The sequence below is a fragment of the Euphorbia lathyris genome, chromosome 7 (assembly GCF_963576675.1).
Source record: "Euphorbia lathyris chromosome 7, ddEupLath1.1, whole genome shotgun sequence".
Taxonomy (NCBI): Eukaryota; Viridiplantae; Streptophyta; class Magnoliopsida; order Malpighiales; family Euphorbiaceae; genus Euphorbia; species Euphorbia lathyris.
This window is the reverse complement of record NC_088916.1, coordinates 34,420,523-34,492,611: the sequence shown is the minus strand read 5'-3', so window position 1 is coordinate 34,492,611 and position 72,089 is coordinate 34,420,523. Positions and strand designations below refer to the sequence as shown.

Genomic DNA, 72,089 nt, shown 5'->3' with positions numbered 1-72,089 from the left:
ACGATATGAACAACTCAGTGTGTCAAGGTGTGAACCGGATGCCCGAGATGGCCAATAGAGTACGTGCCTAATGGTATGACTTGGACTCAACAACATAAATCACTTTATATAAGAGGTACGTGCCAAAAGTTCGACTCAAACTTGACGATATGAATGACTCGACATTGGAGATGTAAGCGAGATGCACGCGATGACATATATGATACTTGCCCCAGGTTCGACTTGAAATCGATGACACGAGTGACTCGACATTTGACATGCGAATAGGACATACCCAACAGCGTATAGGGTATGTTCCAAAAGCTTAACCCCGACTGGATGGTATAAACGACTTGGCCTTTGATGTGTAAGCAATGTGTGAGGGATGACATACGGAACGCGCGTCAAAAGGTTGGTCTGGAACTTAATAGTCTAATGACATATTTGCAGACTACAAATATTGCCTACGACAAGGTGACACGCAGGGTATGTTTTGACGAGGCTCAATGTACGTCTAAAGCGCAAGCGGTGACATACGGGATATACACTGAAAGCTGATACGTGCTCGAAACACTAGCATCACATGTTTGGAATACTGACGCGTTACGATATATGGTGACATACCTGGTATGTCTCATATTGATTTGGCTATTTTGAAGATGCGACGGGGTGTCTCAAGAAGGTCAATGATGTGCGGGTTACCTTAGTACAATGATGTGTCGATATACAAGGTACGACCGAGGGTACCAATGGGGTGTGACGAGGACCTACTAGCTAAGAGGTTAGTCCAATAATGCATGGATTTATTAGATGTGACAAGGCGATATATAAGGCGCCAGTTAAAGTGCGGATATGACGTGATGACTTCGTATGAAACGTGCATCAGAGGGTCAATGTGAACTCGGGGTCCGGACAGTGGGACAATGTAAATACGAGGGGGCACCATGACGACCCACGTGGCACACCTAAAGGTACAAATGGGAGGTGTGGACAACACACGAGTTAAGGGTTTGTTTCGGAGCTCAGGGTATTGCCCACAACTCTGAAATATGGAGGTGCTATGTATAGACTACATCCCCAGATGCGAATGATGATAGGTAAGCGAGATTCGTGTGAAACAGTTGACTCGAGCCTAAGGTACTGATCGTACAACAACGTAACTTTGGAGTATAGGTGCACGGCGCGCCGACATACGTGGCATGTCTTAGCATACGAAGGTCATGATGAAAACTTACGAGATGAGAGGCACAGATAATCTAACGACGTAATTTGGAATCACATGGGCATTATGTATAGCGTGGCGACATACGTGGGTATGTCTTGAGATACAAAATGGAGGTGACGACGACCCGTGAGATTATGGTTCTATTTGAGTTCCAGGTACCGGTCATAATCTTGCGATGTATTGGCTAAGGCGTAGCGACATACATGGTATGTCTTGAGGCGTAAGTAGGACGTGTATGAGACACGTGACGAATGGTTAATTCAAGTCTCGAGGGAACCGATGCCGTGACAATGTTTCTTTTTTTAACTATCGATATGTTGTCAGCGACGTGGAGACACACATAGTATGTCTCGAGTTGACCATGCGGAAAGTGAACGGAATCTGCCCCACGATGCGAATGTTATGACAATCGAGGTATGACCACCAAGTAGTTTGGATCCGACAAGGATGCATATCTAACGAACAGTATTCCTAACCATGATAGAGGGAGGTGGAGTACGTCGTGACACATGGGACATGTCTCTGGATGACTTAAACACGGTGGCAAAGACGCATGTGATATGTCACGATGCACAGGGTATACCCCCTAATGGTATAAACAGGACTATAAAGATGTCTGTGGCGTATCCCACACAAAGTATAACAAGACACATCATAACATGTGGGGTAGACCTTTTGACGGGCATGCGAGACATGGTAAAGACGCGCGAGATACATTGTGATATATGGGGTATGTCTTCTGTTAGGCACCTAGCAAGGTGAGAACTCAGGTCATGACATACGGGGTATGGCTCTAGACTAGTGTATCCGATATGGAAGACGCATATGCGACCTATCACGATGTACGACCTTGACAAGACCCGGATGCATGTGATGCATGGCGACGTATCGAGTACACTTCCTGACTAGTGTATAGATGATGTGATGGAGATGCACGGGACAATTCATGATGTGGAAGGTGGGATGAGGCAAGGACGTATGGGATACGTCACGACCCAAATGATATGCCTCTCGTCTAACGTATATAACATGGTGAAAAAGCACCTGATATGCCATGACATATGGGGCACGAAGCTCATACCATTCGTTTGGCGTAAGTGATGAGGTGAAGATGTACAGGATGCGTTATGACACACATAGTATGCCTTCTGACCGGTGTGTAATGACATGGTAGATACACAAGGAATGGGTCATAATATACAAGGCATGATAGGGAAAAGACATATGGGATATGTCACGATATAACAGGTACGCCTCTTGATCGGTGTCTGAATGATTAATGGAAGACGCGTGGGGTGCATTACGTCCTACGAGATATGACAAAGTAAAGACACAAGGAATACGTCACATCATGACATGTGGATGCGTGATGGCATGATGAGGCAAGGACATATGGGATACATCACGGGAGAACAATACACCTCTTGACAGGGTAAAGACATATTAGATATGTCGCGACGTACGGGGTATGACAAAGCAAAGGCGTAAGGGATACGTCATGACATAAGGGTTGTACCTTCTGACTGGTGCATGGGATACGAGAGAGATGTACGAGGTACACTACCATACGTAAAGTATGCTAAGGCGAAGATGTATAGGATGCGTCATGATATAATGGACATGCCTCCTAGCTAGCATACAAACGACACTATGACGATGCACGAGGGGTGCCAAGGACGCATAGGATGCGTCCCAACACACAGGTACGACAAGGCAAAGACGTATGGGATACGTCACAACATAACTGGTATGCATCCTGATGAACACGCGACGCTGGGGTCGACTCTTTCTCACATTCCTAATAAACACGTCCTAAGTCTACAAAACCTACAATGGCTGCACGCAATTTGGTTAGCATGTGACACTCTATATGGTATGACTGCAATGATTTGTTAAGCATAGGATGCATTATGACTTAAATCTGACTCGACTGATGTACAACTAGATATGAATCCACACGAACAAACTAGTTATCGAAAATCGTACATAACGTGTAATTAGATCGCAATAAGAGAAAGAAAACGTTAGATAACAATCATAATTATCACAATATCTCTCTTCCATCCTTATTCCTCCACACGCTCGTTGGTCCAAGTCTCTTTCCTAGGATTTTGGTATGGGCTCACATTGCGGTCTAGAGGACGTGTGATGCCGTCGATTATTGCGGAAAAATAAATCATTCATCAACCAATACAATTTGTTCTGACGTATCAACGTTCAATGACTAAGATATCGACCAAATTGGATTGCCCTTTCGAATAGCTCGTCTTTTGTTAATTCGCGAGACGCATTAGTCCGGGTTTTGACTCCCTTTCGAGCGTATCTCGGATTTAGACGTGGTACGAGTTATACTTTTGGTTCAACCATTCGTTATTGACAATGATTCGTCCCCTTTTATTCGCGTGGGTTCGTTTCTCGATTTTTGGATTACGGTGGGATCTTTTGGATGTATCGAGAGACGTAACCATGTGTTTTTTTAGTGATGATATCACTTTTGGATTTTATTTTAGGGAACATACTCATCGCGTAACATGTTTGTTTCTAGCGTCAAAATCTGCTTGCTCGTTTTGGCTACATGAAAAGACGGCGAGTCTTATTCGAGCGTACGATAATCTTTCGTCTAGCAACAAATCTTTATCTCTTCCAATTTACGGGATATAACATCCCAGCGTGGTTATAGAAAATCAACGTTTCGTTTAATCGCATGCTTATTCGAAGCAGGGATATTACCGTTCTTTTCATTTAGGCACGAATTTAAGCAAACACGCAGATCGGGCCATATTTCTTGTAGTTTTGGTAACGGTCGAAATGATCGAGACTTTAGTCAAATCCACAGTCTCGTCCATATGGTGCAATTATGCGGTTTAGCTTAATTCGGCTTCGTGATTTTAAGCGGCGTATACACCAGTTCGAGGCTCGTATTTAATGACATTGGTTCATTTTCTTTAACTACTCTCGGGATTGACATATATCGTAGATGCGGAATGATTTTGGTCATCTATATTTTCTTTTTATTTTCTTAGTCACTTTTGCGGATACGTCCATTTCTCTTTAAAACAACGCAAGGTGTAACGTAAGAGCTCGTTTTTTTGTTCGGAAGGGACGGGCCACGTTCACGAAACTCTTTATGTTACAATGGGGTCGTTCAAAATAGAGATGTTCTTCATTTTCGTTTTGTCATAATCTCGTTTTATCCCAACGTATTTAAAGAATGTGAATAACGGCTACCGTTAATGTAGTCTTTTGAATCGAGATATAACTATCCTTAGTACCAAACCGACTTGTACTAATACGTGCTTACATCACAATGTATTCCCTAAACATGTGCCTTCTTCGGGACACAAAAAGGGACCAGGCGGGTCGCACAAGTTCATTCATACGAGGTGATTAAGTCGTCTTTAGTTCAAATCGTTTCGATGTTTTGGGGTAGTTTATATATCGGTTTAAGAGTATATATTAACGTATCGTTTCATTTTCTTTACGTATTTTAGGATTAGACACGTATCATGGCAATTTGAAAACACGAATTGATTCATTCATCACACCAAAAATAGTAACGAGTAATCCTATGGCAACTTCTAAGGCTACTATATGCTGACACGACTGATCGCGGGACCTCACAGGACCACACGAATTCACCCATAACGAATGGATGGGGACCTTTCGGCGCCTTACTGTAAGGGGGAACTTACACTAGCCCCTTTCGAGCGACGAATGGACTCTCAATAGATGTTTCGCGGAAATTACCCAAAAGGTTTGCAATAATGCTTATGAATGCATACGAAAAGAAATAATACGATCTGTCCCCGTTATGGGCTTAATACATGCCTTCCGGAATCAAATTTCTTGCTTCCCCAGCAGAGTCGCCACTTGTAGGTGTCGCGGCCTCGCCCGGAAGACCCGGGGGGTGGACACCGTTGGCGACAGATGCTGTGATTGGAACCGAAAGCAACCAATCATGGAATCAAGCTGCTCGGCAGGGCCGGAGCTCGGAGTATAGAAGAGTCGCCACCCACGAATGGGAAATGAACACCGATCCCTTACGGGAGACCGGTGAGGGTTCGAAAAATTTGGGTACGAGCCGAGAAGGCTAGCTGCTTTCCTAAGAAAGGCTACTAGGCACCCCGACATCGCCCGGTTCTGAACCACCAGCCTCCTACTTAGCATGTTAGGCGCTAACGGACTAATCGCATATTTCTTTAAGTTTAAAATTCATTTGAAACCTTTTCTTTCTTGTTTTGAAAACCGTTTTGAGCATATTATTGAAAGCCATTTTAGTAAAGAATCACTCATTTACATGAATTACAATATGTAGAAGAAAGAGGGAGATAGAAGAAAGAATTGATTTATTTACAACGTGAATTATGCTTTAAGCTATACATTAAATCTAAATTAACCTCACTCCCCGATAGAAGGTTTATTTACATGCTTCGTACCTTAATCGCCGTTGGAACGATTTAGATACGTTTCAAAACCCCGCCAATTTACATTTTTTTCACTCGAATCGCCGTTGGAACAGTTCGAGTGTTTGGAAAACGTGAAATAAGAAGTTTTAACCAAAAACGTGATTAAGCATACAAGTCCATTTATTTTTGTACAAAACCGTTTAGATAGAAAAACGATTCAAAACTCTATTATTTGCCGGAAAACGCTTTTAATTACAATGTTCACTTAATCCGTCGTTAGAGCGGATTAAGGTTTCAAAACGTGATATTTTAGGAAGTCGTTTGAAAATGATAACGAACTAAAAACCTTTTATTTACATTAGGAGCCTCTAGAAACCTTTAATTAAATAAGCAAATTGAAATCACATTTTGTAGTTTATTTTCCCTTTTTTCCACTCAATTAATCCTTACTAGCACATAATTACAACAATTAACAAGTTAAGTCCAAATTCATCCAACCAAATACATTTGAAATATATACATATAGAAAGTCCCAAAAGGAGAATAAATATATATATATATATATATATATATATATATATATATATATATATATATATAGGAGAGATCAGGTGTGACACATCTCTTATGGTGTGACAAGCCTTATTGTATGACAAGTACCAATTTTGTAATTAACCAAAAGGAGGTGGCAAATTTGTAAATAAAAGGAAAGAGAAAATTATTTTATTTTTTTCTTTAAAATGCATTTTCCCGACTTTTCCAACCTCGTTTTTCAAAAAAATTTATACCTTTGGACTCGTCTTAATTAAACAGTCATTTTAAGATCCATGAAGCTCAAGTAAAAAAAATTCCGGTGAATGGAATCCGGGTGGGCGTTTTCCGGCAAATAAAAAAGTGTCCAGAAAATTCTAAAAAAATTTCAGATCATGTAAAACATTATTCTAAGAAACTTTAATTCTTGGATCGAAGCGAGATTTCTTACGGTTTAGTCCCAATAAAACTTTTTCCTTAATTTTATCCATTTTACATGCTTCAACAATTTGTTGGGTAAAATCTGTAAGGAATCTCGCTTTGAGCCAAGAATTAAAGTTTCTTAAAATAATGTTTTACATGTTTTGGAATTTTTTGATAATTTTCTGGGTACGTTTTTTGTCCTACTTACGTTGTTCCAAATCAATGTACCATTTGTTCCAAGATAATACTTATATTATTCCAACAGAAAATTGTTTTATTTCTTTTCTTTAAAATACATTTTTCTGACATTTCTAACCTCGTTTTTCGAAAAATTTTATACTATTAGGCTCGTCTAAATTAGACAGTCATTTTAAGATCCCTGAAGCTCAAGTAAAAAAAATTCTGGTGAACGGAATCCGAGTGGGCGTTTTCTGGCAAGAAATAAAGTGCCCAGAAAATTCTAAAAAAATTCCAAAAAATGTAAAACATTATTCTAAGAAACTTTAATTCTTAGGTCGAAGCGGGATTTCTTACGGTTTAGTCCCAATAAAACTTGTTCCTTAATTTTAACCATTTTATATGCTTCAACAATTTATTGGGTCAAAACTGTAAGGAATTTCGCTTTGAGCCAAGAATTAAAGTTTCTTAAAATGATGTTTTACATGTTTTCGAATTTTTTGATAATTTTTTGGGCACGTTTTTTGTCCTACTTACATTGTTCCAAATCAGTGTACCATTTGTTCCAACATAATACTTGCATTGTTCCAACAGAAAAATGTTTTATTTCTTTTCTTTAAAATATATTTTCCCGACATTTCTAACCTTGTTTTTCGAAAATTTTTATACTATTAGACTCGTCTAAATTAGACGGTCATTTTAAGATCCCTGAAGCTCAAGTAAAAAAAAATCCGGTGAACGGAATCCGGGTGGGCGGTTTCTGGCGAGAAACAAATTGTCCAGAAAATTCTTAAAAAATTCCAGAAAATGTAAAACATTATTCTAAGAAACTTTAATTCTTGGGTCGAAGCGGGATTGCTTACGGTATAGTCCCAACAAATTGTTGAAGCATGTAAAATGGATAAAATTAAGGAAAACGTTTTATTGAGACTAAACCGTAAGAAATCATATTTCGACCCAAGAATTAAAGTTTCTTAGAATAATGTTTTACATTTTTTGGAATTTTTTGAGAATTTTCTGGGTACTTTTTTTCTTATCGGAAAACGCCCACCCGGATTCCGTCCACCGGAATTTTTTTTACTTGAGCTTCAGGGATCTTAAAATGACCGTCTAATTTAGATGAGTCTAATAGTATAAAAATTTTCGAAAAACGATGTTAGAGATGTCGGAAAAATGTATTTTAAAGAAAAGAAATAAAACAATTTTCTCTATCCTCTCTTTCATTTTATTTACCAATTTGCCACCTTGCCCTTTTTAATTATCATCAAAACTACGTAGTTTTGTTATGTCATACAATAAGCTCCTTGTCACAACTTAAGCCCTTGTCACGCTGGATCTCACCCCTATATATATATATATATATATATATAGTAAAAATGGTGATTACACCTATAGATTAAAAATAAGGTAAAACATAATATACACTATAGTTATTGAACTATAGTTACGTACCCAACAAAAAGGAAAATAGTACCAAGTATAGTATACTTATTATCCTAATTAAAAACAAAAAAATAATGAATAAGGTTCATAAATAAGAAAATAGCATTTAACCCCAAAATAGCTTTTCTCATCAAGGATTCATAGAAAATAACCCCCAAAATAGTTTTGCCTATTTAATCTAGTTTAAATGAATTTAAAGAAAACATATACATATACATATAGTTTTACAAAACCAAATTAATGTAAATGATCCCCAAATATATAAAATAAGTAAATAAATAATAAGTAATTACTAGTTATATACTTTAAAAATAATTTTAATAAACATATTACATAATTATACATATATATATACAAGTATAAATGCCAAAAAGTTAGGAAAAGAGGGTTAAAAGGGCATTTTTCGAATTCCATCAGCTTTACCGACGGAAGATCCGTCGCTAAACTCTTTTAGTGACAGAAAAGACAGATTTACAGAAACAGTCCCTATACTTTCCAGATTTATTAAAAAAGCTTTAGATCTACTCTATTCTATCATTTTGGTCCCCGAACTACCCGAATCGGGTCATAGTCTATAGCAGAGCCTCCCAAAACGATGTTTTATTTCAAAACGTTAATTAGGAAAAACACTTTTAAATTCTATATTTACAACGTTTTAGTCCCGAATTACCCTTAAATTGGGTCACGGTTCGTATTGGGACTTAAGACGAGGTTTTTTATTTAAAACCAAAACGTTTATTTAATATGAGACAGAAATTAAATAAATGCGGAAAAATAAATAAATGTGATAAAATAAATAAAATAAATAAATGAACAAAACTACAGATAAAATAAATAAACGAAATAACAAATTAAACGAGTCTAGTCCTCAGATAATACCTCAAGATAGGTATTGACAGTCGAAGTTGGTTGATTCCACGAGTTGTGATTTTTGGTGTTTTTTGTAAAATATTTAACTTTTTGTAAATTTTCAATTTTTAGGAAAAAAATGTTTTCTCCCAAAAATTTACTTTCTCTCTCTAAAAATATTTTTTTTAGAAAGCGAAGCTCCCAAAAGACCTCCTCCTCCAATGCATGGGGATCTGTGCCTTTTATAGGCACGAATCCCGAGGTTGGGCGGACGCCCAACGCTGTCGGACGTGCGCCCAACACTCGTGGCAAAAGTGCACTTTTCAGGATTCAACTTCAAATTGTGCTCTTGCAACGTGGCAAAAACTGTAGCCAAACCCGCTGCGTGCTCCTCTACCGAATGGCTCTTGACGTTCTTGTCATCCACATAAACTTCTACTTTGTCTCTGAGGACATCTCCAAATATCTTGTTTACCATCCTTTGGTAAGTTGCTCCTGCATTCTTAAGACCGAAGGGCATCACATTATAATTGTAAGTTCCCTCGTTAGTTCGAAAACAAACATTCGCAATATCTTCGGGATTCATAGGAATCTGATGGTATCCTGCTGCAGCATCTAAAAGTGAATAGATCCCATATCCAACGGTTGAATCAATCAGAATATCAATACAAGGTAGAGGATATGGTATCCTCTACTTTCCATTTGCTTTCTTTACTAATAAGACATTAGCAATCGATTCAACGTAAAACCACCTCCTTGATATGCTCACAATCTAGCAGCTTTTTCACTTCGGCCTTGATTACTTGTTGCTTGTCTAAGTTGTGATTCCTCAACTTCTATTTGATCAACGTGGCACCCTTTTGAATATTTAGCGAATGCATCATCAAATTTGGTGATACACCCGTAATATCAGTAGGACACCAAGCAAAAGCATGAACATTTGTCTTCAAAGTTGCAATAATATCTGCCTTCGGTTGCTCAAGAATTTCTGAAGCAACCTTGACCGATTTTCCATCGGCCAACCAAAACATTTCTAGGTCCTCAACTGGTTTTGTTCATTCACGTTCTTCTACCATATGATCCTGTGTTGGCTTCATTTTTAACGAAGCTAGATAGGTCTCCTGAGCAATCACCTGATTCCCCTGAGCTATTGCCATACCCTCTTTTGTTAGGATTTGCCATGCCAAATGATGAATAGGCAGAGCTCCCACCGATTCGGCCAAGAGCAGCCACCCTACGATGATATTGTACGGTAGCATCGAATCAATAACCAGAAATTATGCCCTTGAGTTCCACTTAACTGGACCATCTCTAATGTATATTTTCAAATAAACACTTCCCAACAAAGGCACAGTGTGACCAGAAATTCCTACCAATGGCGACGTTGTAGGAACCAACCAATCATGATCAAACTTCAAGGCCTCATATGCTTTCCTCGTAATAATGTTCACAAAGCTTCCAGTATCAATAAAAAAATTTCGAACTTTATAATCTTCTATATTGGCCTCTATCACCAAAGCATCGTTATGTGCTTGTCGATTGAAATTTCCAAAAGAGAAATCTGCTATTGAGCTAGAAATCCTTTCCTTCCCCTTTTCCATCCTTCGTCTCTTAGCCGAATGATCTTCACTAGGCCCTCTAGCAATTACATGTATAACTTCCCTTGGGGCATGATCATCTTGCTGTTTTTCCTTCGGTTCTCTAACTTTGATAGGGTTTTTGAGGAACTTATCTAACTTTCCTGCTTTGGCCATCTTGTTTAACACAACAGCCAATTGCCTACAGTCTTCGGTGTCGTGGCCCTCACTTTTATGGAATTCGCAATGCAAGCCATTGTGCCTTCGACTAGATGACTTGAGCTTAGGAGGATATTGAATATGCTTTCTATTGCTCTCCACCCAATACAAAACCTCCTTTCTAGAGGCATTCAAGGTAATATAATTACGATCAGCATGTTCTCTGGCGTTCTTATTTTCTTCCCTGCCTCTGTCACCTCTCCCTTCCTTTGGCTGGTGCACCAAACTCAATCTGTCCTTTATCAAAGGATTTAACCGATGACCATCCCACTTGACAAAATTCCTAGCTCTTTTCAACATATCAGAAAATGTATGAGGTCTTCTTGTAGTTAACTCTTTGGATAAATCTTTACTTCGGCAGTTTCCTGCCATTGCCTCCACCGCTCCATCCACATTGAGACTTTTAATCTGGATAACTACTTTCTGGAACCTCTCCACCCATTCCTTCAATGATTCATTTGGCTCTTGAATTAAATAGTTCAGATCTTGCACAATCTTGCTTTCAGGAATGGATGTAATGAAGTGATCACAGAACTCTTGTGACATTTGTTTAAACGAACGAGTAGATCATAGCAATCGTTGATCATACTAATAGGCTTCCGAACCACGCAAAGTTATGGAAAAAAGTCTGCACATTACAGTGTATGTAGCCATAGTAGTTTGAAGAGCCCTTTGAAAGTTTTTGACATGCAGAGTAGGATCGGTGATCCCATTATATCTTTTAATATTAGATATTTGAATCCTCTGGGCATCGTCTGGCCCATGATGTCCGCACTCAAAGGAGTTTCTGTTTCAATTGCCACAGCTCCCTTAGCATGCAACCCCTAATCCTTCATGGATTGCCGAAGCTCTCCCTTTATCAAACTCAACATCTCCTCATTCAGCGAAAGTTCTCTCAGAATTTGCTTCGACAAACTAGGCTTGTGATAATCAGGAGATCTAGATTCTCCAGAATTTCTTCTTCGAGAATTATACTACTGCCCCTACCTTTGAGAGAATCCTTTCGGTAATACTTTTGCCTCTTTGAAGATCTTGAATCCCTTCCCCCATTCTTTAATTTTAATTTTAATAGAGAATGAGAGTTTCAGTACCTTCGGTAATGAGGACTATCCAGCTTTTCTTTGGATCTACCTCTACCTCTTCCTCTTTCTAGTTGATATTCTACCGAAGGATCCCTCTTCCTTAAATATGTCTTAGTATTATGATGTCCAGTAGTACACACGGTGGAACTTCCATCTCCCTCATACCTGCTTGCTCTCCTTGCCTCCAGCAATTCTAAACGCATTGCTTCCATCTGCGAAGCATGCTCATCTCTTAAAATGTTCATTGACACTTGAACCGATCCCACATTATATATGAGTTGCTTCATGAGTCCATCCATGAAACATCCCTGATGAGGATTTAGAGATCCTAAGCAATCCTCGATCTGTTGATCTAAAGCACGCGTAACGAATAAAGGCAAAATCAGATGATTGTTAGAATCCATCAAGCCCTGAGGAGGTGCAACTGAAGAGCTTAGAATATCTTCCTTCCTCTGGTTAATTGGAAGAGGTGAAGGAATAATAGGTTGAATAACATGTGGAATCACCTGTTGAAGAACAGGCTCCACCGTGGGATGAACAACAGATGATATAGACCATTCTGAAACAAACTTCGTTCCACGATCACCGCACCAAATGATATCGGAATATCCTCAGAGTACTTGAATATGGCTTCCAAAGACCTGAAAGACAAAAAAACAATCAAATAGGGGGCCGGAGACTGGCAAACCCTCTCCGATGCCTAAGTTAGTATGTGAATACAGAGCTTAGAGAGAATGTAATAATGTTTAAGTATTTAGAGTTGTGTACCTTCCTTCTTGAACTTGGCTCTTATTTATAGATATTTGAGTTTGTGCTTGGACACACGTGTCATCACTAGTATTATTTTCTCTAGAAAATGACTTCGCATACTTCGCAGTTTTGCAATATGTGAAGCAAAATCATCATTTTTAGGTTGTATTTCTCTTCACAGTTTTGCTTTTTGTGAAGAGTTTCTTTCATTATTCCCCTAAAATGACTTAACTTTTGAGAAGGTTGAATACAAAGGCATCAAATTCAAGTATCCGTTTAGCTTGAATACAAATGCATCAATCACAATGAGGGGTGATTGAGATATGGTGAAGAAAGTGAAGACCAAATGTTCTGGTTCCTTTTGCTTCTGAACTTCCTCTCAAATGTTCTAGTTCCTTTTGCTTCTGAACTTCCTCTCAAATGTTCTGGAAGCACTCCATTGCTGGGTTTAGGGTTTCCATTATTGTTGCAATCTTGTTGTAAATTTTGATAATGTTATGTTTTTTAATGTCATTTTTGCTATACATGTTGTTTACTTGTGTATATTTTAGGCAAATAACAAAATATACCACTTCGTATTTTCCTCAAACTGCGAAGCTTGAGCAAAAATTACGAAGGGAAATACTACTTCAGTACATGAACTTTTTTCACAGTTTGCGAAAACTACGAAGCAAAACTCATTCTATGAAGTATTTCTCTTTACAGGCTTCGTAGTTTGCGAAAATGCGAAGTAAAATCATATGCGAGAAGTATTATCCTCTTCATAGGTGCTCTGTATGGTACCTCTTTGGCTCCCTCATCATAGAAATTTTTAAGCATCATACAATTTCGCTTGGAGATAAGGAATCCTCTTATAGAACAGAGATCACCCTGGAGGTTCTGAACTCCTTAGCCCATAGCAAGGTTCAGCAAGCTGCTGCTAAGGATGAGGATGGTGCTCCTGTTGAGCCAAGGTAGAAAGGGAAAGAAAGAAAAATAAAGGCTCCTCAGCCTAAGAAAAAATAAACTCCCAAATCTCCAAAATCTCATAAGAAGATGGGGACAAAGAAAGTGAGGACCAGTTCCTCAAAATTTGACTCCGAATCGGAGAGAATCACTGCTTCTGAATAGCATGATTCTGAGGCAACTCAAACTGAAAATACAAGTAAGCCCTCCAACAACAAGAGACCAAACTTTGAGGCTCCTACTGAGGATCAGCCTCCAAAGAAGAAGTCCATTATCAAGCTCAAGCCTATCTCTGCTCCAACACTGTCAATTACAACTGCTGAAGATGCACACTTCTTCGTGCAAAATAAAAAGGCTGCTAAAGTAACCCCATTTAACACAACACCTCCCTCCTGCAATCCTTCTAACATTATCAATTTGTCAAAGAAGGACCAAAATCCAGCAGAAGGAGATCTAACTCCAGAAGAAACTGCAGCTCTAAAGAAAATGCTCAATCTGAGTAAGGATATGCTTCCCAACGCCTCTGTAGGCGCATCTTCTGGCAAATCTCATGTTCAGCCTCCGCCTCCACCATTTATTGTTCCTACTAATATTTAATCCTCTAAACCTAAGAGTGCTGAGCCTCACAAGCGTTACAAACAGAAAACACCAAAGGTTAAATTGCAACTTGCGCAGGACACCTCTTCTAATCAAGATGCCGAGCTTGATCGCTTTACAATTGACATTCCTTTCCTCTCAATACCTGCTGAGCAAAATCCAGCTATTGAGCTATCAGCAGAAAAACAAGCCTATGTTCCTAAATCAGGGGAACAAGCTGACTCCGTACCCAACTTGGGCCAAGATATTGAGACTCTTGCCTCTGCTCAAAACACTTCACCTACTACTAAGCAAGCTTCGAAGGATTCAACTATTGATCCTTCCACTCATGCTTCTGGCTTAGATGTCACTCTTACATCAAACCACTCCACCTCACTTTCCTCAAATTTCCCCATCCAAACAGTCAGAACAGGCTAAGGCACCTACATTTTAGACTGCAACTAACAATCTTCAGAACCAGACTTCTTCTCCCTCTTTCCTAAACACAACATCTCAAGGAAAGAAGATAATGGAAGCTGCTTATGCCCTCGTAGCTGACATGGCTAAGTCTCACACCTCTGACTCGAATACCTCTGCCCCTTTTACTGAGCCCAATCCTCTTAGCGAGACTATCCAACTGCTGAATGAGATAACTGATAGGGGTCAAAACCCCTTATATTTTAGTACGATTTTAGAGATTATTTTGTATCTTTTATTTCTGTTTAGTTACTTTAATAGTAATTTATCATTGTTTTGTCAATTTTAAGTTTTTAATTACTGTTTTAGCATTTTATTAAATATCCCTAACTTTTGTCAATTATTTTGTCACTTTTAATAAATTAATCTTCTATATGTTATTTTGAGCTTAATCTGTACCTAAAATTAAGAAATTAACCTACCATAAATAAATAAATTTTGACTTGGTAATTAAAAAGGATTTTTGATAAGATAATTAATTAATTTTGGGTGAATTATCTAAGTAATATTTTATGAGATTATGTGCAGATTTTTATAGATGATGGTGAATATTTTTAAGGTTCAGAATCATGAGTCTTTCTGACCAGATTTATTGGACTCAGCCTTTCTGACCAGATTCATTGAACCTACTCAAGAGTTCAAATTTAAATAAAAATCATGCAGAATATTTTGGCAAATTTTTAGGGATTATCTTCATTTTCTTTTTGTATTTAATAATAGGGTTTTCCATCCTCAGAGATTAATTAGTTTTTATTAGATAAGTTTTGAAGAGTTAGTTCTTCATTAGAATAGTTTTTTTATTAATTAGTTTTTCATTAATTAGTTTTCATTATAAATATTCCATTAGATAGTTTTCATATTTTTAGAATAGTCAGAAATTAAATTAATTTTTCATCAATCAGTTTTTAGAATTACAGTAAAACCTCTATATAGGAATACTCTATATAAGAATAACCTCCAATTTGTTATAAAAAATTTCGGTCCCAACTTGGGCCGGTTATAAATAAGAATAACCTCCCAAATGTTAATTGTTATACATAATCCAAGTCCCACCTTTAGAAAATATACCTCTATATAGGAATAATTATGTAAATAATGTATATATGTATTGAGGATTTAAACAAAATTTATTAAAAAATTTAAAAATTATTGAGATTAAATATGAGTTGGCACACAAATTCCAACTTTAACTATAAATTCTTACCATTTTCCCATAAAACTCTTTTCTTTATGTATTGGAAACTAAACTCAAAACTCTTCCAATTCTTTAGGTATTGGAAATAAAACTCGTAGACTTGATATGCTAAACATTAATTTGTTTTATTAATCTATTCTATTGTATATTGTGTATATAAACCAATTTCAAACAACGTTGCATAATTACTTTTTGAATAATAAAAATTAGAGAGTTCTTATTGTTGTTAAATTTATAAACTTTAAGTGTTGATTTTTTTTTTTGGGTACCAAACTCTATATAAGAATAACCTCCCAATTGTTATACAAATTGTCCGGTCCCAAACGTATTCCTATATAGAGGTTTTACTGTAGTTTTTAGCTTTTAGAATATCTTTTGCTTGTGTAAAATAACATACCCCTACCTTGAGAATCCTTCTTCCTTTCTCCATGTGCCACTGAAGAACTCCTTCGAGCTCCAAGGATTCATCAAGATTGTTCATCCTTCAGTTGTAGGAAGACATCTGCTTGGTTGACAGGTTCCCTGGAAGAGATTTTTACTCTCTTTTTATTTCCTGCTTGCTTTAGATCTTTCCTATGTATCCTGAGTTGATTGTAAACTTGTGACAACAATTCTCTTTTCATCTTTAATATATATTTTCAGTATTAATTTCTCCATTAATTGTTATTTCCCTCTGTTTATGCTACCTAATTGGTTTAAATCATTCAATAATCCAAATATCATCTAAGTTCATATTGCAGGTCGAATTTGATTAACCGTAATCGAAGAACCTATGAGATTGACAACCTCATAGTTGGTAAGACCCAAATTCCTAAATCTTAGAGCTAGTTCGGTCTATAAAAAAGGAATAGCGGACTAGGAATCCTAGAAGGATTTGTAGGTTTAATCGCTTTAGGCCTAAGAAACTCAGATTAGATTGACAATTAAGTGTTAAATTAGATTGGAAATAAAGTTATCGTATCATTCCATTCACTTCCAAGTTAAATTACCTTGCTTAAGATCACTTAGGAGTAGGATTAACTTAGATAAAACTCAATCTAAACCCCCCCATAGCCCAGATAACATTACAAGCCTTGTAGTTTGGTACTTGCGGTATATATCCTGTGGATTCGATACTTGGACTTGTCCAGATTTTATTACTTAATAATGACGGGGTACACTTATCTCTTACCGAGCTTTAAAATGCAAGCTCGGGGACGCATCAATAACAAGTATTAAGTCACTCCTCAACACAATTGTTGCACTAGTCTTTCAGCAAGGTTCCCACATCTTTGCTAATCGAATGGCTGCACTACAACTCATGATGATCCAGCACATGGATCTACTTGAAGCCAAAATCCGAGTTATTCCCACCAATGTGGCTTCTACTAAAAGATATCTCCGAACGCCTATCTTCTCAATTCTAGCAGATGAATACTGCGCTAATCAAGGTCCAACAACAACTTGGCTCAGCACCAACTTCTGATGTTGATCAATTTGCTGAATACATACACCTTCTAAACATCAATAGAAGTGCCATGGAGACATTGGACAAGAAGACCTCTGTAATATTCAAGGAAAATGATGACACTTTCAAGCACGTCCAAACCCTTTCCAATCAAAACATGATTCTGGACCATGCATTTCTGAGAATCCACTAGAAGTACACTGCTGCTCTTGCTGACTCTGTGGTTTGGGGCTCCAAAGCCTTCCAATTTCTAATCAACAACATGTGCAACTCTGGTGTGAAGGAAAATAGGCAAACGTTTGGCAGCGAAAATATAAAAATTTTAACCTATTTCCTTAAACCAAGATCCGTTAATCGTTATTTCATACAAGAAATGATAGAAGGAAATACCTTTTAGAAGAACTATCTACTGTTGCTAGCGAATTGCCCTCAACTCTAATTCTGAGTTCACGAGCACAAACCAAAAGACAAGATCAAACAAGTTAGAATCTCAACCAATGAATAGCAACCAAAATAGATTGCCTCTAACAAATCAACATAAGATCAAGGATAAAGAGAAAGAGATGAAATCAATTGAATGGAGGCAAGCGGTGGAAATTCGGTCCTCTGCGGTAGGGGTCGAATTTCTCTCTCTATTAGGGATTGAGCACAATTCAACTATAAGGGGGGATATAAATAGCCTCTTGTATCTAAACCCTAGTTAGATAGAATTAGGTTACTTCTTTAGAGTTTTATTCTAAATAAATACTCCATAAATATTATCTATAGTTTTTAGATAACTTCTTTAGAGTTTTATTCTAAATATAAACATAACATTAAGTTGTTTGATAGAAGCAATTTAACCACTTCAAACCTTCTAACTTAATTATCCCATAATTAATTTAACCACAATTATAATTTAATCATAATTGTCTAAAATAAATTAATTCCCACACACACACACACACACATATATATATATATATATATATATATATATATATATATATATATTGCCCCCCTTCATTATTTGGGCCTTTATGGACTATATTGGGCTTCCATCTATTAATTAACATTTATTCATCTTTTTGGTTCCAAGTCTTATGTGTGACCCTTAAGTTCTTATTACTACTAGCCGTATACAATCATTAAATTAATTTCCTAAAATTACATTTAATCTTTGTATAATGGAATGAGTGCGAGGACTGTGATAGGCAAAACCGTAAACATTCCCCCAGAGTTATAAGAAGACAGGTTGATTCCGCCGCTGACCTTTCCGTATTAGTTACAGTATAATTTGATCCTTTATCAACTACATCCTTGAACAGAATCTTATGACTATGGATTATGTCAAGTCACATATAGCGAGACGTTCATTTTACTTGTACAGGCCGAGTTAACTCTGAATAGATAGGTTAAGTGAAATCTCTATTTCAAGTCTTAAGTTATCACCTTGCAAGGATTTAGAGTCAAGTCTTCCACAAGCGATCCTTGGATGTATTTCCCATCTATCAGGAGTGACAAATGCTCAATCCAATATTAACTATCCTGCAATTACTTCATGTGATACCCAACGCTTGCCCGCACACACTCTAGAGTCATCAAGTCATGCTTTGGAATCTGGACTTGTAAGAGCCTCTTTGTAGTTCTCGGGTTCGTCGTCTAACACGGGAACCTCTTCATCATCTCCCACTAGAAAACCATATCTATCTGGGAGTTCACGAACTCTTTGTGATCTACGAGTAGGTAATGGCACTTGAGTCTTATCTAATGGGACTGCCTTGAGTTCCTCAATCGCCTCTGTTGTTTCAGTTGGTGTTTCCTTTTGAACTTCCTCAAGTTCAATCATGCTTCCCGTTTGTGTTTCTTCAAGAAACTCTTTCTCTAGAAACACTGCATGTTTGGATATTATTACTTTCTGATCATCTGGATGATAGAAGTAATACCCTATAGTTTCCTTAGGGTATCCTATAAAGAAACACTTATCAGATTTAGTATCTAGTTTATCTGATGCTATACGTTTGACAAATGCTTAACAACCCCAAATTCTCATAAAAGAGAAATCAGGTTTCCTACCAATGAAGAATTCATGTGGTGTGGAATTAGCGGATTTGGTGGGTACTCGGTTTAGGGTAAAAAGGGCAGTTTCTAAGGCATAGCCCCATAACATCTTTGGAAGTAATGATGTGCTCATCATGGATCATACCATATCCAATAAGGTACGGTTTCTCCTTTCGGATACACCATTGTGTTGTGAGGTTTGATAGGGGTCAAAACCCCCTATCTTTAGGTACGGTTTTAGGACGGTTTGTAGCGTAGTTTTTACGAATAAGCGATCAATTCTCGCATTTATATGCTTTTATGTGAGTTAATTAGAAATTGTATATGTTCTATTTACTTTTGGTTGTTTAAGCTCGTTTTCTGATCATTTTAGGCAAATATGGCCAAATTAGCATGTACGTTAAAATTCAATTATCTTTTATGGCTAATTGATCCGCCAAAAGTCGCACCATACGGAGTGTTTACTCAAAACAAGCGATTGGCGGATCAATTTGGCATCGGAACTAATGTTATTTGGAGTTTACGTGTGTGTGCAGGTTAAAACAGGAACAAGCTCGGGCGAAAATTGCATTTCGGGACATCCGGCAGTCGCACAAGTAGTTCTGGGCATTCCCGCTCATCGAAATGGCATTTTTGGGCCAGATCAGTGAACTGGCTATGCCAACTCGCCGAGTTGGCCCTCAGGGGCCTGCTCGGGTGAGCTGGCCATGCCAGCTCGCGTTGAGCTGGCCTCTATAGGCCAGCTCTCGTCGAGCTGTGCCTCGGGAATCAGTCTTTTTACTGATTCCCGATCCCACAATGCCACAATCGACCCCACGTCTTCCCACCTGCAAATGGAAACGAATTAGGTCAAAAAGAGGGCATGAACCGTGACTATGAATATGACTTTCATATTGTAAATTAGATATCTTTCATTATTTGTAATTTTCCTTAGCTTCCACCCTTGAAGAATCCTCTCCACCTCCTCCATCTCCTTCAACCTCCATTGAAGAACTTCTGAAGCTTCGCCCACCGAGGATTGTTCAAGGTCCGTCTTTAAGTCCTAGGTGTTGGGGTTTAGTGTCCTATAAGACAATTGTTCTAGCATACAAACTTAATGTAAATGAAGTGTTCTTCATATCATTTGTTTTAATGAGATATATGTTTTATAACTATATAAAGGCAAACCTTTTTAAACACTAAATAAAGTCTAATAAAAGGAAATCCGTAAGTTTGTTTAAAGTGATTATAAAGTGTTCATACAAGCATGAAGTGAGACGAAACTTTGTAATAAACTAATAAACTTAAAACCACCCCAAGTTAAGTAATATGTTTAGGATTGACATATCACTATTGAGACTTGCATGTAACAATGTCTTCTGTCTGACAAAAAGCTGATCTCACAAGCTTCATATATATAGATATCTGGACAGTTACATGGATCCGATGAAAAGTAGTTCATTAGGATTGGGGACCCAACTTGAGATAACAGGATGGGTAGATTCATCCTTGTCACCTGTTCATCTCATTGGTATTAATAGGTATAAATAATCCTCAGACTCAAAGGAATGTTAATTGGTCATTATGGATTACTGAATGTGACGCTTTGATCCTGTTGTAACACGATCCTTAGTAGAGATGACTCTGGGGTGTGAACAGCAGAGGTTGGATATCACAGGAGGTGATTGCGGGATCGTTATACATTGGATTGAGCATTTATCACTCCCGATAAATGGGAGATATGTCCATGGATCGCTTGTGGAAGTCTTGACTCTAAATCCTTGCAAGGTGATAGCTTAAGATTGAAATACGGATTTCTCTTAACCTATCTAATTGGAGTTGACTCGGCCTAGACAAGTAAAACGAACGTCTCGCTATATGTGACTTGACATTATCCATAGTCATAAGATTCAGTTCAAGGACGTAGTTTATAAAGGATCAAATTATACCGTAACTAATACGGAAAGGTCAATGACAGAATCAACATGTCTTCTTATAGCTCCAGGGGAATAATTACGGACTTGCTAATCACATACTTTGTACATCATTCCGTTATGCAAAGATTAAATATAATTCTTTGAAAAGTAATTTAATAAGTTGCATACGGCTAGAAGCAATAAGAACCTAATGGGTCACACATAAGACTTGGAACCCAAAAGAGAGACAGATGTTAATTAATTAACGGAAGCCCAACGGAGCCCAATAAGGCCCAATTACTATGGGGGTGATTTATGTATGTAAATACATAAATAAATTAGTTTGATTTTATCAAATCCTAATTAGATTAGGATTATGAATTAAATTAATTAAAGGATAAATAAGTTAGGAGTTTTAATTAGATTATATTACTCCTATTATTATCCAATAAGGTTATTATTATTATTATCTTTTATATTTAGATATATTAATAGATAATAATTAAGAATTCTATTCCGAATTAAATTCTTATTCAATAACCTAATTCTATCTAACTAAGGATTAGATACAAGAGAGATTATCAATACCCCCTATAGGGGTTTTCGAAATCCACCCCTAGAGAATTTTGAATTCCTACCCTAAAGCAAGAGAGAGAATTTCGACCCCTAGCTCGAGGACGAGATTTTCCACCGCTTCCTCCGTTCAATTGATTTTCATCTCTTTCTCTTTATCCTTGATCTTGTGTTGATTAATTAGAGACAATCTACTTTGGTTGTTTTAAACATTTGATTCTAACTTGATCTTCCATTGTTTTGTTTTGTGCTCGGGAACTCGAAGTAAGAGTTGTGGACACTTCGTTTGCAACGGTGGATAGAACTTCTGAAAGGTATTTCTTTTATCCCTCTTTATATGAAATAACGATTAACGGATCTTGGGGTTAATGGAAATAGGTTAAATTTTTTATATTTTCGCTGCTATACGTTAGCCTATTTTTCTTCAGTGGTATCAGAGCCTGCGTTAAATCCGTTATTTCATATATGAAAATTTAGAAGTTTTTCAATCAGGTTGAATAAATATTTATAGTTAGGTTAATTAACAAAACTGTTTTGATTAATTAGTTCTAAAAGATAAATAAGTTTTAATTAATTGTTAATTAAAATAAATTATGCACATGTTCCTAATAATTTTGGTTGATAATCATTATAACAAAATCTATTAGTTTTATGGTTAGATTGATAAAATCAGTTTTATTTATTCTAAAAGATAAAACGGAAAATCTATAATAGTTTTTCTTATTTTCTGAAAATCGTTTTAAAACCGTTTTAAAACTGATATATATATATATATATATATATATATATTCATAAAAAAATTATTGCAGCAGCTCGGGTCGTGCCTTACGGCGCGACCCGACTACTGTCGCGCGGTTGCTGCCGCGCGACAGCAACTGCGCGCGGCGCCTGGCCGCCGCTGCCGCAAGGCAGCGGCGAATCAGACGCCTAGGGCTACTGCCAAACGGCAGCAGCCCAATCTCGGGCCCGGCCCGAGACCCACTTGATTTTAAATCGTTTAAAATTAGTTATATATATATATATATATATGTTTCAGAAATTAATAGTTTTCTGTTTTGATTATCGAATGAAAATTTATTTAAAAGTTTGTTTTACCTATTTGTAAATCAAAAAGTTTTAAATGAATTAAAATCAAAATAATTGGGACGTGCATAATTAAAGTTTTGTTATAGTTATATTAATCTAAAAGTTTAATATAAAAGGATACGAAACTGTTAGAAGTAAAATTGGATGAAAGTTAATTTGATGAGTTAATGTGATTAACCTAAATATTACATAAGTATTTTATGTAATCAACCAATTAAATTTATTTAATTGAGTCTATGTGTGTTTGGAGTTATGGACATATTTGGACCCTCTTTTAGTCTTTTGGTATTTTTGAAATATGGTCTGCGAGTCCTGCCTTTCTACTATCTATTGTAATTTCTCCTCTCATCTAATTCCCTTCAATTTAATTGAAGTTTTCTTTAGTAGTATAGAAATTAATATGTAATTTCAAAATGCCATGGAGAAGACGGAGGACCTAAAGAGAAATATGTAATAGTTAGTATTTCCTTAGGTTTGCCCCTTTTATTCCGTCTCTGGCTCGACAGAATAATTTAGATGATATGTCCATAACGCCAATGTATGTGTCTGATGTATGCTAAAGCAAATCAAGACTAAGTTAGATTATGAGACCTAAAATAAAATCCCTCATTAAAAAGTTAAGTAAATAAATGAGTTATTAAAATCGGTTGCCCCTCCCTAATATTATAATTCAGCCGGCAGTACTGGGGGCCTTTGGGTTGTTGAGCCAACTCAAGCTCGGGGTCTTACGATAACACCTGAATTATCGAAAATCACTTTTCATGAATATGGGGTAATACTTAAATTAGATTATGATAATTGGATGAGCAAACTCATGTTGTCATAAACTAATGGGCAATATGGTTGGGATTAATGTGAATATCATATTAGTTACTAATGTGGTTAGTAACCCAATAACCTAGGAATCACATTAAAGATGTGATTGATTACATGAATCTACCTAACGAATGAGACTAGCTTGTTGAGCAAATTCAAGGCGAAATCTCAGGAGTTAGGATCCTAGCTCACTAAAGGATTTGTGAAATTCTTCGAATTAACATGGAGGGCTATTAATTTGGCAAAATAGTGGGAGCAATCTAAAATAAACTAAAAGGCCTATAATTTTAGATTGGTATACTTTAAAGCAAATGAATAACATACGTTTACTTTTTCTCACTCTCAGGTTTAATTAAACACTCTTAAAATCATGACTAAAACCAATCTGCAAAACATTCTTACCGATAACAAGTTGAACGGTTCAAACTTCACCGACTGGTTTCGTAACCTCAAAATTGTTTTGAAGTTCGATAAGATAGGGTATGTACTTGATACATCGATACCCCCTATCACTGCTGATGATGCTCCCATCGAAGAAATTGATGCTTACTAGAAGCACAAAACTGATGATGATCATGCGGGATGCATCATACTTGCATCGATGACACCGGAATTACAAAGGCAACATGAGGAAATGGATGCCTATTCCATCATCATGCACCTTAAGGAACTGTTTGGGAAACAGACTAGGTGCGAACGCTACGAGATATCCAAGTTACTATATCGTAGCAGGATGCAAGAGGGCACATCTGTGATGACACATTGTGTCAAGATGATTGGCTATATTACCAAACTTTCTAGTATTGGATTCGCGATGGATAACGAACTAAGCATAAACTTAATTCTTTAATCCCTCCCAAAGAGTTATTCACAATTCATCATGAACTATCAGATGAATGACTTGCAAACCTCTCTTGAAGAGCTTGCAAATATGCTCAAGTCAGTTGAGCCCGATATGAAAAAGGACAAGGCAATATCAGCTCTTGTCATAGAGGGATCAAAGAAAAGGAAAGGGAACTTTCCCAATCCTAAATATCCCATGAAAGGCAAGGGAGCCATGCCCACTAGAGCTAAGAGAAAGGAAGTGAAGAAGCCCAAAGGAGAGTGCCACTTCTGTGGTAAAGACGAGCATTGGAAAAGGAACTGCAAGAAGTACCTAGCCTCCCTCAAGAAGGGAAAAGGCAGTGCTTCAACATCTGGTATGTTTTATATTGAAATAAATACAATTTCACAGTCTGAATCTTGTGTACTTGATACCGGATGCGGATCTCATATTTGTACAAATATGCAGGAACTAAATCGGACTAAGGAATTAAAGAAAGGAAGCATAAACTTGCGAGTAGGAAATGGAGCAAGAGTTGTCGCCCTCACAATTGGAGATTATGTTTTAAATTTGCCCTCTGGGCTTGTAATAGAATTAAAGAACTGTTTATACGTTCCACAAATGTCTCGTAACATTATTTCTATTAGTCGTCTTGTTGACGACAGTTTTCATATTTCAATAAAAGACAAACATTGCGATTTTTATAGAGATTCGATTTTCTATTTTTCAGGAATATCACAAAATTTATGTGTTAGATGACAAAATTTCTGTTTTCGCAATTGATACCAAAAGACATAAGCTAGATAATTCAACTTACTTGTGGCATTGTCGTTTAGGCCATATAAACAAAAGACGCATGCTTAAGCTACATCAAGATGGGCTTATAAATTCAATTGATCCTGAATCATTGGAAACATGTGAAGCATGTTTAAAAGGTAAAATGACAAAGACATCCCTTTAGCAATAAAGGTGAACGTGTATCAGACACTCTAGGACTCATTCATTCGGATGTATGTGGTCCTATGTCAGTCAAAGCAAGAGGAGGATTCAGATACTTCATAAGCTTCATAGATGACCATACCCGATATGGTTATATGTACTTGATGAAGCACAAGTCTGAAGCTTTTGAGAAATTCAAATGCTTCAAGAATGAAGTAGAAAATCACTTAGGAAAGAAAATATAGACACTTCGATCCGATCGAGGTGGCGAATATCTTTCAGATGATTTTCTGAATTATCTAACTGAATGTGGGATATGCTCACAATGGACACCTCCCTATACACCACAACACAATGGTGTATCCGAGAGGAGGAACCGTACCCTACTAGATATGGTACGATCCATGATGAGCATAGCATTACTTCCAAAGACATTCTGGGGCTATACCTTAGAAACCGCCCTCTTCACCCTAAATCGAGTACCAACTAAATCCACTAGTTCCACACCATATGAATTGTTCGTTGGTAGGAAACCCGTGTTCTCATTCATGAGAGTATGGGGTTGTTCAGCATATGTCAAACACATTGCGTCCGACAAACTAGATTCTAAATCTGATAAATGTTTCTTCGTAGGATACCCTAAGGAAACTATGGGATATTACTTCTATCATCCAGATGATCAGAAAGTAATAGTATCCAAGCACACAACCTTCTTAGAGAAAGAGTTTCTCGAAGACACAAAAAAGGGAAGCATAATTGAACTTGATGAAGTTCAAGAACAAGAAACACCAACTGAAACAACAGAAGAGGTCGAGGAACCCGATGTAGTCCCATTAGATGAGACTCAAGTGCCACCCCTTCATAGATCACAAAGAGTTCGTGAACTCCCTATTAGATATGGTTTTCTAGTGGGAGATAATAATGAGGTTCCCGTGTTAGACGACGAACCCGAAAACTACGAAGAGGCTCTTACCAGTCCAGATTCTAAAGCATGGCTTGAAGCCATGGATTCTGAGATGGATTCCATGTACACCAACCAAGTGTGGACTTTGGTTGATCCACCCGAAGGGATAAAACCCATTGGGTGCAGGTGGATCTTCAAAAAGAAGACTGACATGGATGGAAAGGTTAGCACCTACAAAGCTAGGTTAGTAGCGAAAGGATATCGTCAGAAGCAAGGAATTGATTATGATGAAACTTTCTCTCATGTGGCTATGTCCAAATCAATCAGAATAATGCTTGCTATTGCCGCTCACTATGATTACGAGATTTGGCAAATGGATGTGAAATCAGCTTTCCTAAACGGAAACCTGCTTTAGGATGTATATATGATGCAACCTGAAGGTTTCATATCAAAGGATGCAAACAAGGTTTGCAAACTTCAGAGATCCATTTATGGACTCAAGCAAGCATCTAGAAGCTGGAACAAGCGTTTTGACGAAACCATAAAACAATTTGGTTTTGAACAAAATTGCGAAGAAGCTTGCATTTACAAGAAAGCAAGTGGGAGCTCTATAGCATTTCTGATATTATATGTGGACGATATATTATTAATGGGAAATGACGTAGCTCTACTACAGTCGGTAAAAGTTTGGTTATCTGGTAACTTCTCAATGAAAGACCTCGGTGAAGCAACTTATATACTTGGTATAAAGATCTACAGAGATAGATCAAGAAGACTGCTTGGTCTTTCACAGGCTACATACATCGAAAAGGTGCTAAAGCGGTTTAGCATGCTTGAATCGAAACGAGGTAACTTACCCATGCTACATGGAGTAAAGTTAAACGATCATCAATGTCCTAAAACCGATGATGATAAGAAGCGCATGGTTGTAGTCCCGTACGCCAGCGCAATCGGTTCGATTATGTATGCTATGTTATGCACTAGACCTGACGTAGCGTTCGCGTTAAGTATAACGAGTCGTTACTAAGGAAATCCGGGAGACGAGCACTGGATTTCCGTAAAAAACATTCTTAAGTACTTGAGAAGAACTAAAGATATGTTTCTAGTGTACGGAGAAGGGGATCTAAAAATAGAAGGATTTTCAGATGCAAGTCATCTCACAGATGAGAACGATTTTAAATCCCAATCAGGATACCTGTTTATCTTGAATGGGGGCGCGGTCAGCTGGAAGAGTTCCAAGCAAGGAAACTTAGCTTTCTCTACGACCGAGTCAGAGTATATCGCTGCTGCGGAAGCAGCAAAGGAAGCGGTTTGGATTAGGAAGTTCATTACTGAACTTGGTGTGGTGCCTGACATTGTAAATCCCATTACACTTTACTGTGATAACAATGGAGCTATTGCGCAAGCAAAGGAACCACGGTCTCATAATGCATCCAAGCATTACCTAAAGCGATACCACATTATAAGAGAAATTGTGGCAAGAGGAGATGTGAGAATAGAAAGAGTACCTACAGAGGACAACGTTGCAGATCCGTTGACAAAGCCCTTAACCCAGAAAGTACATGATCGTCATCTAACTTTTACTGGGATAAGTTACAGAAACAATTGGCTTTAGTCCAAGTGGGAGTATGTTGGGGTTTAGTGTCCTATAAGACAATTGTTATAGGATACAAACTTAATGTGAATGAAGTGTTCTTTATATCATTTGTTTTAATGAGATATATGTTTTATAACTATATAAAGGAAAACCCTTTTAAACACTAAATAAAGTCTAATAAAAGGAAATCCATAAGTTTGTTTAAAGTGATTATAAAGTGTTCATACAAGCATGAAGTGAGACGAAACTTTGTAATAAACTAATAAACTTAAAACCACCCCAAGTCAAGTAATATGTTTAGGATTGACATATCACTATTGAGACTTGCATGTAACAATGTCTTCTGTCCGACAGAAAGCTGATCTCACAAGCTTCATATATATAGATATCTGGACAGTTACATGGATCCGATGAAAAGTAGTTCATTAGGATTGGGGACCTGACTTGAGATAACAGGATGGGTAGATTCATCCTTGTCACCTGTTCATCTCATTGGTATTAATAGGTATAAATAATCCTCAGACTCAAAGGAATGTTAATTGGTCATTCTGGATTACTGAATGTGACGCTTTGATCCTGTTGTAACACGATCCTTAACAGAGATGACTCTAGGGTATGAACAGCAGAGGTTGGGTATCACAGGAGGTGATTACGGGATCGTTATACATTGGATTGAGCATTTATCACTCCCGATAAATGGGAGATATGTCCATGGATCGCTTGTGGAAGTCTTGACTCTAAATCCTTGCAAGGTGATAGCTTAAGATTGAAATACGGATTTCTCTTAACCTATCTAATTGGAGTTGACTCGGCCTAGACAAGTAAAACGAACGTCTCGCTATATGTGACTTGACATTATCCATAGTCATAAGATTCAGTTCAAGGACGTAGTTGATAAAGGATCGAATTATACCGTAACTAATACGAAAAGGTCAACGACAGAATCAACCTGTCTTCTTATAGCTCTAGGGGAATAATTACGGACTTGCTAATCACATACTTTGTACATCATTCCGTTAGGCAAAGATTAAATATAATTCTTTGAAAATTAATTTAATAAGTTGCATACGGCTAGAAGCAATAAGAACCTAATGGGTCACACATAAGACTTGGAACCCAAAAGAGAGACAGATGTTAATTAATTAACGGAAGCCCAACTGAGTCCAATAAGGCCCAATTACTATGGGGGGCGATTTATGTATGTAAATACATAAATAAATTAGTTTGATTTTATCAAATCCTAATTAAATCAGGATTATGAATTAAATTAATTAAAGGATAAATAAGTTAGGAGTTTTAATTAGATTATATTACTCCTATTATTATCCAATAAGGTTATTATTATTATCTTTTATATTTAGATATATTAATAGATAATAATTAAGAATTCTATTCCGAATTAAATTCTTATTCAATAACCTAATTCTATCTAACTAAGGATTAGATACAAGAGAGATTATAAATACCCCCTATAGGGATTTTCAAAATCCACCCCTAGAGAATTTCGAATTCCTACCCTAAAGCAAGAGAGAGAATTTCGACCCCTAGCTCGAGGACGAGATTTTCCACCGCTTCCTTCCGTTCAATTGATTTTCATCTCTTTCTCTTTATCCTTGATCTTGTGTTGATTAATTAGAGACAATCTACTTTGGTTGTTTTAAACGGTTGATTCTAACTTGATCTTCCATTGTTTTGTTTTGTGCTCGGGAACTCGAAGTAAGAGTTGTGGGCACTTCGTTTGCAACGGTAGATAGAACTTCTGAAAGGTATTTCTTTTATCCCTCTTTATATGAAATACCGATTAACGGATCTTGGGGTTAATGGAAATAGGTTAAAAATTTTATATTTCCGCTGCTATACGTTAGCCTATTTTCCTTCACTAGGAAGACACCTGCAACGGTAGACAGGTTCCCTAAAAGGGATTTTCTCATCTTTTTCATAGTTTGTTTAAACGCTTGATACAGTCTATGAATCCTAGGCTAATTGAATACATGTGACAATTTCTCTCCATCTTTAATAATATTGTAGTTTTTGTTCTGTTCATATTGATTCATTGATTTAATCTTTGTCTTACACTTTATTCGATTGGTTTAACTCATTCAAAAGTCCAAAAATCAAGTTGACACATATTCCGAGCCGAATCTGACCTAGTCATGGCCTAAGGGATTGATAACCTCTTAGTTGATGAGGCCCAAATTGCTGAGCCTTAGAGCTAGTATCGCCCTTATAAAGGAATCACGTACTAGGGACGTCTGAAGGATAAGTAGGGTTAATCACCTCGAATACAAGTGACTAGGGTTAGGTTTTTAATCAATTGCCTTAGCAATTCTATCTTCATTATTATCGTATCATCCCATGTTCCTTCGGGTAAATTCATTAGTGAAAGATCAATTAGGAGTAGAATAACGTAATTAGGGGTAGAATAACTTAGCTAGGAGTAGTGTAACTTAACTAGGAGTAGATTAATTTAACAAAACAAATTCAAACCCCACACAGCCTAGATAACACCTGAGACCCAGTAGTTCGATACTTGCAGGAATAAATCATGTGGATTCGATACCTGGACTTGTCCAGATTTTATTACTTGATAACGACGGGGTACACTTATCCCTTAGTGAGCCTTGCACCGTGAGGCGCATCAATGTATAACGAGGTGTCCATTGTGAGCAAATCCCACATTCAGTTAGATAATTCAGAAAATCATCTGAAAGATATTCACCACCTCGATCCGATCGAAGTATCTTAATTTTTTTTCCTGTTTGATTTTCTACTTCATTCTTGAAGCATTTGAATTTCTCAAAAGCTTCTGACTTGTGCTTCATCAAATAAACATATCCATATCTAGAATGGTCATCTATGAAGCTAATGAAGTATCTGAATCCTCCTCTTGCTTGGACTGATATAGGACCATATACATCGGAATGTATTAATCCTAGAGTGTCTGATACACGCTCACCTTTATTGTTAAAGGGTGTCTTTGTCATTTTTCCTTTTAAACACGCTTCGCACGTTTCCATTGATTCACAATCAATTGAATCTATAAGCTCATCTTGATGTAGCTTAAGCATGCGTCTTATGTTTATATGGCCTAAACGACAATGCCACAAGTAAGTTGAATTATCTAGCTTATGTCTTTTGGTATCAATTGTGAATACAGAAACCTTATCATCTAAAACATAAATCCCATTTAATGATATTCCTGAAAAATAGAAAATCCTATTTCTATAAAACTCGCAAATTTTATTCTCTATTGAAATATTAAAGCCATCATCAACAAGACAGCTAATAAAAATAATGTTTCTAGACATCTCTGGAACATACAAACAGTTCCTTAATTTTATTACAAGCCCAGAGGGCAACCTTAAAACATAATCTCCAATTGTGAGCGCTGCAACTCTTGCTCCATTCCCAACTCGCAAGTTTATGTTTCCTTTCTTCAATTTCTTAGTCCGTCTTAGTTCCTGCATATTTGTACAAATATGAGATCCACATCCGGTATCCAATACCCAAGATTCAGACTGTGAAATTGTATTTATTTCAATATAGAACATACCAGATGTAGAAGCACCGTCTTTTCCCTTCTTGAGAGAGGCTAGGTACTCCTTGCAGTTCCTTCTCCAATGCCCGTCTTTACCACAGAAGTGGCATTCTCCTTTGGGCTTCTTCACTTGCTTCACCTTAGCTTTAGTGGGCATGGCCCTCTTGTCCTTTTTGGGATGTCTAGGATTGGGAGGGGTCCCTTTCCTCTTTCTTGATCCCTCAATGACAAGAGCCGGTATTGCCTTGTCTTTCTCCATATTGGGATCAACCGTTTTGAGCATGTTTACAAGCTCTCAAGAGAGGATTGCAAGTCATTTATTTGGTAGTTCATGATGAACTGTGAATAACTCTCTGGGAGGGATTGAAGAAGTAAGCACTTAGTTCATGATCCATCGCGAATCCAATATTAGAAAGCTTGGTAATATAGCCAATCATTTTGACACAATGTGTCATCACAGATGTGCCCTCTTACATCCTGCATCGATACAACAGCTTCGATATCTCGTAGCGTTCGCACCAAGTCTGTTTCCCAAACAACTCTTTCAGGTGCGCGACAATGGAATAGGCATCCATCTCCTTACGTTGCCTTTGCAATTCCGATGTCATTGATGCAAGTATGATGCATCCCGCGTGATCATCATCAGACTTATGCTTCTGGTAAGCATCGATCTCTTCGATGGGAGCATCATCAGATGGGGTAGGGGGGTATCGATGTATCAAGTGCACACCCTATCTTATCGAACTTCAAAACGATTTTGAGGTTGTGATACCAGTCGGAGAAGTTTGAACCGTTCAACTTGTTATCAGTAAGTATATTTTGCAGATTGGTTTTAGTCATGATTTTAGGAGTGTGTTTTAATTTAACCTAAGAGTGAGAAAGAGTAAACATATATTATTCGTTTGTTTTAAAGTATATCAATTTAAAATTATAGGACTTTATATTTTATCTTAAATTGCTCCCACTATTTTGCCAAATTAATAGCTCTCAATATTAATCCGAAGAATTTCACAAATTCTTTAATGGGCTAAGATCCTATCTAGTGAAATTTCGCCTTGAGTGACTCAACAAGCTAGCCCCATTCGATAGGTAGATTCGTGTAATCAATCATATCAACAATATGACTCCTAGGTTATTGGGTTACTAACCACATTAGTAACTAATACATCTTTGTTATTAATCCCAACCATATTGCCTACTAGCTTTGAACAACATGAGTAACTCATCCAATTATTCTAGGCTAGTTTAAGTCGTAACCTTATATTCATGAAAATGATTTTCGATAATTCAGGTGTTACCATAAGACCCCGAGCTTGAGTGACTCAACAACACAAAGGCCTCCAGTACTGCCGCCTGAATTATAATATTAGGGAGGCAACTATTTTATAACTTGCTTATTGACTTAACTTTTAATTAGTGAGGGATTTTTATTTTAATTAGTCTCATAATCTAACCTAGTCTTGATTTGCTTTAGCATACATCAGACACATACAATTTACATTGGTAGTTATTGACATATTATCTAAATTATTCCGTTGAGCCAGAAACGGAATAAAAGGTCAAACCTAGGGAAATACTAACTATTACATATTTCTCTTTAGGTCCTCCATCTTCTCCATGGTGCCTTGAAATTACATCAATATTAATTTCTATACTATTAAAGAAAACTTCAACTAATTTGAAGAGAATTAGATGAGAGGAGAAATTACAATAGATAGTAGATAGGCAGGACACGCATGCCTTATTTTCCAAAAATACCAAAAGACTAAATAGAGGGTCCAAATATGTTCATAACTCCAAACATGCATAGACTCAATTAAATAAATTTAATTGGTTGATCACATAAACTATTTATATAATACTTAGGTTAATCACATTAACTTGTTAAATTAACTTTCATCCAATTTTAATTCCATTCATTTTGTATCCCTTATATCTAATCTAATCAAACTGTAACAATTACATATTAGATTAATATAACTATACAAAAATTACATTATGCATATCCCAATTAATTTGTATAATTCATTTAACACTTTGATTTACATATATCAAATATTAAGTAAAACAAAACTTTTAAATAAATTCATTTTATTTGATAATCAAAACAGAAAACTACTTATTTCTGAAAACATATAAATATATCTTTGTTTCAAAACGATTTTAAAACAATTTTCAGAACATCAGAAAACTTTCAAAGATTTTCTGTTTCATCTTTTATTCAATAAAACAAACTTTTATTAATCTAACCATAAAACTATTAGTTTTTGTTATAATGATTATCAACCAAATTAATCAGAAACTTTTGCATAATCAATTTTAATTATCAGGTAATCAAAACTCTAATAAATATTTATTCAATCTGATTGAAAAACCTTTTATTTTCATATATGAAATAATGGATTTAACGCAGGCTCTGATACCACTGAAGGAAAATAGGCAAACGTTTGACAGTGGAAATATAAATTTTTTAACCTATTTCCTTAAACCAAGATCCGTTAATCGTTATTTCATACAATGAAGGATAGAATGAAATACCTTTTAGAAGAACTATCTACTGTTGCTAGCGAAGTGCCCTCAACTCTAATTCCGAGTTCACAAGCACAAACCAAAAAACAAGTTCAAACAAGTTAGAATCTCAACCAATGAATAGCAACCAAAATAGATTGCCTCTAACAAATCAACACAAGATCAAGGATAAAGAGAAAGAGATGAAATCAATTGAATGGAGGCAAGTGGTGGAAATTCGGTCCTCTACGGTAGGGGTCGAATTTCTCTCTCTATAAGGGATTGAGCACAATTCAACTATAAGGGGGGATATAAATAGCCTCTTGTATCTAAACCCTAGTTAGATAGAATTAAGTTACTTCTTTAGAGTTTTATTCTAAACAAATACTCCATAAATATTATCTACAGTTATTAGATAATTTCTTTAGAGTTTTATTCTAAATAAATACTCCATAAATATTATCTATAGTTTTTAGACATCTTCTTTAGAGTTTTATTCTAAATATAAAGATAACATTAAGTTGTTTGATAGAAGCAATTTAACCACTTTAAACCTTCTAACTTAATTATCCCATAATTAATTTAACCACAATTATTATCTAATCATATTGTCTAAAATAAATTAATTCCCACATGTATATATATAATACATGTATTTCGCCCCCTTCATTATTTAGACCTTTATGGACTATATTGGGCTTCCATCTATTAATTAACATCCATTCCTCTTTTTGGTTCCAAGTCTTATCTGTGACCCATTAGGTTCTTATTACTACTAGCCGTATATAACCATTAAATTAATTTCCCAAAATTACATTTAATCTTTGTATAACGGAATGAGTGTGAGGACTGTGATAGGTAGAACCGTAAACATTCCCCCAGAGCTATAAGAAGACAGGTCGATTCCATCGTTGACCTTTCCGTATTAGTTTCAGTATAATTCGATCCTTTATCAACTACATCCTTGAACAAAATCTTATGACTATGGATTATGTCAAGTCACATATATCGAGGCGTTTGTTTTACTTGTACAGGCCAAGTTAACTCCGAATAGATAGGTTAAGTGAAATCTCCATTTCAAGTCTTAAGCTATCACCTTGCAAGGATTTAGAGTCAAGTCTTCCACAAGCGATCCTTGGACGTATCTCCCATTTATCAGGAGTGACAAATGCTCAATCCAATGTTAACTATCCTGCAATTACTTCCTGTGATACCCAACGCCTGCCTGCACACACCCTAGAGTCATCTCTGTTATGGATCGTGTTTGAACAAAGTCAAAGTATCACATTCCATAATCCAGAATCACTAATTAACAATCATTTGAGTCTGAGGATTACTTATACCTATTAATACTAATGTGATGAACAAGTGACAAGGATAAATCCATCCATCCTGTTATCTCAAGTCGGGTCCCCAATCCTAATGAACTCCTTCACTAGATTCATGTAACTGTCCAGATATCTGCATATCTGAAGCTTGTGAGATCAGCTCTCTGTCTCGACAGAAAACATTGTTACATGCAAGTCTCTACAGTATTATGTCAATCCCTATTCAAAACATATTACTTGACTTGGGGTGGTTTTAAGTTTATTAGTTTATTATAATGTTTTGTCTCACTTCATGCTTGTATGAAAAATTTATAATCACTTTAAATAAACTTAGGGATTTCCTTTTATTTAGACTTATTTAGTTCTTAAAAGTAATTGCCTTTATATAGTTTGAAAACCATATCTTATTAAAACAAATGATATAAAGAACAATTCATTTACAGCTGGTTTATATCCTAGAACAATTGACTATAGGACACTAAACCCTAACATGGTGCTATTCCTCCAGAATCTGCCCGTGCCGGTCCTGCAATATTCAATGTTCTGAACTAAAGCTCTCAAAAGCTTCAGACCTATATTGAACATCTGAACTCCAGGAGCGTTGCTCATGGTCAACCTCCAGGTTCCTTCCCCATCATTGATGCTGACAAAAAAGGGGGAGAAAACCTATGAGGCCGAAGAAAAAGGAAAACAAGATAAGGCCACAACCTCTGGTGGACAAGCTTCAGTAGTAACATCTCAGAAGCAACAACATGCATCGAAAAGTAGAAAGTCTAATATAGTTCAAGTGAACTTTATACCTAAGTAGATAGGATAGGAACTTGTATGCTCGCCTTTCTTCTGTGCTTATAGACTATTAAGTCTTATCTGTTGTTTGATGGATGATTATATATACTATATTATCTTTTTCAATATTACGTCTAATTGATTACTTGCTTCTGATATAATGCCTTTCACACTTCTAATCTATCAACTCTGTTCAACCAACACTTAAACAAAAATAAATCAAAGGACAAACGCTTTGAGTACTGAAACTCAGATGCTCTGATACATAAATGATAGTAAGGACGTTACAACTTAACTCTGATATCCCACCAATGTAACTTTGATTCCTTAATTTTTATCACAAGGACTATATCTCAGTGTCATTATGACAATTTATTCCCTTGATATATTTCACTCTGATTACCATGCTTCTGACTCGGAACTTAATTTTACTATTGAACTCATATCGTCTAGCACTTTTCAATATTAAGTATCAATAGCTCAACCGTTACGGGGGAGAATCCAAAAGCAAAGTATGTCCGACTATTATGAGGGAGAATAATCCTATTGTTCTTAGCCTCTGAAATTTTTGCCAACATCAAAATGAGGGAGTTTGTTGAAACACAATTTCCACACTAATTTTGATTATGACAAAAATATTAGAAAGAAATTAATATTCCCGTGTTTGGTAAAACATTAAAATTAAATGTTGATTTGTTTGGACTAATGTGTTTGTTAAGTGTATGTTTGATTATGTGTAATTCAGAAAGAAATACTCAAAGGCCTTAAAGAATGGATCAAATGCCCAAAGATCAACTTCAACCCAATAGTTGGAAGGATCCAGAAGCTGAAAGCCATGCCTAAAAGAAGACTAATTCCGAAAGATAGAAGATCAAGGCATTAGAGACAAGATCAAACATTGACTCTGAACCACTAACAATGCATCACTAAATAAGGAAAGAAGCAGAAGCTCCAGACAGCTTGTCCCCTAGTCAGCTTGGAATCTTTGCCTCATTTGGTTAGACAGTCAGACTACCTTTGTCAAGACTCAAAAGCATGGCATCTCGAAGACACAACGGAAAAGAGAAGAACAACCATTGGCTGTGTACACTGGCTATTGAGGTTGAAAGCGACAAAAGATAGCTTTCCCTCCAATGGTTATTTTGAATTTCGAAATAACCAGCCTCAAAGTGTCACTACAAAGCCCCATCATTTGCTTCATTTGGATTTGATCATCAACACTGAAACCTAGAGAGAATCATTATTGAAGTTCCAAAAAGCAAAGCAAAAGCATATATACACTTATTGTATTCATTCGTGTAATAGCTTTGAGTTCTTTCATTGTGTTCTGAGTAAGAACAAAAACTATCAATGGCTTAGAAAAGTTCAGAAGCTCTTCTGTTTATTTCGGTTATAAGTGAACAACAAGAGAGGTAGATAGATAGCTGAGTGTTGAGTGTAAAGAAAGGTACTTTACAGAGCCTCTGTATCTATTGTAAGGGTTTGTGCTATACCTGTTGAAAAGAGTTCACTAGTGGATTAAAATATAGAAGCAGGTGTTCTGAGGACTGAATATAGGCAGGAGGCTGAAGCAGTATAAATCACTGCGTAACAATTTCTCTAACCCTTTCCTTCTAATATATTTATATCGCTTGCTTATGTGCTTAAAAATCTACAACTTGCGCTTGTAACTATTATACTCAAATGTTTAACAAAGTCCACACGGAGGCTACTCTAGTTAAGTGGCCTAGTGTTTTAATGTTCATATGCAAAATCAAGTCTTGTTCCTGTTTAACACAGCAAACAAAGTTTGCCTCTAATTCCGAGCAGTATTGTGCTATTGAATTAATGGTGAGAAAATTTTATAAAGTGTTAAATTTATCAATAGTTCCATACATCCCATTTAGAACTAAATTCTATCTCACAAAAGATCAATCCGGAGAACCTTATCGGAAACTGACACGTGTCAGTAACACCACGGCTGCCCCTTGCCTAGACGGGTAGGTTGCTAGATCCGAACCGTCCACATCCAATTAATACAAAAATTAGAAATAAGGAAAAAAAAAGGGAACAAAATAAAAGAGGAAAAACCAAACTGACTGTTCAAAAAAATTCAAAATAAACGCGGATAAGACCTGCAACTTGAGAGCCAAGTTCCCACCCCCTTCCACTATTCTTTATGTCTCTGAAACTCCAGTTACTCTCTCAGTCTTAGGGTTTCAGCAAGATTCTCTACTCGGGTATGTTTCATCTTCTTCTTTTAATTTCTGTTGATTCATTTTTTATGTGCTCTGTTTGGCAACTGAGAAAATGTGAAACCTCGAAAACATAAACAAGACGATGTTTTTAATCTTCAATGCAAAATCTTTTCAAGTATGAACGGAAATGGAGTGTAATGCGAGTAGTTGACTTAATTTTACTTGACAAACTGAAACCAGAAATAGAGAATTAGATGCGAAATCTTCTTCTTTCCCCTTTATTCTCTTTATGCTACATGTTTTCTTGGCTTCCAAGTATGGGCTCGGTTTCATGCTGATTCAATTGAAGAAAGTGGTACTTTTTTGTTTATTTTTAATTGATAGTCTGCTGTATCCGACTTTTCAATTGACGTTTCTCTTTGAATTTGGTTATCACTGAGGCACCTAATTTGCTGCTGAACCCCTCAAAATTAGGGTTTCTTGTTTTTCTAGCCATTCTCCGTGCTTAAAGATATGAGTGGTGAGGAAGGAACAAGCAAAGGCGTGAGCCCAAGTGAGGGAATTCACTGCTTGAAACGTGAAGCAACAGATAATGGTTTTGAGATCAGGAATCTGACTGACAGTGGTGAGTGCAGCTCAGTACTCGGTGTGGGTGTTCGAACTTACAAGAGGCGTAAGTATGCAAGGTCAAGTTCAGAGAGTAAAGGTCAAGTTCAGAGAGGTTCCATGGAAACTGCTAGTAAATTGGAAGATGAGGTATATCTTTGTCAGTGCATTCATCTCATATTGAGTAGTTTTTTAATTAGTAACTCAATGAGATTGACTTGTTATTCTGTTTCTCAATATTAACTCATGCTTAAGATGTTGCTAGTTTGTGAGTAAAATTTTAGTGTTTGCCTTGCAATGAATATGGTAAAGTCTTGAAAACTATATGTTTAACTTTACTTGGAAGTTCTACATGCAGAAAAAGATGTGCTTAATCGTACAAAACTTTGATTCCTGGTTAAGTTCATGATTAAATAGGCGTAAGATGCTATGAAGCACTGAAACGTTCGTCGGCCAACTTTTCAACGTTCTCGGAGATGTGGGAAACGTTTCCGGGCACGTTTCTATAATTAAGGCTTTTCCATTTCTAGAAAACGTTTCAGTGTCTAAACTCAAACCATTTGTACCTATTGCGACATGCAAACTCTGATTTCTTCTTCTTCTTCTTCTTCGAGTCTGGGTTGTTTTCTCTGTTTACATTCAAACTCTGATTTCTTCTTCTTCTTCTTCGAGTCTGGCGATTTTTTCTTCTTCGAGTCTGTTCTGGGTGGTTTTCTTTGTTTACATGCAAACTCTGATTTCTTCTTCTGGTTGGTTCCTTTTCTCCTCTTTCTTCTTGGTTTATTTTCTCTGTTTTCTGTTTCTTCTCAAATGATGTGGATGGATGCTTCTCGAATGTTGTGGTTGGGCTTTTTATGTTGTTGATGAATGTAAATTTGTGCACTTTTTATTCTTTTATTTTTTTATTTTTTTTTAATATAAAGAATTTAATTTTTAATGAAGATGGAAGTGAAATTGTTGAAGGAAGAAGTTCTAATGTGGACTAACTGTTTTAATTGTTTTAGTTATAATTATTTTAGACTATTTTAATTATAATTATGGAATTATGAATTCTACATTTTTATTGTTTTATATATATATTTATAATTTATTATTATTTTTATGTTTATTTTTTTTAATATTTATAAATATGCCCTTATATTTTTAATATTTACACGTTTCCATTTCCTATATTTTTTAGAAATTCTGTTTCCCCATTTCCATGCATCATAGGTAAGATGTCTTTCCTCTTTTGGGTGCGACTTTGGAAATAATGTCTTTCCTCTGTATGTAAATAGTTGCTGAGGGCGGTTTTGGATGTAGGAGCAATTGAAAAGGGTTTATCTGCATAGGGAACATGGAGCTTCTTTTAGGGTTGAATTTTTCTTTTATCCCAACCCAACACCTCTTTGTTTATATAAATGCTGGATTTACATTGCAGCACTTTATTAATGGAAAGTTTGGAGTTTATGATTGTCAAATTCTATCTGATCTGATGAGTTCTTTTGCCAGCAAATTGTGTGGGCTTTTGCTTCATACTTGGAGGTATATAGTTAGTCTTATAGAAAAACTTTTCTTTAGCAACACTTGTCGTTGAAATAAGTTTATCCTCACTTAGAAAATTTATTGGCTTGTACTTCATGTTCTATTTTAAGATCTTGGAGTAAAAAAAGAAACGCAATGATATTATTTTGTTCTGTTGAGCATTATGGAATTTTCAATTTTGTATTATAAAAAAGCGTTGGGCACATATTGAGCGTCAAAGACTCTTGAAGATGGGTATAACGTGAAGCCATGCCCGTGAGTGAAGTGAGGAACATATGGTAGCATCATAATTTATACAAAATATATTAGTAACATGTAATTATAAGAATACAATAGTAATTGATTTAACTCATATATGATGTGCCTGACATATCTCTACATTAGGCATTTCAATGCTAAAATCTATTAATATGCAAATTAATGAAGCAAAGCAATCATGAAATTGTACATAATTGAAATAAAGCCTTCGTAGCATCTAGCAAAAACAAAGAGACGAGGGGGAGGGGGAATACAATGACAACGAAAAAGTTCTAAGTGGGATATAAGAAGGGGAGATTGTGAGAAATGGGAAGTGATAATGAAAAATGATAAAGAGAATAGATTATAAAAAAGGTGGTTTGATGTTTGGATCTTTTTGAAGCAAAACTCAGCCTTGGTAGTATATTGCAATAGAGTTATGCAGGTGGAATGAAAATGGGAAGAGATAATGAAAAATGATGAAGGGAATAGATTATAAGGAAGGTGCTTTTCCTCTATAGCACTTTCAATGCATTGATGTTGTTCGGATTTTGTTGTGACCGTTCAACTTCGGTAGTATTCCATAAGACAGTTATTTAGGTGGGTCATTTAGCTTTTCTCTAGGCTCATACCATCTTTTTTGAGTGTTGAGCTAAAATATTATACATCGATTTTTTTTTTTAAGGCTAATATGATAATCTGGAGGGCGAGCCTTGGCGCAACGGTGAACGTTGTTGTCGTGTGACTGAGAGGTCACGGGTTCGAGTCTTAGGAGCGGCCTCTTGCCAAAAATTGGCAGGAGAAGGCTTGCCCCCAGTACACCCTTGTGGTGGGACCCCTTCCTGGACCCTCGCTTAAGCGGGGACGCTTAATGCACCGGACCGCCCATTATTAGGCTAATATGATAATCTGTTTCTCATTGGGTACAAATTTGTATTATAAAATAAATTCACATTTTTGAAACAGTCATGATGACTTATTAGAAAACTGATAAAAATGTTTCAACTTTTGACTGTAGTTTAGGATTTGTGGATCGGGAAATTAAGAGCTGCAATGAAGTAAGAGTGGTTTAGGTTCTGGCATTTTTGGGTTTGTCAAATTGATGTCCGAGGACAATGGAGTGGCTGGTTAGTGAACCTATGGCAAAACCATCTTTGGGCTTCTGTACTCGTCTAAATTTCTTCAATAAGCCCCTCTAGTTTGATTTGGACTTACTTGGTCTCTTTATTCTCATTGTTGGATTACCTAACTAATAAGTCTGTAAAATTTTATATACGAGAGAGGAATTAGATTTGTTAAACTTATAAATTTTATTATTTTGGTTAAAGTTGAGGGCCAAAAAGATTTGACATGAAGTTGAGATTTGCGTCCTGGCATTTTTTATACAGATCATTTTTTATCCTCAATTTTAATCAGAATTGTAAAATTTAAAAAATTTACTTATCCGATTCCTTTCTCGTATGTAGAATTTTGCAAATTCGTTTGTTAGGAGTTGGATTATCCGATAATTGGGAGCACTGGGCTAAGTAAGTCCAAATTAGATTAGAGTGGCTTATTGAAGATAAATAAATCAGTTGCAAATTGAGCTGGAAAAAAGAAATATAGTTGCATTGCATATTCTTTTTGACCAGGAAAGATATTCAAAGATTGAAGTTTTTTTTGGATAGGCTTAGTGAAGTGGCCAGGAGAATATTGGGGTGTGTGAAGATGTTGAATGATTTATTGTTAGTTATGGTCTTACAGGTTCTTTGCAACAGTTACAGGCTGGGGCTTGTTACAGTGAAAAAAACTGTTGATTTAAACAGTAATTGGTTCTCTTTTAAGGTGATTTTAGAAGGAAAAAAATTAGCGAGCATAAATGCTAAGAAAAATCATGGATTGCCCAAAATGCATGCATGTCTATTTTTTTCTTCCCGGAAGTTTCATGTGAATAACTTTAATATGCAGGTAGGTATAAAAGATCATAGCATTTTATTAGGGTTTATAATCCTAATCAGAAAATTAAATGAGACTAATTTAGACTTGAGGATAAAAAAAATTGTTCTCTTAGAAATCCTTTTACGGCACTTCAAGAGTTCAGACTCGGTTACTTTTTAGACAAACCATAAAGATTTGTTTCATTCACATGCAATCCTAGGGCTCATTAACATGAAACTGCTAAAAGGCTGATATTGGTTTTCCCTTGTAAAGCAGCCATTGCTTCAATCTTTTCTCAACCGAAGAACACTGTCCAATTGCCTATGATGTTTTCATATCGATGACTGGGTATTGTGAAAACCTGAATTTATTGATTAATTTAATTTGTACTACTTTCTGCTTGGATGATTTTGGCCTTTTAATGGAGATTCTAATCCCTCCATCTCAAAAAGGTAGTCTCTGTATTTGTATTTTGATCTGTCCCAAATTGTATTATATCTTCCTTGTAGATTATAATAAATTTTTTAGTTTCAACATGCCACTATTTAAAGTACATTGTTGTAACAAAATATATGAGAATTTGATTAATTTTTCATGGAACCATAAATTAAGCAATAATGACAAATTTAAGGAGGGATAATTTACGGAATTTATGTGCTCAAATTTGTCCACAAACTATCGTAATTATATTTTTTTAAAACAATGTAAAGGTTGAAACTGGACTATCTTTTTGGGATGGAGTACTATTTACTTATACCTTTTGTTCTATATGTGGGATGTGTTGTCAGTTTTGCTTTTCTGTCATGATTGATATGTAAAAATGCCTTTTTTTCCCCTTGTACCTGAATTCGAGAATGAGACTGAACCTCTATTCCCATTCTTTTACTCTTAAAAAGGGATATGGCCTATATCTGTTTAGAATACAAAAGATATAAATCTTGGTTGCTATTTAGGTTATCAAGCATTATATGTAGGAAAAACAATGATGAAACGTTGCAATAAACCACCAAATCAACAAGTGATCAGAAAATCTATATCATCGTACCTGCTTGACAACTGAAAGTAGCTAATACAATAATGCCGATGATGTGGCACTGGCTACAATTTAATGATGTATGGTTTATTCATTGGAGGTTCATGATGATGTTAGCAGGTGATGTTAATTTGTTATATGCTGCTCAAGATCTTATGAAATGAATGGAATAAAAATGTATTTAACTGTATTGTTTTGGATGAGGCATTATTTTGAGGCACAAAAAAAAAAAAAAAAAAGGAAGCATTCACCATGTGGTTCTTACAGCATGGTTTTCTTAGCTTACGTCTTATTTATCAAACGAATTTCAAATTGATTTAGTATTTTTGTTGATTTATGAAATTAATCCAGCTACATGTTATTTCTTTAGACCATAAAGGAACAATCAGACTGTCTTCCGAAGAAATATGCTTCTTTGGATGGTTCAAGAACCTTTGTCCTTGAATGCATTTGTCGGTCCTTAAATAATGATGATGGAGTTGGTATTCAGGGTTGCATCCGCGATGCACTTAAGATGGAAGTTCAGGTTTGTGCTGCTATCAAATAACATGTCTCTCAACAACATTAGCCATTTCAATTGCTTTTCTTTAGTAATATCCTTGTATTATCATTGAAGTTTTTGATTGTGTTTTTAGGATCCTGATACTCATGCCAAAGATAGGGAAAAATGCTCCTCACAATCGCAGAGCATACCTAATGGAACTCACTATGCAGCTAGAGAGCATGTGGTCATGTCGAATGAATCTTTAGATGGAACACACCGACCTGTCACTACGATGTGCCAGCGTACTTTCCGTAATATTATAAATTCTGAGAAGTTTACCTTACTCTGTAAGCTACTATTTGAGAATTCCCAAGAATTGAAGACTGATAAAATTTTAGGCTTAAGTCTCATACACACAAGGATGAGGGATGGCAGTTATGAACATATGCCTTTGCTTTTTTATGCAGATATTCAACTGGTAACTCTTTTACATCTTTCTTTCCTTAAAACTTTGTTTATGTTTATATAGGGTTGTATTATCTTGTGAAATATGTGCTGGACAAAGATGGTTCGAATATCTTGATTTTATGTCATTGTTTGTGCTGCATAGAAGTTGTAGGAGATGTTGAGATTCTAAGATGCTGATGTGCCAGAACTTGAAGTTTCTTTATTGAGAATCCTACTTCTGAAACCCGTTTCATCACTGCATATCACTCATTAAGCTTACAGGCTTTTTCCTAATTCCTTTTGCAGCTGCATTTCCTTCCTTTGTTTTCCCCAAATGTGCATAAGAAGCGATTGATTCTTTTGCACTTTCAGTGAAATTAAAAAAAGCCAAGAATATTGCTCATATCTTAGTCTTCCTTAATTTTCTTAATTTCCATCCAACTCAATTGCTTGTCTTTCTTTTCCATGGTTAGTTAAAAATAGCAGGACATGTTTATGACTAAAAAATCAACATAACTGCTATTTTGTATTCTTTTCAAGCTGAATTTGAATAGGATTCGTAAAAAGTTGCTATTTTTATTTGTTGTGCAAATAGTTTTTAACTCAGTATTTATTTCAGATGTGGAAAAAGCTTCAAGACATCGGTAAGGAGTTGAATTCAATCGCAAAAAGCCTCTCAGATGTATCATCGGCTTACTATAATGAGCAGGTAACATATCCAACATCGAGATATTGATTTTATCATACCAGAGATTGTGGTTCATGCTCAATACCTTTCCAAACTTTCATTGTTTTATTATAGCATGTGTGCATGAATCTTCTTATCGATTTCTTGTAGTGTACCAAAGTATTTTATCGTTTCTTGATATGGAATCATGTTGCAACTGTTCCAAGATTCCGTTATCTTATAATTAAGCTCTGTCATGCTTTATAAGATGTAATATCAGTAATTTTGTAGATGTGAATATTTTGTGGTGATGTAGTTTGTCTGAGAATATTTTTTAAATCTATCTGCTGCAAAGCAGTTCTACAACAGGAAATCTTATCAGAATGGTAAATCAGAGGAAATAGACCCTTGCAGGACATATTGTGTCTTCAGTTGTCAGCGCTGTGGTGGCAAAGCAGATGTGAGGGAATCTTTAGTTTGTGATTCATGCGAGGAAACATACCATGTATCTTGTATTGAACCTGCTGTTAAAGAGATTCCTCCAAGAACTTGGTACTGTACAAACTGTACTGCTAGAGGAATGGATTCTCCCCATGAGAATTGTATAGTGTGTGCAAGGCTGAATGCCCCCATAATTCAATGCACTCAAGCCAGTGCCAAAGGAGTATCTCCTGCAAATGAAAAAATGTTCAGTGACTTTGAAGAGGCTTCAAATTGCTCTAGGGATGATTTCTGCGAAGCATCAGGAGGAAGTAGAAGTGTTTGTTGTTGTAAAATTTGTGGAAGTGAGGTGGAAAATGGCGAAAAGGTAATGATATGTGAGCATATTGATTGCACTTATAAGTATTACCACATGCGTTGCCTGACAAGTAACCTGTTAAAATCGTATGGTCCTCGCTGGTATTGTCCTTCATGTCTGTGTAGAGTTTGCCTTGATGATAAAGATGATGATAAGATTGTTCTATGTGATGGGTGCGATCATGGATATCACATGTATTGCATGAATCCACCGCGAATGGCAGTGCCGAGAGGGAAATGGTTCTGCGTACATTGTCGTGTGAAACTCAGTAAAATAGGCAGGGCAAAGAGGCAGTATGAGAAACAGGGAAATAATACTAAACAGGAAGAGAAGGAACTGCACGAGAAATGTGTCCAAGAATTGGACAACAGTAGAGAAGGGATGGACATACTTCTAACAGCAGCTCTAGGACATACTTATAACAGCAGCCCTAGATTTTGAATGATGGTTGAGAAACAGATGATGTTTTATGGAAAATAGATTTTTGTCGAACAAGTAACTGCTGTGGAGGACTGACTAATCCTTGAATAGGTTGTAAACTCTTAGTTTTGCAGATATATGATTTGTGTAAGAATGTAAAATTAGCAAGTTCATGGGTCAGGAAACATTTGATCTCTGAGTTGATTACATATTTTTGAATTAAGATAATGTTCATCATCTCATATTTTCTCAGCAATGTTGTAAAATGGAAGCTATTTCCTGCAAACGGTTTGTTGTTTATAGTGAAAGGATATATGTTATGCATTGTTAAAGCAAAAAATGGAACTTGAATGTTGCAGTTGGGTTAATGCTTATGTGGGGTAGAGAATGAACTTATCATTCATTCACTCTCACAGTTTTCCTACATGTATTTTTTTTTTTTTGGCATACCAGAGGTCACGGGTTCGAGTCTTAGGAGCGGCCTCTTGCCAATTAAATTGGCAAGGGAAGGTTTGCCCCCAATACACCCTTGTGGTGGGACCCCTCCCCGGACCCTCGCTCAGCGGGGACGCGTAATGCGACCGGGCCGCCCTTTTTTTTTTTATTAAACCAAGATTGTAATTGGATTGCTCTTCATGATATAGAAAATATTATAATTTGAATGCAATGATTCCTCCTTTTTTCTTGTTGAATGAAATCACCTTTCAGCTAAGAAAAGTTAAAAGTAAAAATAAAAATTGCCCTTAAATCTTGCAGTCCAAACAAGAAATAAATAAAAACTAAAAGAAGAGATGTAGAAAAGTGAAATGATTATTGTTTGTGGAACTCCATGACCCAGGTGTTGTAAGCAGAGCATATGAGTTGACAGCCGGTAAAGCCAGAGTTGATTGCCAAGTTGTGATAGTCCTTTAGTGTCCTCTCCATTCCACCTGAAGTTTGTGCTAACATGAACATATCTTGCTCAAATACTATCTGTGTAGATACAGAGTTAGACTTGTCTGCTTCAACTGCTAAAACTGATTCCACTACTATCACTTTCCCTTTACTCGGAATTGCTTCCCAACATTTTTGAAGAAGTTTCAAGCAATATTCATCACTCCAACCATGGAGTATCCACTGCATCCATGCAACAAACATTTAATTGAGTTGAGTTGAGCATATCAGAAAACAGCATATACCATACTTACCTTCATGAAAACAGCATCTCCCTTAGGGACACTAATAAACATATCTCCACCCACATGCTCCACACCTATACAACAATAACATCAATTAATTATCAAAACAAAACTGCTTAATCCAATTAGAGAGAAATAACCTGCCTGGAAAGGAAGGTGCATCCGCTAAAACATGGGGCAAATCAAAATTAATGCCTTTGATTTGAGGGTACTTGGAAGTGATGAGATTTAGAGTAACTCCATTTCCACCGCCCACATCAACCAAAACTTTGAGTCCATCGAATCCTTTATAAACATGTAGAATCTTCTTGGCAATTAAAGCAGTGTGATTAGACATAGCTTGATTGAATACCTTATTGAACCTTTGATCAGTTCCTAAATATTCAAAATTTGTCATTCCGTAAGCCCTGTTGAATGGAATCCCTCCGTCAAGTATAACATCATTCAGATGGTACCAGCTCTTCATGAACACCTCATCGTGGTGCAACAGGAATAGAGGAGCAACAGATTCCCCTTCTTCACTCTGGTTCCAAGTTAGGAACTTGCAGATAGGAGCAGCAGAGTAAACTCTTTTCAATTCTCCATCAGATACAGATTCAGACACAAGAAGAATATCGTAGCTAGCCAAAAGGCGAAGCATGCGATCCAGAAGGAAAGGGGCATCTGGGTTTTTAGTGGGAATTCGAGCAGCAATTTCACAAGGAGAGAGGGAAAAACCATCGGATGTAGCTTTGAATATGATGTTAATGAGATTAAGCTCAATTGCTGATTTCAGTACCAGAGGAAGCACAGCAGCATTGGCTAGACGGACAGCCACTTTCCCCATCTCTTCTTCTTCTTCTTCTTCATGTTCGCCCATTGAATTACTCTCTTTACAGCTAACCACTTGGGGTTCAATTATGTTTGTTTCCATGTTCAGATCTAAACTAGACATAAAACAAAAATGTTTCGTTACTACAAACTACATTAAACATTTATTTGCCTTTCATAAAAACAAAAAACATTTATATTTATTTGCCTTTGTCTTATTTAAAAGGGTAAATTACAAGAATTTGAAGATCCATTTATATATTTAAATCTATTATACAACACATTATATATATAGATTATTTAATTTAAGAATTACTAACAATACCATTCATATATATATATATATATACAAGTATTGGTTGGGGGTATAATCACTTTTTGATTGAGGCAGTAAAAAAAGATATAGATTCTTAAACTAGAAGTACGGTACGATCCCACACGAGCTTGCCCTTCTGACAAGCGATGATACAAATCAAGATCAGATAAAAACCAAGCCATCTTTTAAATGGGTGAGTGTTCAGTAAGCAACTGAACTTAGCCCGAATCTTTCCCTATTCTTTACCCAAGTAATACCATTTCTTTATACTATATATTCTATGATTTACGGAGCTTAAGTAATAGGTATAGTAGCTTTACCATGGGGCCACCCTCTGTCTCGTCTAAGAGGTTAGTTCTCAAGAGGGTCTCTTAACGCCTTCTTCTTTCTTCTCATCAGAGTTATTTCAAAAAGACTTGCTATGGTAAGGAAGAAGGGGGAATAAGCACACTTGGAGAGCGTAGTAAAACGAGGAATTGTATCCTGTGTCCGAGAAAGATGAATCGCTCCCGAAAAGAAATCTATTGATTCTCTCCTAATTGGTTAGACCGTAGGTGCGCTGATTTACTTTACGGGCGAGGTCTCTGGTTCAAATCTAGGATGGCCCAGCTGCGCCAAAGAAAAGAATAGAAGAAGCATCTGACTCCTTCGTGCATGCTCCACTTGGGCTGGGGGATATAGCTCAGTTGGTAGAGCTCCGCTCTTACAATTGGGTCATTGTGGTTACAAGTTGGATGTCTAATTGTCCAGGTGGTAATGATCGTATCTTATACCTGAACCAATGGCTCACTTTTTTCTAAATAATGGGGAAGAGGACCGAAACATGCCACTGAAAGACTCTACTGAGACAAAGATGGGCTGTCAAGAACATAAAGGAGGTAAGAGTAAGAACATCTATTAGTCCGTATCGTGGGTCTACTTATTACAAAAGGCAAACATCCCTATTCCAAAACATTCAAATAGGTCCTCGGTGGGCATCGAAAAGGAAGGACGAAAAGAGTCTATTTACCCTTACATACAATATTCCGGAATGTATCATGGCCTTACCTATTTCGATTTTTCTTCAAAAAAAAAAGGAGTTCCGGGGGCGGGGGAAAAAATGCGTGGGGAAGAGGGAGAGGGGGGACTATAAGCCCTCTCCCGTTGCTGTTCCCGGACCACCCATTCTTTCCCCTTCCCCCGACCCATTGAAGTCCGATGAGATCATATATATATAACAACTTAGCATTTTCTTCCTTTTTCTTCTCTTCCTTTCTTTCTTCTTCCATTTATTGGGAATTCTTCAATTTCATACATCAATCCAAAATCGAAACTCTTCATGTAAGTATTATGTTCATTTTACATACATAAATCCATTTGGGTTAGTTAGTTTTTTGTATTTGAAGTTAGTGTGGATGTTGAGCGATTTCCGCAAGTGCACGGTTTCGCTTGTAGTAATAAAAATATCGATCCCATAGAGATACATTTTTTAACGAAAAACTTATTTTTGAATCTTTAATTTCGAACTTGTTAGATTTATAAAATGTAAATAAAAAGTGAAAATTGGATTAATTGAATTTAGGAAATTTATTTGATTGAATTTGAAAACTTTGAGTATTTGAAAATGCTGGAATAAGATTATATATTTAGAATAAATCGATTGTTAGAAAGATCTTCTAATTTTAAGGATGAATTTTACAAAACAGGAACATTTAGAACTTATTAGAAAAAGGAATGAATTTGTTCATTTGCATTAAGCAAAGAAAACAACTTAAACTTTGTATTATTATGATGATGAAATAAATGACGGAACCTCTAATTAATTGGCTTTGAACGCGACAAAACCCTTTCGGGATAGTTGCCCTTACTCAAATTAACACTCTTTCGAGATGATAATTTGCCTAAGTGTTCAACAAAGTTTCCTTGTAATGATTTTGAATTCAAGTGCATATTAATGAAAACACCAGCCTCACTTATATTGGATTGGTTACCATAAGTGCTGCATAACGATTTGTCGAATAGAACAGACTTTATTAGATGAAATGTAAATTGATACAAGTTTACAGAGAATAAGGAGCATCGAGTTCTTCGAGGGCGTGCAAGTGAAGGGCTTGATCGGTTCCGCTTCCTTGGGTTTCCTAGGAGGTTGTCAGGCTCGGGGGCGAACACTTTACTCAATCTTCTCGCTGTAACTTCGTAATAGGGATTCGGTCGGCCACTACCATGATGCAAACTAAAACTGGAACAATGTCTAAACGCTACTGAGTTGTAATTAAACTATAAACAATATGTGTACCTCATCTTGTTTTGTACAAAATCTAATTTCTAACTCTCGAAATGTTTTTACTTAGAACTTCGACATAAGTTCTACGCTCTGATTTCTATATCTATATTATAGCATTTCATTACACTTTTTCTCAACATCAACTCTTTATTTATAGATGTTGAAGGGTTGTGTTTGAAGTGATGTATCCGTTGGTTAAGAGTCGTGTCCGTTGTGAAATGACGTCTTTATCCACTTGAACGAACGCGTTTCTTGGATTTTCAGCATGTGTTAAATGCTCTTGGTGAATTTCTGCACTTACCGAGGATAGTAATCCGCGGCCGTGAATGACGTAGCACTGAGCTTGAGCGACGGACGAAGGGGAGAATTGGTTGTACCGCGCGTGTCGCGGCCGCGGGTCTGGGATCCACTGTCGCGGCCCGGCAGGTTTTCTTACTTCTTGCTTTCGTTCGTGTCCTCGACTTGGCGCTTTCGATTTACGTCGTCTTTGACTCCTTTTGTAGGGTTTTTCTTCTGTTTTAGATCATTTTTCGTTCCTATTTGGATTTTACCAAATATTCAAGTACCTTGCAAGAAAGAAAGATATTCGAAAGTAAAAGTAATCTAAATAGATATAAATAACACAAATTCGTAATAAAAATGATGTAAATGTTAATGATATTTTAGGTATATTTTGGGCTTAACAGTGGACCTATACCTTATGATATTTGGAGTTTTGATTTAACCCAACAGCTTTATAGAACCGCAAACTACGAAGCTCTAAGGCTTCAAGGATAAGCTAAAACCGCGAAGCCAAAACACACATATACTTCGCGGTTTATCTAAATAGTAAAGAACCATGAGTTCGCAGTTTGTAATTTGCTTTGCGGTTCAAGTAACTGCGAAGAACATTTCCTTTTTGTATTTAGTACATCATTTGACAACGCCTTTTTATTAATTGTTTTTTAATAGTAGTAGTATGTCAACCGACTATTTCTTGTGTGTGATCATATGGAACGACCCATGGAAAACCAAAGCAAAAGATACGAGGGGGTGAATCGAAGTTGCTTCGGCTTTCAACAAAAATCAACTTCGAAATACTTCAAGAGAGAGAGAGAGTCTACACTTCTGCACGTGTTGATTCAACATCATTTGATGTACGTATGACTATGCAAACTATATACAGTCCAAACAAAGTTCCTGGGATAGTAGTTCCGATTGTTGATTCAAGTGATGTTGAGTGCTTCATAGAGTATTGCCGGATGAATCCAAGCGATGTTATCCCACTATATGTTAATTTTGAATAATGAATAATAGATGCACAACTACCGCGAGCTATTAAGTCAGAGAATGTTATTCAATCAAGTTGTGATGCCATCGTTGAAGTGGACACAACCGTTGAAGTCAAAACTCATTGGCCAAGAAAAGAAAAGATCACTGATTTCAACCTCGCATCCAACTCTGGTTTAGATGATATTAGCTCGAATCCGTTTTTTTTTATCCAGAAGAAACGATATATGAAGAAGATATTTGGGGTCATTTTGACCTCGAAGAAAGGATAAATGAAGAAACGTTATTTGATGGACAACCAACCCCTCAGAAACAATCTCACCGAGAAGGTGTTTTCGAAAGCAATACACGAGCTGACCATGTAGCAATAAGTATCTGTGAGGCGAATGATGAAGAAAGAAGAAGAAAGATGACTGATCCATTTCGATGGCTGCTACAGGTCCATGATGCACCTGTGCTTCCTATTGAATCTAGTACATCAAAAGTGGATTTCGGTTTAAAAGTGTATGATATATTCTTAAACAAACGAGAATTGCAAGATGCACTTGGAAAATATGCAGTTAAGAACAGGCACGAATGGAGAGTATACAAGTCTAACAAGTTCATATTTGAAGTTAGATGTAAGCATGATGAGACACATGGTACCTGATAGGGATGCTTTATCCCTATCTTTTAGGGTGAAATACGGTTTATTTTGTAGCTAATAAATAAGTTTAATTGCTTAAATCATGTTTATTGTCATAAATCGACAATAAATAATAAATTGGGTACTTCCAGTTACATTTTAATTGTTTTAATCCCATTTTGTTATGAATAAATTAAATAAATATATCAAGTAATCTCTGGTTCCATATTTGTGTTTTACAGGCCTAAAGGAACATGCGCAAAGTGTAAAAGACAGACGAGAAGCCTAAAAGAGACGCCATATGAACTAAAGAAAGTACATCATCAGCATCCAACATGGCGTGTCAAAAGTTAACATGTCGTGTTGGGGTCAAAGCTGACATATTCAACGGACTGACAAAGTATTGAACACCTGTGCCCCGGGTCAACACAACGTGTCAACTGATCAAAATGCTGAGTTGACTAAATAAATCAAGAAAAATTTGTATAGGTCTGAGTCCCCTGAGTCAACACAATGTGTCAACTAGTCAACATAGCGTGTCAACTGATCAACACACTAAGCTGATTGAATAAATCAAGAAAAAACGTACAGGTCTGAGTTCCACGAATCCCACATGGCGTGTCAAAAGTTAACATGACGTGTTGGATCCCGAGCCCAGCCCTCAACACAACGTTTTAGATGAAGAACGATGTATCCCCAAGTCAACACAACATGTCACAAGTCAACGCAGTGTGTGACCCCAATTTCAGCATTAGTGTGTGAACCAACCAAAGACATTGTAATTTATGATTATACCACGAGCTTGATTTTTGTATAAATAGGAGTGCTTAGCACTCAATTAGACACTTAATTTTCCATGTAATAAAGTTCCTTACACTTTGAGAGCTTGTTGTAATTCTCTCGTTCCCTCGATGAAGTTACATTCCATCCTCGTTTCCCAAGCTCGAGAGTTCCACCTCTGAATCCGAAACGACGGTTTTGAGTCTAGTAGCTAGCTCTAAGGGATGATTCGTTTTTCCTTTTATCTTGTTAACTAGTTTGTACTCTTTCTATGTGCTAGATTCGGTTGTATTCCGCATTTACGCTTTTTATAGTAATAATATATGATTTACGGTTTTCAGTTTCACTATACTTGTTGATGTTTATTCCTTGCTTTGATTCTCATAATTGATTATTGTGTAGGTTGATTACGAACTCCGAAATCCATTAGGATTCACATAGGTGTTGCCTTACCGAAATTGACAATCCGAAAACTGTAGGAATTGACAAGCCACAGAACTTACGGGCCCTATTTTTTGAACCTAAGAATTAGAGTCACCTTAAGAAGGAACCACGATCTAAGAACCTCACATAGTTGGTCGGTTTGCATATAGTCATCTTTGTAAGAGTAAATTGTTACTCGTGTATATTCTGAAATATTGTTTGTAACTTAACGCCATCCGTATCATCCCATAAGGGCTTAAAACACATGAAGATTGTCTCACCTATAGTTTAGGAGTAGTATATAATTGTTACTAAACCAATCTAAAGTATTCACCGCCTAGATAACGTATAGAACCGAGTAATTTAATACTTGTGGGTATAAATCCCGTGGATTCAATACATGGAATTAACCAGATTTATTGCTTGATAACGATGGGGTACACTTATCCCTTAGTTGTAGAGCCGCTGTAGTGGGGATCACCTCGAGCGCATATTTGCTACTAGTTCGGCTCGCATCAATACCACCTCTCCCTTTACCTCTACATCATGTGCTTCCACTTTGTGTCCTTCCACTTTGTGTCCTTCCACTTCTGGTACCTCCTCTCCCCCCTCTAACTCCTTATACTTCTCAAATAGTACCTCAAGATCTATAGCACGCCCGTCTATATAATCATTAAGTGACTTATACCATTCGCATGCTTCTTTGATTTCCTCAACCACAAGTGCATCTTCTGACCCATTAGATGACTGAAAAACACAAAAACGAAAACACAAACCAATAAACACAACACAAATAAACATCGAAAACCATATTACTTACATTAAAAACGTTCGATGCTTATTTAAATGTTGGATTTTTGGAAGTTATCCATGTACTTAAATGCGGGAGTACGCTATTGTCTTTCCTCATATAGAATCCACGAGGCGCACTCCATACCTCAAGTATCCAAACCTTTAAAACATTTCAATTCAATTCAAATACAATGGAAATCTAACATCGAGTAGATCAAATAAATATACGAAGCATACCTGAAATGCTTGTGCTAGACCAACTAGCTGATATGGAATGGCCTTATCGATCTTACCCTTATTGAACGCCTCAATGTTTTCCTATTCCCAAGAAAATACACCCTATGGAAACTCATCAAACAACTTCAGAAAATTAGTTAGATCGATGATGTTAGGATCAACAGAATGATGCAGATCGATAGTGAATAGGAGCCTATGTATAATATACAACATAGCCATGAAGACCGTATGATTGTCTTCTTCGCAGCTCCATTTTGTGTTTTCGAAGGTATCATATATTTGTTTGTGAGTTAAGCTCTGACTTCCTTCGATATACAGATTTCTTAATCTGTTTGCCTTCTTTAACTTACTCATTTGCTTCATAATTGGTGCCAGATCACCAAATCTCAACCCGGTGATAAGTCCAAACTCAAAATCACCAAACTTGAGTTCAACTCCATTGACGTTGAACCACATCTCTCTATGTTCTAGATTTGGTGGAATAATCTTTCTAGTAATGACCCTATGACATAGAAGAGTTGATAACACACACACATCCATATCCGCCAATTGCCCAAAACAAGTTTCCTAAATATCAACATTTGCTCTTTAGTTAATTTAGTCTTCACTTTCTTCATCACATCCCAATCACCCCTTACTGTGATTGATGCCTTTGTATTCAAGCTAAATGGATGCTTGAATTTGATATCTTTCACACTATCATCAACGCTACTATCTTCCTCTTCTTTCAATCATTCTTAGAATCATAAACCTTCATAAAAATGTAGCCCATTTTAGAGAAATAATGAAAGAAAAATAGTTCACAGTTTACAGGTATACTTCACATAACGAAGTAAATCATATGCATTTTTCTTTGCGGTTGAGCAAAACTGCGAAGACGCAATTCACTCATAGCTTCACGATTAACTCAACTGCGAAGGAAAATACTACTTTACAGATATGAGTTTTCTTCGCTGTTTTTCCCCAACCGCGATGATTTGGCTTCACAGTTTGTGATAATCGCAAAGAAAACTTATATCTGCAAAGTAGTATTCTGTAAAAAATTTTAACTCCATACTATCATTTTGAACTCTTTCTAAGTTCCATTTCGCAAAATATAGTTAAAAACAACGAAAAAACACAACTAAACCCTAAATCCTCATTCAAGATCGCAAAAATAGTAACACGAAAACACAAAACCCTAAAAACAATCTAAATCGCAGAAATACAGTAGATACTTACCTTCTTGTCGTTTTTTGCCATTGAAATCGACAATAAAAACTCTAAGAAACGTAGCAACACTTCGAGTTTGCAGAGAAGAAAAAAACGAAGAGATAAAGAATAAAGAGGAAGAAAATTCTAATTTGTTATATATATATACATATGAAGGGTATTATAGGAAATTTCTAAATTAAATAGGCTAGATATGTAATGTGTTGTGTAATGAGTTTAAATATATAAATGAACTTCCAAATTGGCCCAGTTTTGTAATTTACCCTATTATTTGGTATTGTAACATGTATTCTTAAAGTAGACAAATTAATTAATTTGTTAAATTTTACTGTATGTCACATTTTTTGACATGTGACATGTACACGTGTCAATTATTTTAGATGGAAGATAAGTCTTTTCTTTTTCTTTGAGTTTGTTTTGCTTTGCTTTGCTTTTTCTTTATTGAATTTTTTTACTTGATCTACTATGGTAAATTTGATAGTTTCTTATTTATTTGTAGTTTTTTTAATCTTTCTTCATTTAATGGTTTTGTTATGTCTCTCTATATGAGTGTTATCATGTTTACCTTCATGGAAAAACAGATTTTTTTTGTCTATCTTCACATAGATTTGGCTCATTGGAAGATCATGGTTTCTTGGAGAAAAAGACTAGGAAGTCGATTCTGGGTAGAGTGTGTTTCTCGCCATTGTACCAAAAATAGTTTCAAGCACTATCTATTATTGGTCTATCACGATCTATGATATTGAAGATGCAGATTTTTCCTGAATGATTTTCTCAATAGAATATGATTGTAAACATCTTTATTCATTTTTGCCAAAGGGCAATGACGTTTACATCTTTGTAAAATTTCCTATCATTTCAGAGCATATAACTTAAAAAAAATAAAAGGATGAACATATGTGCAACTTTACTGGTAGTATTTGTAACACCATGGTCCAATACCATGTAGATATTGTCCGCTCTGGCCCAAATCCAACACTTTGGGCCTCACGGCTTTAAAACGCGTCTGCATGTATTGGATTCACATTTTACTAATAAGCCCCAATCACTCCCTCTCCATTTCTAATGTGGGATTCAGTTCATTTCTTCCCCCATCGTCATCCCATAGGGCCGCTCCTTGCTCAGGCCTTCTAACCCGGTGCCACCCACTCCGGACCGGGTCGTTACATGCCCACCAGCTTCCGCCTAGTTCGTCCCTGAACCACACATCGTACATGGAGAACCTGGCTCTGATACCAATTATAACACCCTGGTCCAATACCATGTAGATATTGTCCGCTCTGGCCCAAATCCAACACCTTGGGCCTCACGGCTTTAAAACGCGTCTTCATGTATAGGATTCACATCTTACTAATAAGCCCCAATCACTCCCTCTCCATTTTCGATGTGGGATTCAGTTCATTCCTGCCCCCATCGCCATCCCTTAGGGCCGCTCCTTGCTCAGGCATTCTACCCCGGTGCCACCCACTTTGGACCGGGTCGTTACAGTATTTCCTTAGTGATACTGTGTTCCAAGTCCTCGGTACTAGCTTTCCATCCATTCGTTTTAGCCTATATGTGTGTGCATTAACGCATTCGACTATTTTGAATGGGCCTTCCCATCTTCTGCCCATGTTTCCATTCCCTTCGTCCACTTGTGACGCTTCTATACTGCATTTGACTAGTTCTCCTGTTAGGAATTGTCCGGACCTTACTTTTTTTTATCGTAAATTTCCTTCATCTGCCGACTATATGCCTCCATTTTTATTGTTGTCCTTTCTCTTTTTTCTTCCACCATGTCAAGTTTTTTTCCTTATATTGGCTTCATTGTCCACTGGTCTCATAGCATAAGGAGAAAGGTGTTTCTCCTATTTCCGTTCGAGGAGTGGTTTGATAGGCCCATAAGACCTCTGGTAATTGGCCTACCTAGTCTGAATCTTTGAGCTCTAGCCTTTTTTTGTAAACCTAGCACAATAGTTTGATTCATGACTTTTGTCATGCCATTCATATATGGATAGGCTACTAAAGTGAACCGAAGCCTGATTTGTAGCTTGGTGCAATAGGTTTTGAAAGGTGTGGAATTGAACTATGTGACATTGTCTGTTATGATGGTGTGAGGTATTCCATACCTAGTGACTAAGAGCATGTCCACAAAATCTATGACTGCTACTGTCGTGATAGTGGACATGGCTTCAACTTCTACCCACTTAGTAAAATGGTCTACTACTACTAGGAGGTATTGAGTTTGCCTTTTAACCTTTGGGAAGGGTCTTGCAATATTAATTCCTCAAGTGGTGAATCGCCATACTGGGAATGATTTTCATGACCGAAGCTAGGGATCTTGAGACTGGGGCAAATTTCTGACACACATTACACTTATACGTATTATGCTACATCCCTGGCTGTTAAAGGCCAATAAAACCCCCTACAATTGAGCCCTCTTGGCAAGTGCTTCTCCCCTACGTGCGCCATAATCCCCTTTGTGGATTTCTTTGAGGATATACTATGCTTCATCGAAGCCGATGCATTTTTGCTAAGGGTGCGAATATGACCGTCTGTATAGGTTTTCACATATGGCCGAGTATCTCCATGCTTTTCTTACTACTTTGAGTTTCTCATTTTTCTCTGCTGGTAGCTCTCATATGGTGATGTATTTCCAAATGGGGTAGAACCATTTGGTCGAATTGTCAATGAGCATGATTTCTTTCGTTTAAGTGCAGGTTTTAGTCTTTTTTTCTATCAAATAAGGACAAATTCGAGGCCTGATGCGTATTTTACGTATACATGCATGTGAAGGCGAGTGCACCTTAATCGTGTATCAAGTAATAAAGTGAAAGTAGAGTATCATTCCCACGAGGATGGTGATTATAAGTACTAATATTTTTGCTTACTATCTATTATTTAAACAACCGAAAGGTAGAGTTTGTTGGGTAACCAAGTTAAGACATAATCAATAAGTGAAATGAAAGCTAGACAAATTAAGTGAGAGATTACTTATGGTGGAAGAAACTAAGCTTCACTTAACCTCTTTGCTTGGTAATAACACTTAACCTTCTTTAAGTTGTTTTATCCTTTTTAAGATGACGATTTTTCTTATTAACTAATAGATCCTCGAGATTGGCTCTAAGTTCTCTATTAATTACTGTACCTTGGTCTAGCTAAAGTAATTAATCTAGAGAAGCATTAAGTTCTATTAATCTAAACCTTTTTAAACTAATTTACCTTGGTCCGGCTAAAGTGATTACTTAAGATTCAAGCAAACCGCTTGAGTAATTAGTTCCAAACTTTCGATTAATTACTTCACTTTAGTCCGGCTCAAGTAATTAATCCAAAGAAGCATTAAGTTTTCTTAGTTCCAAACCTTCGATTTATTATTTCACTTTGGTCCTGCTCAAGTAATAAATCTAAGATTTATAATAAGATTCATGAAAAACATTGGAAAAAAAATAAGCCATACTAAATGGTCATTAGGTCCAACTTCTGAGTTTTAATTAATGAATTTAATCACGGTCAATATAAACGATTAATTATATTCGAGTTAGGATTTGGTCCATCTCCAACAAGCATTAAAAATCATAAGTTAGTTCTTAAAAGGATAAAATAACTTAATTAGGTTAAACGTAATTACCATATAATTAAGGTTAAGATCCGCTTTTAGCCTTAGTTAAGGGGGTTTTAGCCCATGATTAGATTAAAGCACACCTTAGAAAGATAAATAATGGAGTTCATAATGAAAAAAGATTAAAGTTTAGAAGAAAACGTAACGACGATTGCCGAACGGACTTCTTCGGTGACTTGAAACTTACTTTTATTTGATGAACTTGTGCATAAAAAATAACTTGAGAACAATAAAAACAACAATTATATAGAAATTACAAGTGATCCTTGAAGAAAAGAATCAACAAACTAACATGAAAGGGGGAAGAATTAAGCTAAGCTTGGTGTGTCTTCAAATGGCTCTCAAGGTCTCCTTTTATAGTAAAATGGCATATATGCTTCCAAAGACCAAGTCTTTTTATGTCCCCCAACCCCCCAATCTTCCAAATTAAGCTGTAAAGAGGGTGGTGGCACAATTTAGGAGTTGAAAATGTGTGAAGGTGGAAAATCAATCTTAGGCTTCAACATGTACATCAACTTAGGATAATATTTTGAGACTGTTACACTTCGAATTTGGAGATGATTTGTAATTTTTTCTTCTATTTGTTAGCTTTCAAACGCATTTTGAATCACCTCAATCCGGGTTAGTATGAGAGAGATACGATTAAAATACGCAAATGTGTCAAATCTGCTCGCCCTATGAACATATGACTTTGTAACTTACAGCACCACCTTGGCGAGGTGCTTATGAACCTCGATAAGGTGCAAGAACTTGAGTGAATAAAACTCACTTCAGTTGCACCTCGACGAGGTTGGGATGCATCTCGATGAGGTGCATGGACCTGGGTGCAAAAAATTTGTTATTTCTTCATCTCGACTAGGTTGCGATGCATCTTGATGAGACAAGTTGTTTCCTTTGCGATAATGGTTCCATTTCACCTCCGAGTCCTCGTATTAAGTCCCGAATTTTGGCTATTATGATGAAACTTTGTGAAAGTATCTGAAAACACTCATAACTGACTTAGATACATAAAATGATGAAAGTATACAAAAACTATCATAATAACTTATTAAAATGGTATGAAACAAATACTAATTAAGTACGAAAATGCTATAAATTACGACGATAACAACACCATTAAACTTAAACTTTTCTTGTCCTCAAGCAAAGAAAGACTAAAAAGAAATTTATATGGTGGGATTAGTTAATGTAAGGACATGAATTATTTTAATTGAAAATGAACAAAAATTCTATATTCAAATCTTGAATTATTTCTTTGGATAAAACAATATGCTTTTACACTCTTATTTTTCAAACAAACATTTTTTTTTCATTATGTTGAATAAAATTGAACCAATTTAAACACATCGCATGGAAGTCACTCTTACGCTCAAGTGTTTAGGGTATTGAATATTTTGCTCAAGTCCGATAAAAACATTAACTATTAAAAATTCACATGGTTATCCAAATCTTTACCAAACGCGACCGACTATAAACACTATCAAAAGGTCGTTATTGGGTTGTAACGTTGGTTAAAGGTATGGAGAATAAGAAATTTTAGGGTAAATAAATTTACGGAGCAATTATTTTAAAATATGTGATAGATTCGCAAGAATTTTGTCGTTTGGCAGTTCATTATCTTATTTTTGTAAGAGAAACCTCTTCTCCATTTATTTATTTTTATTATTTTCTTTATTATTTTTATTATATATATCAATATTAATTTTATTTATATATATATATATATATATAAAATATGAAATATATAAAAATTGGAGAGGTATAACCGTCTTATATCTGTAGAAGTATTCGTCTGAATTTTGTCTTCACTGTGAATCATCAAAATCTCTTGAAATTAACAAACCAGTTACTAATTACCCGTAAATTTAGGGGGAAACAAAATGATATTTTTGAAGGGAATGTGTGTAACATGGTGAAATGAATTTAATGTCTAGGCCCGAATGGGTGAACAATGGAGAATGCCTATGTCATCTCGTATTTTAAGTTAGACGCATGAGGTTTTGACCGATATTTGATGCAAATTCTCAATTTTCGTGTGATTGTGGAACACTCATAAAAAATGAAGCATTAGTGAATTCTTTTAAATTAGACTAAAAAACTCACTTTGAATATGGTAATGTGCGCCAATTAACTCAAATTTTTCCCTCAAAATGTAAATGTGTGAGTGTAATAAAAAAATTACATGTTCAAAATAGACCTGTCCACGGGCCCGGATACCCGCCCGGCCCGCCCAGGCCCGTGTCCCTTGGACCGGGCTTGGGCAATAAAAATTGTTCATCGGCCCAGCCCGGCCCAGGCCCGCCAAAGCCCGCCTATTTTTTGGACGGGCTTGGGATTAATAAAAATAACACGGGCCGGCCCAGCCCAGCCCGCTTATTAATATTAATTAATAAATATATATTTATATATTAAATATTTATTTTTAAGTATAATATTTATTTTTTTATAATTAACAATTATATATATATATATATATATATATATATATATATATATAGGTGGGCTTATATGGGTTGGGCTCAGGATTTGATTTTTAAGCCCGAGCCTAGCCCAGCCCGAGCCCGCCTAAATTAATTGTGGGCTGGGTTGGGCTTGGGCTGAGCATTTTTATTTAAAAACCCGACTGGCCCGGTCCGAGCCCGGCCCATGGACAGGTCTAATTCAAAATAGTCCAAAATTCATTTACAAAATTTAAGATTCTCAGATAAAATCTCATCCTATAAACATTTAACATCACTCTGGCTGCATTTTTTTTATGCTTTGTTACACTAAAACAAAACTCAGAATGAGAATCATTTATTAAAAACTTAAAATTATAATTTTTATTTTATTTTTAATTATTTCAAAACTTATAAATATAAAAAAGCAAATAATAAAAAGATGGTCGATCAAAAGATGGTAGAATCGATGATAGAGAACATACCACGTGAAAATGATGAAATATCGGCAGATGGAGGTGGAACAGAGGGAGTGAAAAGGAAGTGGAGGTGAACTGTGAAACTATTTAGCGTGAGAAAAGAAGATAAGGATGGAGACAATATATATATAAAAAAATATAATTTAGAGAAACTAAAGAGCAGTTATATAAAACGTGTGGAGAAAATCTATACAATATATAATAACAGAAGCAAAGAGAAATAAAGAAAAAAAGTTTTATAAGTGTTTTTGATAAATTGTCTAAATAGTAACAAAGGAAAATTGAAAAGCTATATATATATATATATATAATTTATAATAAATTGAAATTATTCTCTGTGTATCAGTGTTGGATCAAAATTGAAAAATCATTTATGCAGTTTAATTAAAAACAAAATAATACAATATAATAATTATAAAATTTGATAAGAGAAGACTTTCACGGTGGCTACTACAACAAAAAGTATCAAAGATAAATTTAGATGATACTATTTAGCATGTGAAATTTTCCGAATGAAAGTAAAGATAAATAATGATACATTTTGGTGTGAAGAATGTGACCGAAAACCAACAACTGCAATTTCATTATATAAGTTAATAATAAAGTAACAATGCTTTGTCATTCAATATTAGATTAAAAAATAGAAAGATATATTTTTCTTTCACAACTGCAGATTTGAGCTCAAAACTTAAGCAATTCTATGACGTTTCATAGACATAAAAATTATACAAAGTTCTTTTTTTATAAACTATTCTTTTTCAACTTAAAATTATTTTAAAACAAAATATTAATATCATTATATACAAAATGATATATAATTAAAAAACATTAAATTTATGTACAAAACATTTATCGACCCGTGTAACGCGTGGGCACAGTAATATTAGTTTTAATAAATCATAAACCATGCCAATAATATATAACATAGATATACTGCTATTCTTTTAAAAAATAAATATTTAATTGATATATGGATGATTTAATTGATTAAATAACAGTGAATGTAAAAATATATTAATGCATTAAAATAACTTTAAATTTGTTCAAAAAGCTTGATTGGCTCCCTGAATTTATAGTGTCTCGCTAATCCTTTCAAGTTACTTAAAATAATTTATTGGCCACCTAAATTTGTTTAAAGTGACCTATTGCCTCATTGAACTTGTTTACAGTGATCCATTTACCACTTGGACTTGTTTAAAGTGATATATATTGTAATTTGTCTAAATCTTTAAAAAAATTCAAAACTTTAAAAATAAAGGCATAATTCGTGATTCTAAATCTTTAAAAGAAATTAACTTTTTGTTTTGTACATTTTTATGGCGTTCTTATGGATTTAGGATTTAATAATGACAATTTAAGTAAGTTTGGAAGTTAATGAGACACCATGTAAGTTCAATGGGTCAATCAAACTTTTTGGATAAATGCATAACGAAACTAATGTATTAAGCCCTAGATTACTTTACAAAATGACTACATCAACCTGCTGTTTTAATATTGCGCCACATCATATTGTATTGTAGATATCTTAATTTTTTTACAATTGTAACTTTTGTTAGTCATTTTATATATTCCATTTGTTCTACAATGAATATCTTTCTAAAGAGTTTTTTTTTTCATAATACACAGCGTTTTGATTTATTCCATTCACATTAATTGATTTTTACCAAATTACTTCTAAGTTGTATTTTTATACTGGGAATAGATAAAAATTAGGGGAAAATACAAATAAAATCCTCATGGTTTGCCCTATTCGTAAATAGAGGTATGTGGTTTAAAAGTTCGCAAATAAAGGTATGTGGTATGCATTTTTTTATACAAAACAAAGTATTTGAAATTACATTCTTAAGTTCTGAGAGTGGTGTTCACATGGACCCTGATGACCACGATAAATTTGGTCATTCACCATTAGATCTAGAATGATTAAATCTAAGTCTTAGGATACTTTGAATTTCCATCCTAGGATTTTAATCAGTCTAGATTTTAAAATGGAACACCATTGTAAGTTCTGATTACAATCAAAAGTATTTTAAAAAATAAATAAATTACATTTATATATTGAAAAACATAGACCCGAAAATCAAATTGCAACCGTGTAAAATGAACTTAAATATCAATTTACTTCATAAACTATCAAATTATTAAAAAACGTAAAATGTCCACCATATGATTTATTGTTTCGATTTAGAGAGTTATTCTTTGGGGAGTTATGTTTTGTTGATATGTAAGAATGATTTTTTTAGGCTTAATACACCGTTTGCCTCCTGAACTTGTCCAAAATAGTTGATTGGCCCTCTGAACTTTTAAAGTGTCTCGATAGCCCCTTGAACTTGCATAAAATGTTCAATTAGCCCCCTCAACTTACATAAAATGTAATCAATTAATCACTCGATTGTAAAAAGGGTAAGTTAAATGCGGAAGATATGTTGCACGCATCTTAAAAAAGTAAAACGACCAAGATCGGGATATACGATTATAATATTAGAGAAGAAAATGTTTTATAGTTGAATAAGTAAGAAATTCTTTTTTAACATGTTTTAATATATTTTGTGAAGTATATAATAACATTATAAGGCACGTGTAACATATTTTCCACATTTGACTTACTTTTTCACAACCGAATGATTAATTGATTACATTTTACGCAAGTTAAGGGGGCTAATTGAGCATTTTATGCAAGTTCATGGGGCTATCGAGACACTTTGAAAGTTCAGGGAGTCAATCAACCATTTTGGACAAGTTCAGGGGGCAAATGATGTATTAAGTCATTTTTTTAAGATAAAAATATTTTTGGTTGTAATTACAATTTTATTGTGAAATTGTAATACTTTGTTTTGTAAATAAAAATACCACAGCCTCTCTATTTGCAAACTTTTAAATCACGGACCTCTATTCACAAATTGTGCAAACTACAGACATTTTATTTGTATTTTTCTCTAAAAATTAATGAGTGGATGCAATTAATATAAGAGTAATAAAGTATTTTAGTTTATTAAAAAGAATATTTTAATCAAAATTAATTATATTTCTTAATATTTGTACTTTTAAAGACATCTATTGTAAAATGGAAGAAGTATATAATTGATTAGAGAATAATATATAAACATTCATTATTGTCCCTAATTCAAACTCTGGTAAAAATCTATTTTGTTTAGAGTTAGAATTTTCTTTAATCTCATTGTAATTTTAAGGGATTAATTTCAATGTGAAAGTTTAATTATTACTAAAATGACTTCTTTGGTCGTGTGCTACAGGACAAATTAACAGTCCAATTAATATCACTGATCAATTATTATTTATTTTTTTTTGAAAGCAATCACTGATCAATTATTATTCATTATCTATTAACGTATTGTGCCACCCAATCATTATCATCATGATCAGAACTTGTTTGGCATGTTTCGCATTATTAGCATCATCTTTTTAATAAATTATACATTTTTCAAAATGAGTACAGAAAACATTAATTTAATATGAAAAGATATCTAAATTCTAGTGTACATTTAAATATAAATTTTAGTAATTTAATCTCAATTCATCAACTCCATTTTTAATACAAAAACAAATAAAAATTAATTTCTTTTATATATTTGCCGTTTTATTTTAGGATCTCTTATTCATGATTGCCGTTTTATTTTAGGATCCAATCCCAATTTTAACTTGTTATTTATTCCTCGTTTAGCGAATAGGGCTGCACATTTAGTAGCTGGACAGGCCTATACTAGCGATTTTGTATCTTCCGAAATTCCGGAATGGTTGTTAAACACTATTATTGAGGATGCAAATCCTATGGTTAAATGAGATTTCCGATTTCTGGATTAAAAAAAACAAATAAAAATTAATTTCTTTTATATATTTCCTTTCACATATATCTTAACATGTTCAACCAATGGATTTTTTTTTTTCTATAAAGAAATGGATTTATTATTGAATAATATAAAACTATTATTAACTTTGGGATAAATATCACATATTCTATACATGTTATCAAATTACCTCTTATTTTATAGTAGACAACTTTAAATGTAATTTGCAACGGAAGTACGGATCGTTATGACTTTCATATTACCAGTCATGCTTCAACTACACCGAGATTAATTAGGAGAGGAAACGATTGATCCACGAACTAAGAGTAACTCTAATAGTGAGACAAAAAGGAAGGGGCGACGCATGTGAGATGGAGAGAGAGAGAGAGAGAGAGACGTTCACCGGTCGTCGTCCTTAGGTTATTTATCTGTATTAAGTTAGATAGGTAACTATCTATTTATAGGGAGATGCTAGGGCAAATAATAGCCTCCCTTTCTCTCTATTGGGTTAGGCCTATTCCATCTACGGATGGAGCTTTTATTTGGCCAAACCCGAATAAGTCTAAGATCTCCCACTTGTATGTAATGAAACGTAATCCAAGTTCTTTCCCAATCTTATTTCATACTTTGCAAATAGTTCCAACGGTCTATCTATATAAGAGTGATTTTTTCATTCAAAACAACTAGACGGTGCCTCTGAAGAAAATAGAGAAATTTAAATAATCACAACAAAAAACATCAATTCCTAATGAATGGATCTCATTATGTTTAAGAACTGCTTCATTGTTTGGCTGCTTCATTTTGTCTTGCTATATATAAAAGAGATGGGTTGACCAAATGAAAGGATATGCATTATTATTTTATACATTGATGCCAATTTATATAGCTAGTTCGGATGTGCAATCAGACTCTCTAGTGGTGGTGGTGGTCGACGATTATCATAATCAGTTATATACTACGAGGACGTGAGATCAGATTTCATCTATGTTAATTTGAATTATTTATTAGTAACAAGTGATTTGTTTTTTTTTTTGAAAAAAATGGGTGAGTTTATATTTACTTACAAAATTAAAGAAAAAGAGCAATGTCACATTATATCCTTAATTTTTTTTAGTAGTTAAGTAAATTTATGTAATTGTAGGTTTGTAGTTCAATTAATTAGGCATATTGTTGGATTCTTAAGACTGTAATTCTTTTTATTTGTATCTAATATTTGATAACTTGTTACCTGATTTGGCTTACATGTTGAAGCCGTGATGATGATCCGATGTCGTAGTGATTCTACAAAATATGCATGTCAAACGGGGCCAGAGCCCGGTAAACCCGCTCCGATGTCTAATTCAGTTTATGATTAGGACCGAATGAAAGGGTATGAACTAGTTTGAGATAGTAGTTAACGTACCGAACCTTGTGTTTATACCTGTCTATTTATAATGTTCGATTAGGTTTAAGGCTGTCACCTCCTTAGGAATCCTTATGGAGCTAGGATTTCTAATCCCCTAAGGAGTCCGAATCCTGAGATGAATTCTTTGTCTTATAGGATTCTGGAAGATTTCTTTGTGTTTGGAGGTCAGAACCCCTTTAGTCGCGTTGGGCTGCTATTCGTTGGGCTTGGGACACTATAGACACATTCGGGCTGCTGAAGTGGGCCATAAGCCATCATAGACGTTGTTTGGGCCTTTATTACTTTGGACTTGGGCCGTAATGAGGATGATGCTGACAACATGCATGTGACATCATTTAGCATGATATCATATGTCCCCCACCTCCTAGCATTAAGATATTCTTTCAGGATTCCTTTGTAAAGTTTCTTTTTGTAAAAGGATTATTTTGTTATTTTGCTTTAAAACCGTCATCTTTTTGAAGTCATCAGGGGTCACTTATAGCTTTGCCAATGTGTCTTCTTGGGGATGGGTCTAGAATCCCATGTTGGCAGCTTTTTAATGAGAACGCCTATTTTGTTACCGGGGACGCTTCACTTGCCCTGAAGTTCTTTCGATTTCCCCTTTATCTTCTTCTCATTGATTGTTGTATCATCTGCATATTTTTCTCTTCTAGCCTTTCCCTTTTTCTAGAGATTTTTTCAAGTTTCTATCTCTTTTCTGGTTTTGACTTCTGTCGAAATAACTCCTTTCATCTTCTAGCTTTTCCCTTTTTCCAATGGCTCAAACAAGATCTTCTCATGGTAAGGGTAATAGTCTTAGTAAGAAAGGAAATCCATAGATGAAGAAGTTCAAGAGTCAACAAAACCCAAGGTTCATCATTTGAAGAATTTTGAATAGCCTTCCACTGATACAGATTGACAACGATAAAGTGAAGCTTTTAATCGTAAACCAACAAAGATGTTCTTCTCTAGCCAAACTAGAAGGAGTGAATCCCAAGATAAAGGTATAAACCTTGAATTCTCAAAGAGAAAGTTTTAAATTGACCAAAAAGTCCCTCTTCCTTACAAAGATGGGGTTTAAATACTTCCCCTAAAGAAAACTAAAAGACATAATTATCCTTACTAGGGTTACAACTAAAGAAAGAAAATAAAGGGTAAATTAGGCTAAATTAGGCAGAATTATATCCTTCCTTATGAAGGAACGAAATCTTATAAAATAGGCAGGTTATATATCCTTCCTAGTGAAGGAAGGAAAACTTGTAGAATAGGTAAGATGTATATCCTTCCTTCACAAGGAAGGAGAGCTCATTCCTTGGAAAGGAAGTAATCTCTAGGATCTACCTTGCCCACTTCAGAAGACGGTCCGCCAGGATTCAGGGTAGAGTGAGATCCGCCAGACTGGATGTCCGCATCATTCCCTCTTTCTTTAAAAGAGATGGACTCCAACTTGCCTTTGTTAAGACCCAATGGGCCATCTAGTTTCCATGGAATGAGATCACGAATGTTAAAAGCTGGTGACATTTTGCCTAACCAATTTGGCAAAGCTATGTGATAAGCATTGGCATTGACCTTCTTGGTGACTTTATATGGCCCGTATTTCCTAGGCCGAAGCTTGCTACTTGGGGCATTGGCGAGTCTTTCTTTGCTTAAATAAACCATAACCTCGTCCCTAACTTCAAACTATAAGTCCCTGCGGTGTTCATCCGCTTTAGCCTTCAATTTCTGGTTTCTCTCCTCAAGAGTTTTCTTCACCTCTTGGTGCATCTGTACATAGTCCCTGGCTAGCTGGTTGGCGGTCACGTTCCCCTTGGGCAGATGTGCTATATCAAGAGTGTGATTCGGAGTCTTCATATATACTACCTCAAATGGCGACTTCCCAGTCCCCGAATGTACCGATTCATTATAGGCAAACTCAGCTTGGGCCAGAACCACATCCCACATCATGGGCTTATCCTTACACTTGCTGCACAATAAGTTTCCCAAAGTTCGGTTGACTACCTCCGTCTGACCGTCTGTCTGAGGATGGGCGGTAGTACTAAACTTTAGAGATGTATCAAAAAGAGCCCACAATGTCCACCAGAAGTGACTTAGGAACTTTGTATCTCGATTTGAGACAATGCTCTTTGGTACGCCATGTAGTCTGACAACCTCTTTGAAGAATAACTTGGCAGTCGCTGAAGCATCGTTAGTCTTCCGATAGGGTATAAAATGTGCCATCTTTGAAAACCTATCAACCACAACAAAAATAGAATCCATGCCTCTCTGAGTTCTGGGTAATCCGAGGACAAAATCCATAGATAAATCCTCCCATATAGTTTCTGGTACATGCAGTGGTAGATGCAGGTCGGCGTTTGTCGTGTGTCCCTTGGCGGTTTGACAGATATAGCATCGTTCTACTAAGTAGCCAACATCTCTCCTCATCTTAGGCCAGAAGTAACAAGAACTCACTGCTTCATATGTTTTTTCCCGCCCAAAATGTCCACCCAGACATCCTCCATGTAGGTCCCGAATAACTAGGGGTGGGCATGGTTCGGTTAACTGGTCCATTAGGCAAACAAATAAATCGAACCGTTACCAATGGTTTTTTAACCATCCAAACGAAAATCGGTCCATATCAATCGGTTAACCATCAACCGGTTAACCATTAATTTCGGTTAGGTTTTTCGGTTAACGGTTTTTAACCAATTCTCACTAGTTAACCAAAAATCAACGGTAAATTTTTTACCCAAACCTAAATTTTTAAACAATATTAAAATACATATAATTTCAAAAATTCAAACGAAACGAATTCATATAAAAGTTTAGAATTCAAACATAAGTACCGAACTTAAAAACAATCCATCAAGTTTACATATAAAACATAAAGAAATGTAAATAATATTTCGTCAAATTACTTATTACAACATGAAACAGTATAATCTATGTTATATATTTATATTAATCTATGTTATAATCTATGTATTTATATTAAGCAGTATAATCTATGTATTTATATTTATATTTACCTTGCCTTTGTCGTCAAATGGCCTATATATATTTTTTTAAAATTTATATTTATTAAATGGTTCGGTTAACCGTTAACCGTGGTTTTTGAACACTCCAACCCGAAATCGAAACCGAAACCGGTACCTATCTATTTTTTTAACCATTAAGAAAACCACCGGTTCGGTTAACCGCTTTTCCCAGTTCGGATTATCGGTTTTCGGTTCAGTTACCGGTTTGATCGGTTTTTTTGCCCACCCCCTACGAATAACCTTCTAACGGATGGAAGTGCATGGTAAGAAAAGCTGGTTGCCCCTTATAAGATTCTCGTCCATCAAATGATACGCCCCATCTCCATACTGGTGCTGACATTTTTCCCAAATACTGCCAAAATCAGGATCTTCGGCTTAGGGAATCCACTACTTTGTTCTTTTTTCCAGCCTTATGGATAAGTTTATAGGGGAACTTATATATGAAGGCGGACCATCAGGCATGCATGGAACTTCGGAGCTGCTTCTGAGCTTGGTAGTCAGTGTAGAGGATGAATTCTTTCCCCACCAAGTAGTGCTCCCATGTTTTCAACGCCCTGCCACTGTATAGAATTCTTGATCATAGGTAGCCCACTTTTGCCTTGCTTCACATAACTTATCACTAAAATATGCAATGGGCCTCTTTTCTTGTATCAAGACGCCACCAATCCCAACTCCACTAGCATCACATTCAACTTCAAATAGTTTATCAAAATCGGGATAGGCCATTACAGGTGCTGTGCTCAACTTTTCCTTAATCAAGGTGAAGCTGTCCTCCTGAGTATCCGCCCATTCGAACCCTCTTTCCTTCTTCAAGCATTCCATCAATGGGGCTTGATAACATCCGCCATAAAACATGAAGTATTAAAGCTGAGAATATTCCCACAAAGGAGGACCTAAAGGGAGAAAAGACAAGATAAGACCCGCCCCCTAGCATATAGGGCGTACAGCTGGAAATACGACGTCGTACCATGAGTTCATCCTGAGATCCGCCTAGAAGGGTACAGCTGGAAATACGGTGTCGTA

The 72,089-nt window shown here is 35.9% G+C and overlaps 2 protein-coding genes across 4 annotated transcripts; one reads left to right on the top strand and one right to left on the bottom strand.

Moving 5' to 3' along the window:
• The first annotated feature begins 38,218 nt into the window (after window positions 1-38,218).
• Window positions 38,219-46,769, top strand: LOC136201385 (PHD finger protein EHD3). 3 transcript variants are annotated; one of them, XM_065992047.1, is made up of 7 exons: window positions 38,219-38,353; window positions 38,786-39,067; window positions 43,999-44,154; window positions 44,264-44,423; window positions 44,511-44,590; window positions 45,179-45,268; window positions 45,585-46,769. In XM_065992047.1, exons 2-7 carry the CDS (start codon window positions 38,825-38,827, stop codon window positions 46,464-46,466), a joined length of 1,611 nt encoding a protein of 536 aa, XP_065848119.1. In that variant the 5' UTR covers window positions 38,219-38,353; window positions 38,786-38,824; the 3' UTR covers window positions 46,467-46,769. The 3 variants fall into 3 exon arrangements, with proteins under 3 accessions (XP_065848119.1, XP_065848116.1, XP_065848118.1); XM_065992044.1 differs by having other exon boundaries at window positions 44,264-44,590; XM_065992046.1 differs by having other exon boundaries at window positions 38,236-38,353; window positions 38,804-39,067; window positions 44,264-44,590.
• A 401-nt stretch (window positions 46,770-47,170) lies between these two features.
• Window positions 47,171-48,603, bottom strand: LOC136201386 (caffeic acid 3-O-methyltransferase-like). Its single transcript, XM_065992048.1, has 3 exons — window positions 47,768-48,603; window positions 47,633-47,697; window positions 47,171-47,561 (listed from the first exon to the last, which is right to left on the bottom strand). Exons 1-3 carry the CDS (start codon window positions 48,555-48,557, stop codon window positions 47,256-47,258), a joined length of 1,161 nt encoding a protein of 386 aa, XP_065848120.1. The 5' UTR covers window positions 48,558-48,603; the 3' UTR covers window positions 47,171-47,255.
• Between the last annotated feature and the right edge of the window lie 23,486 nt (window positions 48,604-72,089).

Coding starts and splice junctions, on each gene's coding strand:
- LOC136201386 (XM_065992048.1), bottom strand. CDS start 48,557: ATGTCTAGTTTAGATCTGAACATGGAAACAAACATAATTGAACCCCAA. Junction 47,698..47,767: donor GGATGCACCTTCCTTTCCAG/GCAGGTTATTTC, acceptor ATTGTTGTATAG/GTGTGGAGCATGTGGGTGGA. Junction 47,562..47,632: donor GAGATGCTGTTTTCATGAAG/GTAAGTATGGTA, acceptor GCATGGATGCAG/TGGATACTCCATGGTTGGAG.
- LOC136201385 (XM_065992044.1), top strand. CDS start 38,825: ATGAGTGGTGAGGAAGGAACAAGCAAAGGCGTGAGCCCAAGTGAGGGA. Junction 39,068..43,998: donor CTAGTAAATTGGAAGATGAG/GTATATCTTTGT, acceptor TTATTTCTTTAG/ACCATAAAGGAACAATCAGA. Junction 44,591..45,178: donor TTTATGCAGATATTCAACTG/GTAACTCTTTTA, acceptor TATTTATTTCAG/ATGTGGAAAAAGCTTCAAGA.